We start from the raw sequence: 72,089 nt of genomic DNA, 5'->3' as shown, positions 1-72,089 counted from the left end.
TTGAGATAAGTATTCTTTAAAAGCACTACAAGTACATCCACGTGAATGTTTTTCAGCCATTATCCATAACAATAACAGTAAGCGGAACAACATCAGCTCGTCACTAAGGTTAAAAATAATATATTGTTAGGCTAACTTTCAATCCATACCACTGTAAACTACAAAATCCATTGTTGTTCTCCTGGAAATGCGCCAGATGAACCAACAGAACAACCAGCTCCTGGGTTAAATTAAGAACTATGTTTCGAACTTCAACCCTATTCTTTCATTAACCTTTCTTTGCATGTAACATATACACCTAGTTCCATTTTATACCCTACAAGTTCCTAGTAGTCACTAGTTTTAAGGTTTGATTATAAAGCTAAAAGCCGCTACAGTAATAAATACTCAATTAAACCAGAAAATATCGTGAATAATAATTATAGAATTATGTCCCCCGCTGGGACAGTGGTAAGTCTCCAAATTTAGAAATTAGGGATTCGATTCCCCCCTCGGTGAACACAGCAAATAGCCCAATGTGGCTTTGTTATAAGAAAAACACCCACCCTATAGAATTACAACCACAGTACATCGTTAACAATAAAAATTATTTAAATCATATCACGTTAATCGATAGATTCCAATTTCGTTTTCCAAGCTACGAGTTCGATTTGCCACTAGTCTCACAATTTCATTCCCTTCTCCATTTTGACACCTCTCTGTAATGACGTAAATGTATAGATGTATAAATAATTATGATGTGACGTAGGAAGTGCTTGCTTGTAGTCGCCCTTGAACTGATGGCTTATCATAACAGCTTGTATCAACCGTTCTACATGCTACGTCAGTGATTAGTGCATTCTTTGAAGCACCAACTGAACATTCATCCATATTGGGAGGTCTGGTGACCGTGTCTAAAACACCAACATCAATACAGAGGGAATTTCACGGAAAACCAACTTACTGCTAATAACGTTTAGTAGAAAAAATGGAGTCAACACTTCCTGTTAGTTCGGATATACTGTTGAATACTTCATAAAGAATCCACTTGAGATGTAAACACAACCAAAACACTCTCGCTACCTCATTTTTTATTACAAATATATCAATATTTTCTGTCAAGTCCAAAATTAAATAAAATATTAGCTTGAAGATGAACAAAAAGAATTATTATTATGACATACCAGTTTCTCACAAAAATCACCATACATTTTATAAAGAGAGCTACTGTTACATTAACACAATTATTAATAGAAAACTGCTATTCAACTGACACCATTTACCATGTTTACTAAGAATTGATCTACTACTGTATTTACATTTACCATGCTTCATAAGAATGGAACTGCCACTGTATTCACATCATTTACCATGTTTCCTAAGAATGGATCTACCACTGTATTTACATCACTTACAATGTTTCATAAGAATGGAACTACCACTGTATTTACACCATTTACCGTGTTTCCTAAGAATGGATCTACCACTGTATTTACATTTACCATGCTTCCTAAGAATGGAACTACCACTGCATTCACATCATTTACCATGTTTCATAAGAATGGAACACCACTGTATTTACAACACTTACCATGTTTCATAAGAATGGGTCTACCATTATATTTATATTTACTATGCTTCCTAAGAATGGAACTACCACTGTATTCACATCATTTACCATGTTTCCTAAGAATGGAACTACTACTGTATTAACATCATTTATCATGTTTCCTAAGAATGGAACTACCACTGTATTTACACTGTTTACCATGTTTCCTAAATATGGAACTACCACTGTATTTACATCATTTATCATGTTTCCTAAGAATGGAACTACCACTGTTTTCACATCATTTACCATGTTTCCTAAGAATGGATCTACCACTGTATTTACATCATTTACCATGTTTCATAAGAATGGAACTACAACTGTATTTACATCATTTACCTTGTTTCCTAAGAATGGAACTACCACTGTATTTACACTGTTTACCATGTTTCCTAAGAATGGAACTACAACAGTATTTACATTTACCGTAATTCCCAAGAATGGAACTACTACTGTATTTATACTGTTTACCATGTCTTCTAAGAATAGAACTGCCAGTGTATTTATAACATTTACCATGTTTCCTAAGAATTGAACTACCACTGTATTTACACTGTTTGTCATGTTTCCTAAGAATGGAACTACCACTGTATTTACACTGTTTACCATGTTTTCTAAGAAGAGAACTACCAGTGTATTTACGCAATTTGCCATGTTTCCTAAGAATGGATCTACCACTGTATTTACATTTACCGTGCTTCCTAAGAATGGAACTACCACTGTATTTACACTGTTTACTATGTTTTCTAAGAATAGAACTGCCAGTATATTTACAACATTTACCATGTTTCATAAAAATGGAACACCACTGTATTTACATCATTTACCACGTTTCCTAAGAATGGGACACCACTGTATTTACATCATTTACCATGTTTCCTAAGAACTACCAATGTATTTGCATCACTTACCACGTTTGATAAGAATGGAACACCACTGTATTTTACCTCATTTACCATGGTTCATAAGAATGAAACACCACTGTATTCACATTTACCATGTTTCATAAGAATGGAACACCACTGTATTTACATTTATCATGTTTCCTAAGAATGGAACTACCACTGTATTTACATTTACCATGTTTCATAAGAATGGAACACCACTGTATTTACAACATTTACTATGTTTCATAAGAATGGAACTTTTACTGTATTTACAACATTTACCATGTTTCATAAGAATGGAACACCACTGTATTTACATCATTTATCATGTTTCCTAAGAATGGAACTACCACTGTTTTCACATCATTTACCATGTTTCCTAAGAATGGATCTACCACTGTATTTACATCATTTACCATGTTTCATGAGAATGGAACTACCACTGTATTTACATCATTTACCATGTTTTCTAAGAATGGAACTACAACTGTATTTACATCATTTACCTTGTTTCCTAAGAATGGAACTACCACTGTATTTACACTGTTTACCAAGTTTCCTAAGAATGGAACTACAACAGTATTTACATTTACCGTACTTCCCAAGAATGGAACTACTACTGTATTTATACTGTTTACCATGTCTTCTAAGAATAGAACTGCCAGTGTATTTATAACATTTACCATGTTTCCTAAGAATTGAACTACACTGTATTTACACTGTTTGTCATGTTTCCTAAGAATGGAACTACCACTGTATTTACACTGTTTACCATGTTTTCTAAGAAGAGAACTACCAGTATTTACGCATTTGCCATGTTTCCTAAGAATGGATCTACCACTGTATTTACATTTTACCGTGCTTCCTAAGAATGGAACTACCACTGTATTTACACTGTTTACTATGTTTTCTAAGAATAGAACTGCCAGTATATTTACAACATTTACCATGTTTCATAAAATGAACACCACTGTATTTACATCATTTACCATGTTTCCTAAGAACTACCAATGTATTTGCATCACTTACCACGTTTGATAAGAATGGAAGACCACTGTATTTACCTCATTTACCATGGTTCAGAATACAAAACTGAAAGTTAAATAATTTCAGTAAAATGAACACCATACATAAATATTGGAAAGAGAGCCTGAATTAAACAAAAATATTCGTGCCTTAAGGCACTAGAATAGAAAGTGAAGGAAAGATATTTAAAATGTATGTTAAATCAGATGTATGAAATCACTGAGAGAAAACTTTGGAAGGCCTAAACTCATCCATAAGTCACTGAATGTTTGAAACTGTATATGTTCAACGTCTCACAAATGATTTGTTTAAGGTCATACCTGGGAGGTCAATGGAATTGTCCAGTTCTTTTAATACAGCGTCTACAATGGGGATCATCATAGCTACAGTAGAGTTGGTCCAATCCACATGGACAACGTTGAACTAGTCATCATAAACCCCAACATCAACCTGAAATTTATTAATGTTATTAACATAGACCTACATATCAACCTAAAATTTATTAATGTTATTAACATAGACCTACATATCAACCTAAAATTTATTAATGTTATTAACATAGACCTACATATCAACCCGAAATTTATTAATGTTATAACATAGACCCAAATATCAACCTGAAATTTATTAATGTAATAACATAGACCTACATATCAACCTGAAATTTACATTAATGTTACAACATAGACCTATATATCAACCTGAAATTTATTAATGTTATTAACATGAACCCAAATCTCAACCTAAAATTTATTAATGGTAACATAGACCTACATATCAACCTGAAATTTATTAATGTTATTAACATAGACCAATATATCAACCTGAAATTTATTAATATTATTAACATAGACCTACATATCAACCTGAAATTTATTAATGTTATTAACATAGACCTAAATCTCAACCTACAATTTATTAATGTTATTAACATAGACCTACATATCAACCTGAAATTTATTAATGTTATTAACATAGACCTAAATCTCAACCTACAATTTATTAATGTTATTAACATAGACCTACATATCAACCTGAAATTTATTAATGTTATTAACATAGACCTACATATCAACCTGAAATTTATTAATGTTATTAACATAGACAATTTATTAATGTTATTAACATAGACCACATATCAACCTGAAATTTATTAATGTTATTAACATAGACCTAACATATCATATCAACCTGAAATTTATTAATGTTATTAACATAGACCTGCACATATCAACCTGAAATTTATTAATGTTATTAACATAGACCTAAATATCAAAATGAAATTATTAATGTTATTAACATAGACCTACATATCAACCTGAAATTTATTAATGTTATTAACATAGACCTACATATCAACCTGAAATTTATTAATGTTATTAACATAGACCTATATCAACCTGAAATTTATTACTGTTATTAACATAGACCTACATATCAACCTGAAATTTATTAAATGTTATTAACATAGACCTAAATATCAACCTGAAATTTATTAATGTTATTAACATAGACCTACATATCAACCTGAAATTTATTAATGTTATTAATATAGACCTACATATCAACCTGAAACTTATTAATGTTATTAACATAGATCTACATATCAACCTGAAATTTATTAATGTTATTATCATAGACCTAATTATTAACTTCAATTGTTTTAATATTATTAACATAAACCAAATTATCAATTACAATTGTTTTAATATTATTAACATAAACCTAATTATCAACTTCAAATTTATTAATGTTATTAACATAGACCTATATATCAACTTCAAATTTATTAACGTCAATCTAACCGTGATCAGCAGCAATACAAGTGATAAGTGAATACTTATGGGGTTAATCTAACAGTGAACAGCAATACAAGAAGTGATAACTGATTACGTATTAAGTTAATCTAAGTATAAACAGCGATATAAGAACTGATTACGTATTAGGTTAATCTTGGTGTGAACGCAAATTGACATTCTGATAACTGACCACCAAAGAGAGAAATCGAAATATAAACAGCGACTTAAAATAAAATATTTAATCTATTTGTCATTAAAACTAAAGTAATTTACGTAAAAGTTAGTCGCATATTTAGTTTGCTGTCATTCGCTAAAACTTGGAAATAAATCGACTTGTATTTTATTTTCAGATCATTTTTTATATCCAGTTTTACCAATATTAATTTTCATCATGAAGATAATCTCCACAGATAACTTTTCTTCCTGGAAATAGCTGCACCAAATATTAACGAAAATGTTTTTTAGAATATGTAAAATCACACATTTTGTATATTAATCATTACTGCTGTATAACATTTATAAAAGTGTGTCAGCATAACTCCAAACAGTAAACTTATGATTTCAAAATCTGTCATTCACTTAGACTTACGAGTGCAAATTTCTTCTCGAACGTAAAAGAAACATTACCAAACAAGACATTGAAATAGACACACAGTGGGCAGACACTAGATGGAGCCACATAATGTATTGGCATTGGTTTGTTTTTGAATTTCGCGCAAAATACTAGGGCTATCTGTACTAGTCGTCCCTAATTTAGTAGTGTAAAACTAGAGGGAAGGCAACTAGTCCACAGCCATCTCCTGGACTACTCTTTTACCAACGAATAGTGGGATTGACCGTAACATTATAACGCCCCCACGGCTGAAAGGGCGAGCATGTTTGGCACGATGGGGATGCGAACCTACGATCCTCGGATTACGAGCCAAGCGCCATAACCAACTACCTATGTCAGGCCATTCGAATTGGCAACTATCAAGTTGTACACAATCTAGACACTAGAGGGAGTTACATAATGTTCTGTTGTTGATAACTATCAAGTTGTACACAATCTAGACACTAGAGGGAGTCACATAATATATTGACATTTATCAAGTTGTGCAGATACCTGTCAAACTGTTTTCGGTGTGGGGCTTGAATCTCATCACCAAACATAATTGATCTTTCAGCCGTAGAATTCTATTATGTGACAGTCAGTCAATTACACTATTCAATAAGATTAGAACAATATGACAAGCATGGGTTATTTACATCGAGCACCTTAGGCTAAAAGAAGTCTACTTGTTACCTACAAAAAATAACAGCAAAAAAGATGTCTCCTTAGCTCACAGAGCACGAACCCAGTAGTTTTGGTATAGCTCAGGGCAGAAAGCATGATACCAACAAGCTTCCTATTTCTTAGGACATAACCAGCCGCCTTCTTCTTGTTTTAGTGCGTGCAACATCAGACCGGAGGCCTTCCTATTGGTTAGGCCAAAATACATGACACAAGCATTTTAGATAATACTTAAGAGAGAGAACATAAGACCAGTGGTCTTGTCTGTAAACAGAGAATATTAAACCAGTGGTCTTATTTATAGGACAGATAATATGAAACCAGTGGTCTTATTTGAAGGACAGAGAATATGAAACCAGTGTCTTATTTATAGGACAGAAAACGTGAGACCAGAGGTCTTATTTATAGGACAGTGAACATGAAACCATTGGTATATTTACTACCTCAACACCAAAAACAAAAGATTATTACACATTAATTATCTCAGACGGAGTAACATACCATCTGGGTGTTGTTCCAACACTTAAGAGAACACGTAAAGCAATTCTTTGGTGGAGGTTGCAGTGTTCTACAGCTATAGCCACCAGGATTCCACCCAAACCAATCATTATCGCATCCTGTAAGAATAACAATAAAAAACAGGTAACTAAGATAAGAAACCAGCACAGAGACAAGTAAAACAGACTTAAAAATCACTGTCTCTAATTCAGAACTGCGTATTAAACGTCTTTCAGTACAGAAAGCTTGTTATTATCCGTTTGTTTGTAGTTTAGCATAAACGTAGAGAATAGGACTATCTGTGCTCAGCCCACTACGGATATGGATCAAAACCCGGTTTCTAGCGTTCTAAGTCCACAGGCACACTGCTGTACTACTGGGAAGCTATTGCTATCAGAGAGAGGTTGCTATAAAATTAGTATTATTTGGTACCGCTAGGAAAAAAATTTAGGAAATATTTAATAAAAGAAAGGTAAGCCCCTACGAGCATAGCGGTATGTCTACAAGGAAATATTTAATAAAGAAAGGTAAGCCTCCCCTACGAGCACAGCGGTATGTCTACTAGGAAATATTTAATAAAGAAAGGTAAGCCTCCCTACGAGCATAGCGGTATGTCTACAAGGAAATATTTAACAAAGAAAAGTAAGCTCCCTACGAGCATAGCGGTATGTCTACAAGGAAATATTTAATAATAGAAAGGTAAAGCCTCCCTACGAGCATAGCGGTATGTCTACTAGGAAATATTTAATAAAGAAAGGTAAGCCTCCCACGAGGATAGCGGTATGTCTACTACGAAATATTTAATAAAAGAAAGGTAAGCCTCTTTACGAGCACAGCGGTATGTCTACTAGGAAATATTTAATAAAGAAAGATAAGCTCCCTACGAGCATATGGTATGTCTACTAGGAAATATTTAATAAAGAAAGGTAAGCCTCCCTACGAGCATAGCGGTATGTCTACAAGGAAATATTTAATAAAGAAAAGTAAGCCTCCCTACGAGCATAGCGGTATGTCTACAAGGAAATATTTAATAAAAGAAAGGTAAGCCTCCCTACGAGCATAGCGGTATGTCTACAAGGAAATATTTAATAAAGAAAAGTAAACTCCCACGAGCATAGCGGTATGTCTACAAGGAAATATTTAATAAAAGAAAGGTAAGCCTCCCTACGAGCATAGCGGTATGTCTACTACGAAATATTTAATAAAGAAAGGTAAGCCTCCTACGAGGATAGCGGTATGTCTACTCACGAAATATTTAATAAAAGAAAGGTAAGCCTCTTTACGAGGCACAGCGGTATGTCTACCAGGAAATATTTAATAAAGAAAGGTAAGCCTCCCTACGAGCATAGCGGTATGTCTACTAGAAATATTTAATAAAGAAAGATAAGCCTCCCTACGAGCATAGCGGTATGTCTACCAGGAAATATTTAATAAAGAAAGATAAGCCTCCCTACGAGCATAGCGGTATGTCTACTAGGAAATATTTAATAAAGAAAGGTAAGCCTCCTACGAGCATAGCGGTATGTCTACTAGGAAATATTTAATAAAGAAAGATAAGCCTCCCTACGAGCATAGCGGTATGTCTACTACGAAATATTTAATAAAGAAAGGTAAGCCTCCCTACGAGGATAGCGGTATGTCTACTACGAAATATTTAATAAAGAAAGGTAAGCCTCCCTACGAGGATAGCGGTATGTCTACTACGAAATATTTAATAAAGAAAGGTAAGCCTCCCTACGAGGATAGCGGTATGTCTACTACGAAATATTTAATAAAAGAAAGGTAAGCCTCTTTACGAGCACAGCGGTATGTCTACCAGGAAATATTTAATAAAGAAAGATAAGCCTCCCTACGAGCATAGCGGTATGTCTACTAGGAAATATTTAATAAAGAAGGTAAGCTCCCTACGAGCACAGCAGGGTATGTCTACTAGAAATATTTAATAAAGAAAGGTAAGCCTCCCTACGAGCATAGCGGTATGTCTACTAGGAAATATTTAATAAAGAAAGATAAGCCTCCCTACGAGCATAGCGGTATGTCTACCAGGAAATATTTAATAAAGAAAGGTAAGCCTCCCTACGAGGATAGCGGTATGTCTACTACGAAATATTTAATAAAGAAAGGTAAGCCTCCCTACGAGGATAGCGGTATGTCTACTACGAAATATTTAATAAAAGAAAGGTAAGCCTCTTTACGAGCACAGCGGTATGTCTACCAGGAAATATTTAATAAAGAAAGATAAGCCTCCCTACGAGCATAGCGGTATGTCTACAGGAAATATTTAATAAAGAAAGGTAAGCCTCCCTACGAGCACAGCGGTATGTCTACCAGGAAATATTTAATAAAGAAAGATAAGCCTCCCTACGAGCATAGCGGTATGTCTACTAGGAAATATTTAATAAAGAAAGGTAAGCCTCCCTACGAGCACAGCGGTATGTCTACTAGGAAATATTTAATAAAGAAAGGTAAGCCTCCCTACGAGCATAGCGGTATGTCTACTAGGAAATATTTAATAAAGAAAGATAAGCCTCCCTACGAGCATAGCGGTATGTCTACCAGGAAATATTTAATAAAGAAAGATAAGCCCCCTACGAGCATAGCGGTATGTCTACTAGGAAATATTTAATAAAGAAAGGTAAGCCTCCCTACGAGCATAGCGGTATGTCTACTAGGAAATATTTAATAAAGAAAGATAAGCCTCCCTACGAGCATAGCGGTATGTCTACTACGAAATATTTAATAAAGAAAGGTAAGCCTCCCTACGAGGATAGCGGTATGTCTACTACGAAATATTTAATAAAGAAAGGTAAGCCTCTTTACGAGCACAGCGGTATGTCTACTAGGAATATTTAATAAAGAAAGGTAAGCCTCCCTACGAGCATAGCGGTATGTCTACTAGGAAATATTTAATAAAGAAAGGTAAGCCTCCCTACGAGCACAGCGGTATGTCTACTAGGAAATATTTAATAAAGAAAGGTAAGCCTCTTTACGAGCACAGCGGTATGTCTACTAGGAAATATTTAATAAAGAAAGGTAAGCCTCCCTACGAGCATAGCGGTATGTCTACTAGGAAATATTTAATAAAAGAAAGGTAAGCCTCCCCAAGAGCATAGCGGTATGTCTACTAGGAAATATTTAATAAAAGAAAGGTAAGCCTCCCTACGAGCATAGCGGTATGTCTACTAGGAAATATTTAATAAAGAAAGGTAAGCCTACCTACGAACATAGCGGTATGTCTACGTACTTATAGCGCTTTTCTACAATATTGCCAGTCTTGTTTCCTTACTTTTTACTAGTTTGACATTTTTAAATTCCCAATTTTTTGTTATTTTATTTGCTTTGTTGTCTTTATATTCATCTCTGGGTAAAAGATTAGTTGATGTGCTAGCTAACTTAATAAATTGTAATCATAATGAAAGTAACAAGCAGGTAGCTGGTACAGTTCATTATGATTTACTGTTGCTACTGACTATTTGATCACATTAATTCAAGATATCAAATGTTAAGATGGATCTGAATATTGTCATTGAGTATACTGTTAAATATTTATTGTTTCTCTGTAACTAAATTATCTATATATAATGCATGGCAATTGGCCAATACATGTTTACACTAAGACACAATTCTCACTAAGGACGTATAAATATTTATCAGTAGAAAAAACAGCCTTTTCAAATAAAACATAGTCTGAAAAATAGGTTTTAAAAATCTTTTGTCTTTTAAAATAATTATTCTACGAATGTATATCATAAGATTTAACATGATATGTATTGAATTTATTTTACTACTTCATTTCATACATAATAGAAGTTTGCTTCCTAAAGACACCGATTGTACAGTGTACAAAGCATTGAGTATCTACATGTTACACTACTCTAAAGTACATCTATTATTGATTCTTGTTTCACCTTGTACTTAATATTTTTAAAAGGAACACCAACTGTCTGTAAGAAAGCTACCTTCAAGGGGTAATGATAACAACATTTCCATTGTGAAATATAGAAGATACAAAATCAGCTTGTCAATACCTCATGACCTTAGTTATTTTATAAAAGGTTTTGGTACAGTATACCAAACAGTCTTCGTTGTATGATGACAAGAGAATAATAATAAGTGTAGTGAGACTGTTTTATCAGATTTCTGTTACTTATAAGTGTAACATGTGTGGTTATCTTGTACAGTTTACATATGTGTACAGTCTTAGCAGTCGACAGTAAAGCCTTTAATATGTTGTCTGAACTCAATTTTTATTCATTTAGGTAATTTATGCCAGAACGTTCTATTAGGGTTTTGTGTAATTTCTTGAGATCTCTATTATGAACTGTTATTGTGGTTTATGATATAGAAACAAAGAGAGACTGCACTTTTTTCTATTGTTAACAGTAGTAAAAGAAGTATTTAAAGTGTAAGCTCAGTAGTAAAAGAAGTATTTAAAGTGTAAGCTCAGTAGTAAAAGAAGTATTTAAAGTGTAAGATCAGTAGTAAAAGAAGTATTTAAAGTGTAAGCTCAGTAGTAAAAGAAGTATTTAAAGTGTAAGCTCAGTAGTAAAAGAAGTATTTAAAGTGTAAGATCAGTAGTAAAAAAGTATTTAAAGTGTAAGATCAGTAGTAAAAGAAGTATTTAAAGTGTAAGCTCAGTAGTAAAAAGTATTTAAAGTGTAAGCTCAGTAAAAAAAGTATTTAAGTGTAAGCTCAGTAGTAAAAGAAGTATTTAAAGTGTAAGCTCAATAGTAAAAGTATTTAAAGTGTAAGATCAGTAGTAAAAGAAGTATTTAAAGTGTAAGATCAGTAGTAAAAGAAGTATTTAAAGTGTAAGATCAGTAGTAAAAGAAGTATTTAAAGTGTAAGCTCAGTAGTAAAAGAAGTATTTAAAGTGTAAGCTCAGTAGTAAAAGAAGTATTTAAAGTGTAAGCTCAGTAGTAAAAGAAGTATTTAAAGTGTAAGCTCAGTAGTAAAAGAAGTATTTAAAGTGTAAGCTCAGTAGTAAAAGAAGTATTTAAAGTGTAAGCTCAGTAGTAAAAGAAGTATTTAAAGTGTAAGCTCAATAGTAAAAGAAGTATTTAAAGTGTAAGATCAGTAGTAAAAGAAGTATTTAAAGTGTAAGCTCAGTAGTAAAAGAAGTATTTAAAATGTAAGCTCAGTAGTAAAAGAAATATTTAAAGTGTAAACTTACTCTCATATATGGATAACAGGTGGCAGTGGTATCCATGATGCCCATCAGTGGTAAGAACACAACAGGAAGTAGGCCTGTAACCGGAAGTGGAATTGCTTCAGTCATCCAATAAACAGCCATCAGTAACACAAGAAATCCACACTTTGATTCCTGAAATCCATATGATTTTATTAATTAATTACATGTTAAAAGGCGTTAAAAATACTTAGGTGACTCTTGGAAATGAAAAAAAAAAAAAACACTCGCACGTTAAGCACTTTGTATAAATTACGTTTGTTATAAATAAATGTTATTTAAAACTCAATAATTATACTTTTGGAACAGCGGTAAGTCTACTGATTTACAACGCTAAAATCATGAGTTAGATTCCTTTCGGTGAACACAATAGATAGTCCGATTCCGCTTTGTTATAGAGAAAAGATAGTTTTCAGAAATGAATGAATTTCAAAGACAAAATTCAACACATAAGTTATTGCCGTGTAAACATTACACACGATACAATACACCTGGCAAAAGCAAGTGAGGTTAGGCTTGTCTAAAATATGTGTTAAAGAAATAACGAACAATCTTTATTCACTAATTTTTATCATAAAAGGAAAGATAACATATTTGATAAAAAATATGAACATTTTATAAAACTGTCCGCTTAAAGAGGAAAATGAGTTACAAGAATCCAGCTTACTAAATTATTACATTATTACAACACATGCTTTTATCACTTTTCGCTTATGTTGTGTCTACAAAGTTTTGCTTCAATCCAGTATTCCTGGAGAAAAGTATGTTTTGGTATTATAACTACCCAGAAACAGAGCTTAAAATATTAAAGTATTTATATCGGTTTCTCATAACTGGATCATATCAAATACCTTTGTGAATTAACTGTCTCGTCTTAAATTTTCTGCTTTAGATTATATAAACTTGCGGATAATTAAGTAGGCCTAAAACTACTGTATTAGATTATATGAACGTGAATAATTTGAGTAAGCCTAAAATTCCCTTTGCAGATCATACAAACTTATGAACAATATTGCTAAGCCTAAAATTACTGGTTTAGATCATATATATATATACATTATCAATAATCTAACTAACCCTAAAATTCCTATAGTGGGTTGTATCAAAAGGGTTGAGAGCAATATGATTAGGCTTAATATTCTGGTAGTTGACAACATCATATAGAATTTTGAATAACCTGAATAGCCCTAAAATTTTTGTCTGGGTCTGTGGGTTGAGTATCAATGAAATAGCGATTTTACCTGAGTACCAGCCGATAAGGGCAGCGGCAGCAGTATCAAGGGCGCACCTACTGTAATTATTATCTTATTCCAGTCGCTAAGTGCCCCAATTATTCGTTTTCTAACTTCCGAAGAATTCATTATTGGCGGTTCTTGTGAAAATTTGAAATGGATGAGTAGAAGACCTATTACAAAAATAAAGATAATCTAAAGACGTCTTCGGTTTAGAAAACAGCTGAAGTTTTGACAATGGTCATAACAACATGTCAAGTGCCGATAAATAAAACAATAGACTTTTGTCGTACCATATTTATTGTTTAAACATAAGGTATATCCACACCTTGATTCCCAACAACAACAAAAAAAAGACCGATAAATCGAGCATCATGTGATTTGTGAATTCGTCAGTTATATGTACTAGCTTAGTAAGATTACGCGTTGTCTTGTATAAATACAAGCATACCCGTTGACTTTCAAGGATTAAAAGACTATTATGTAGGTGAATAATGTTTGGATTTATCAAAATATAACACCTGACTTCTTACTAATATTGGTTTGGAATTGCGGGAGGTAATCTAATGTCTCACTAACATTAACAGATGTTGCAGTGTACTGTACATCAACCTTTTTAAATGATGATTTAAACGCATCAGAAAATAAATAAAAAATAAATTAAAAACTTATACACAAACATTTCAAGAATTCTTAAAGACATCTAAACTAATATTCCCACAAACACAGAAACAAAAAAATATTTTTAATATATAAGTGATAAATATTTTTGAATTCGTTGATTTGTTAATTATGTAACAGTTGAGACAAATTTTTATAGATAAACACCAGACATTGTGTTATACTAACGTTCAGTCTGATTCTGATATTAAGGTAGTTTTTTTTCACACTTTGGATATATACCTTATTTTCTGCCACATTTAATATTGTTAGCTTCTAATGTTAAGCCTCTTTTATAACACTATAGATTTATATATATTGTTAACTTTCAAACTTAATATCACTACCTAATGATGCTAAGTCTCCTATTTCTTAATAATAGATTCATATATTATTAACTGTCAAACTTAAAATTGTTAGCATCTGATGCTAAACCTCTTTTTTTTAACATTATAGATTTACATCTTATTTTTCGTCACATTTATAATTCTGTCAAAACTTTTTAAATTATTCCGTTAACTTGTATATGGTTATATTCATGTGGAGACTCATCATGAATTATTATATTTCTTATAAGAAACCCTTAATCCTTTTACTAGTAGTTTTAATGCACTTAATCGCGATAACATTTAAAAGAGCCAAATATCAAAACATAAAGGGAATGTAAAAAAAACAGATGTTCAAAATATGAAACACTTTTTAAAAACATTATAGAGACTTCCGCTAAGTTCCTGAAGCTTAATTTCGAAATCTTGTATTGTAAACAAACAGAGTTTGACAAAAGATATTAATGTACAGAAACTGACGTACATTCATGATTAATGAAAGGTTATTTTAGGACATGAAGAGCTGCTTCCCTTATATGTAACTGTAAAAAAAGTAGATAAAGTTGACAAAAAACAACACAACAAAGCATTCATGCCAAATTTGATGAAAATCCATCAATAGGGGGCGAAGTTATGGTAAAAAAACACACACTAAAACACCTATAAAACCAGAATATGCAAAACTAAAAAAAAAATTGTAATTATCCCTGTATGAATCTAATGACCCTCCATATCAAATTTACTGAAGATCCAACCATACCCTGCGAAGTATTTATATGGAGATACAACTGACATTATATTTATATAAACAAGTGGTTACATGGACATACAACATTCAGTGCTATTATATTTGTATTAATTAACTTGAACGAGTGAACCAAAGACAAACAGACACAAAGATTTTGATTGTTTGCCTTAACTTACGACGACCTTCACATTCTACTCTCTCTACGTTTTGATTTTAACTTTCAGTACGTTTAAGATACAAAAAATATCATGTGTATTTTATCGTTTGTTTTACGTCACTCTTACCATATCGTTACATTGCAACAATAAAACACTCAATTCTACAAATGTACTTTTCGATAACCAGAGCGTAAAACGCTCTTATGTTTTTCTTCTTGATCAGTTATAATCAAGTTGATAAGGTTTACTGTTATTTTCATTGTTGTTTGTTTCCTATTCAATTATTTAAAAAGATTCTTACGAATGTGAATAGTTGACAATATGACATAAGATACATAAGAGTTTAAGTTTCCTTTACTCTAATCTTAGAACCAAAGACTTCTTTCATCTTAAAACATCATTGCTCTGTAACATCTCTGTTAAACATTTAAACTATCACAGTCTAAAGTACCACACTATTAAATCAACCATATCACGCAATAATTCTCTCTCTACGTTTCGGTAACGTGAGTGATCCTTTAAATTAACATAGCCAAACTAATCAATTTATCTCAGGGCGAAGCTGACACATCCATGTTAGTTAAATAACACTGCACAACAAAGTATTTGCTTCTTGAACACTGTTGGGCGTTCCTTATAGATTTTTGGCTGCTGATCACGAAAATCACATCCAAATTTGCCCATCACGTACCGTTTCATCGAAATCTTCAGTTTTGTTACAATGGAAAACGATATCAGGGCAACTGGAATCCGTCAATGCTTGCTGACTACTGTTGAACACTGCAACGTGATACACCAGACATTGAATACAAACGAAAATCAGGAGCAAAACACTTTTAATTATGTTGAACTTAATAGTGTATTAGAAACATAAACGCAATTAAATACGTTATTGCCGGTAAACAGTTAACTGTCTATTTCTCAGTGTTCCTACGTGATGAAGCAAAACCAAAACTATATTTGTGCATACCCACCAAGTACCTGTCACAATCAACAAAATCTTTTCAGGAAGCAAACTTTTCAAAAAATTGTTGTGCAGTGTAACCAAACGTACAACAAAGTGGTCTCACGCATTATATCACGTGATTTAACACAAAAACAAAGTTGGCTCACATCTATCAAGTCAGTTACTCTAACACAGAAACAAAGTTGACTTACATCTATCAAGTCAGTTACTCTAACACAGAAACAAAGTTGACTTACATCTATCAAGTCAGTTACTCTAACACAGAAACAAAGTTGACTTACATCTATCAAGTCAGTTACTCTAACACAGAAACAAAGTTGACTTACATCTATCAAGTCAGTTACTCTAACACAGAAACAAAGTTGACTTACATCTATCAAGTCAGTTACTCTAACACAGAAACAAAGTTGGCTTACATCTGTCAAGTCAGTTACTCTAACACAGAAACAAAGTTGACTTACATCTATCAAGTCAGTTACTCTAACATAGAAACAAAGTTGACTTACATCTATCAAGTCAGTTACTCTAACATAGAAACAAAGTTGACTTACATCTATCAAGTCAGTTACTCTAACACAGAAACAAAGTTTGCTTACACATCAAAATACCTACTCTAAACGGGTACTCTACAAATTAGACAAACGTTACCACAACCCTTTCAAGATTCTTTATCAGTGAACATTAATTCATGATTACCTGAGGCTATATGTATTACTACAATAATTGTAATGGAGATAGTAAAGGTGCCAACATGAGGTAAATGCCTTACATAAATAATTACGACATATACAGGGACGGTACTACTATGTTTTCATTACCAGAATATAATACACTAAAACCAAACCCGGGTCTTTCACAATCTCCTTTAAAGTCACTTTTTGTAAGATTAATTTATAATCTAAGAAACACCTTAATACATTCACATGGACTTCAGACAAACTTTCATAGTACATTCTCAGTTTTTCATTAACAGACTTTAGACAAACATTCATAACACATTAACAATTTTTCATTAATGGACTTCAGACAAATTTTTATAATACATTCACAGTTTTTGATTAACAAACTTTAGACAAACATTCATAATACACTTACAATTTTTCATTAATTGACTTTAGACAAACGCATTCACAATTTTTTATTAATGGACTTTAGACAAACATTCATAACACATTTATAATTTTTTCATTAAATAACTTTAAACAAACTTGATAACACATTCACAAATTTTCATTAAGGGACTTTAGACAAATATTTATTAAACACTTACAGTTTTTAAATAATAGACTTTAGACAAACTTTAATAACACATTCACAGTTTTCACTAATGGATTTTAGGCAAACACCCTCACAATTTTTTATTAATGGCCCTTAAACAAACATTCATAACACATTCACCATTTCTGATCAATGGACTTTAGACAAACTTTCATAACACATTCACCATTTTAATTAATGGGATTTAGGCATACGTTCATAACACATTCACAGTTTTTTCATTGATAGACCTTAGAAAAACATTCATAACACATTCACAATTTTTCATTAATGGACTTTAGACAAATTTTCATAATACGTTCACAGTTTTTGATCAATAGACTTTAGACAAACATTCATAAAACACTCTCAATTTTTCATTAACGGAATTTAGGGAAACACAATCAAATTTTTTATTAATAGCCTATAGACAAACTTTCATAACAAATTCATAATTTTTCATTAATGGACTATTGGCAATCGCATTCACAAATTTTCATTAATGGACTTTAGACAAACATTCATAACACATACACAACTTTTCATTAATAGACTATATGCAAACATTCACAATACATTCACAATTTTTTTTTAACAGACTTTAGACAAACATTCAAAACACATTCATAATTTTACATTAAATGACTTTAAACAAACTTGTTAACACATTCACAAATTCTCATTAAGAGACTTTAGACAAAAATTCATAAAACACTCACAATTTTGCAATAATAAACTTTAAACAAACTGTCATAACACACGCATAATTTTTCATTAATGTATTTTAGACAAACTATCATAACACATTCACAATTTTTCATTAATATACATTAGTCAAACGTTCATAACACATTCACAATTTTTCATTAATGGACTTTGAGTAAACCTTTTCATAAATGATTCAAAATACATGATTAACAAATTATAGTCCAGATGAATTTTATCATAACTTCTAAATTCCTTATTAACGAACGTTATTTTAGGTAACTTGTAATTATATATATTTTTATAACGTTATTTTAGTTAACTTGTATACATATTTTGTTAATCATATTTTATAGAAGTAATTTCTGTCATAAGTCCATAGCTGGACTCCGTTATCACAGACGTTATATCTAAGAATCTAATTTTGATTTTTGTAGAAACTTCAGTGAAGCAGAAACCCTATAACCCGAGTTATTCGAAAGGTGGACCTTTCTTCTTCAGGTGCAAACTGGGAGTGGTGTTGTGATGTATATCGAGGGTGTTTAATGACATCATGGGATTTTCCTGGAATTGTTTACTTCTCTGTGTACTTAACCTGAAGTTAACCTGAGAAGATCGAAACGTTGTTCTTCCTTTATCAGTAAAAGTGTTAATACCCATACTAGCTGTCCTTTATCAGTAAAAGTGTTGATACCCATACTAGCTGTCCTTTATCAGTAAAAGTGTTAATACCCATACTAGCTGTCCTTTATCAGTAAAAGTGTTGATACCCATACTAGCTGTCCTTTATCAGTAAAAGTGTTAATGCCCATACTAGCTGTCCTTTATCAGTAAAAGTGTTAATACCCATACTAGCTGTCCTTTATCAGTAAAAGTGTTAATACCCATACTAGCTGTCCTTTATCAGTGTTAATGCCCATACTAAAGTGTGTTAATACCCATACTAGCTGTCCTTTATCAGTAAAACTGTTAATACCCATACTAGCTGTCCTTTATCAGTAAAAGTGTTAATACCCATACTAGCTGTCCTTTATCAGTAAAAGTGTTGATACCCATACTAGCTGTCATTTATCAGTAAAAGTGTTGATACCCATACTAGCTGTCCTTTATCAGTAAAAGTGTTAATACCCATACTAGCTGTCCTTTATCAGTAAAAGTGTTGATACCCATACTAGCTGTCCTGAGATACGTTTTATTTCAAGTGGACTTCTGGTCATCTGTACTGTTGTGAGCGTCTCATTTCGGGCGCAATGTAGCCGATGGCGAGAGTGTCTATCAAAATGTGTTAGTGATATTTTAATTTTGAAATGGTTATATCTACGTATATTTTAAACAAATATTATTAGGTGTTTAAGTTAAATAAAGATAACACATGAAGAATGATTGAAAAAGATATGTTATGTTAACCAATTTAAAAAATCATATTTAATATTTCATGAAGAAATAAGTGAAGAATGAGGTGAAACTGATGACCGGAGCTCTTTGATTCCTGGATCTAGATTAATTCTGAAAAGGCCCGGCATGGCCAGTTGGTTAAGGCACTCCACTCGTAATTCGTAGAAGATTTATGATTGTTAAAATGTTCCCTCACAGTTGTTTGTGTATGTCCTGTTAATAGAAGATTTATGATTGTTAAAACATTCTCTTAGAGTTGTTCGTGTATGTCCTGTTAATTGAAGGTTTATGATTGTTAAAACATTCTCTTAGAGTTGTTCGTGTATGTCCTGTTAATAGAAGGTTTATGATTGTTAAAACATTCTCTCAGAATTGTTCGTGTATGTCCTGTTAATAGAAGGTTTATGATTGTCTAAAACATTCTCTTAGAGTTGTTCGTGTATGTCCTTGCAGGTTTGACAGCTGGCTTTACTGCCTGAACGAGTCAGTGGTTTCTATGGACTTGCAGGTTTGACAGCTGGCTTTACTGCCTGAATGAGTCAGTGGTTTCTAATGACTTGCAGGTTTGACAGCTGGCTTTACTGTCTGAACGAGTCAGTGGTTTATAATGACTTGCAGGTTTGACAGCTGGCTTTACTGTCTGAACGAGTCAGTGGTTTCTACGGACTTGCAGGTTTGACAGTTGGGTTTACTGCCTGAACGTCAACCACTTTGGAATGGGGTGTAATTTGTGAGAACAAGGATATCTTTTAGAGTTCTGCTTTTCCGGAAGGAGACAACGGGAACTTCAGGAAATACCTGTTTGAAACGACTGTCAAGTTGTCGAAGATGAAAATGTTTTTTTTTCAGAATTCGTTAAACGTTTCTGAGTTTTATAGTAACAGGTAATAAGAAGACGAATTCTATTTGAAAGTTTAGTTTTACCCTGACTTAGAATGTTTTTCCGCTTCTCAATTTCCTTGTCGATTTCGGTATCTTCACACCCTCTCTGTAACATGGTTTGTTTTTAGATCTCCAGCTGTAATTTGTTTTATCTGAGTATGTTTTCTTTATTCTAAGAGCTAGACTGTATGTAATGATCTCTTGTCCATTAACTCTCACTGGCATTAAAACAGGATTCAATACTAAAGCAGACAGAGAAATGAAAGAAAGATATTGGACTGCCAAACTAAACACTATTCAACTTTTCGGAATTGTTTGTTTGCTTTTGAATTTTGCGCAATGCTACTGGAGGGTTCGCCGTTCCTAATTTAGCAGTGCAAGACTAGAGGTAAGGTCATGATCATCCACCGCCAACTGTGGGGCTACGTTTTAACAACGAATAGTGGGTTTGATCGTAAAATTATAAAGCCCCATGGCTGAAAAGGTGAGAATGTTTGGTATGACGGGGATTCGAACCCGCGTCCCTCGGATTATGAGTCGGACGTCTTAACCCACCTGGCCATGCCGAACCCTTATTAGAAGGATATACATATCACTTCGTTATCTGCTTAAAAACTTTAACCAAAGATACATAGACCAAAAAAACTTGTTCCACCCTTGATATTAATTTCAATATTATTAGTATCTGCTTCTCGAGAGTTTGATAGATTACTAAACAGACGTGTTTGTTCTTTACATAAATTATAGTCATTATCCTTATAGTATAGCCACTTTAACATACACATCAGATTAACGTATTGCTAAATATTACAAAAACAGATAAAATCACAGTATTAATAACAAAGAATCAGTGAATACCACAGATAAAGATAACCTTAGCTTACAGTTAACGTATCACAACAGCTGATAAAGTGTTGATGCTTTTAAACAACAACTTACTTTGTTCTCCATAACAAACTGAAATTACAGCTTTTTTGTTTCTTCCTGACACTAGGTTAACACTAACACTGTAATCTTTTTTACAAGGGTCTTTAATTAACTTTGTTAATCACGTTTAGTAAAGACATGCACTATTAGAAGAAAGAGATGAAACTGGTAGATACAATATAATTGTACTTTACCATTAAATCACTGTAAATTATTACTGTAATACACTGAAAGTTTGCTTTACTGTTAATTTCCTGTGAAGTATACCTTATTATACCATATTATCATTACTTTATGTAAAACTAATAGCTGGTTTTAAGGGTCCCAGTATGGTATTTACTGTAGTAAAGCTATTGTAAAGTTGGTTTTAAGGGTTTCTGTATAGTATGCGCTGTGGTAAAACTATTGTAAAGTTCCTTATATAGGTCTGAGGTCTGTTGTGAGTTTACGACGTGCTGTCTGTACTGATTCTATCAATTCCTAGTTTTAGCGTTACAGTTTTTTAGATTTATCGATTAGGTTTAATTGCAGGTAAGACATTTTTACAAATAAAATATCTAATTTATCAACAAAAAAGATTATTAATTGTATGTCGAACAAATATAAATATCAGTAACGCACTTTGGAAGGGTTTGTGTTTACAACTTTCACTCAAAGCCACACAAGGACCACCTGCGCATAACTGTCCATTATTTTGAAATCATAGACTAGTTAACGGTACACACCGCCAGCACGAGAGCTGTCCTTGTCTGTTGTGGATTGTCCATTATTCTATTAGATCAGCTAACGAGCTAATCACTACTTTGTACAAATTTTCGGATCCTCATTCCAAGCACTCTTAAGTTCTGGGCCACGCCCGTTCAATGTAGAGTTACTTTTGTCATGATATAGAAAACTTGAAACAGGTTATTACAAGGTTAACACAAGAAGGGCATTTTTTTTATAAATTTGTTTAAGTATCCCAACTGGTCCTGCTCGCGTCAAATCACATCTCGTTCGAGGTCTACATTAAGATTCTATGAAAGACACACTTCTAACAAGAATGATGTGGAAAATATTAGCACTGCTTCTTTACGTGGACTTCACAGATCGTAAGACGACAGATAAAATCACATTATATCTATTGAAATCTAATATTCTACAGTAATTCTTATACTCATTTCTTTTATCTCTGATTTTTGTAGAATGTGGAGTGAACAGATACGCTGATGACCCGTTTTCCCTCAGAATCTACGGAGGACATAATGCAAAGAAGGGCATGTGGCCTTGGCAGGTCAGACTCTTTTTGTGTCAGTAAACTAACCGTGAAAACGTCTTTATTTTTACAAACGACAACCAAATAGCAGTCCATTTTTGTCCCTAAACAATTATTTCTTCATCATACCCTTTCTCAGGACTGCACGAGCAGTATTTATTTTCATTTATTATTTCCTCTGTATTCAACATTATTATTACTATAGTAGGTTAAATGTTCTCCTGGTAAATACCTGACAAACCTTGTTTCTCACATCAGATTTCCCTACGGTTGAATCACCCTCAGTTCGGCCCCCTGGGACACTGGTGTGGTGGTATTTTGATAGACAGACAATGGATCCTTACTGCAGCCCACTGTGTCATCAAGTATGTGTTTACCTTCTAGAACCTCGCTCAAATCTATACTTATTCGTTTGTTACCTTTTTGATGTTTTCTGTTAATAGCTAAGTCAGTGTTTGTATTAGCCCGTCCATCTCTCTCACTGTATTATTCTGTCTCTTTTCTCCCTTTATTCTTACTTATCTGTCTATCTCACTGATTATTCAGTCGTACTTCTTACTATTTGGTGTATGATTATTTTAATGTATTGTTTGTTTGTGTTTTTTAATTTCGCGCAAAGCTACTCGAGGGCTATCTGCGCTATCGTCCCTAATTTAGCAGTGTAAGACTAGAGGGAAGGCAGCTAGTCATCACCACCCACCGCCAACTATTGGGCTACTCTTTTACCAACGAATAGTGGGATTGACCGTCACATTATAACGTCCCCACGCCTGAAAGGGGCGAGCATGTTTGGAGTTATGGAGATTCGAACTGGCGACCATCAGATTACGAGTCGGTGCCTTAACCCACCCGGCAATGCCGGATCATATTTTAATGTATATCTAAACATATTACTGTGTATGATTTTACTGTTAATTTATGACAGAAATACAAGTTATGTTTCGTATCATTTAAATTCGTGTTTATTTTTAGAGATAAGAAATAATTTAAGTCATGAGTATTTTAAAACAACGATTATTGAATACACAATTCTAACAATAAGACAAAGTACAATAAACTGCCAGTAATTTAATGTACAGGATTAAAGTCACTAAAAAAACAAAAAATTAACACCCACTCTATATCACTGAATTACCCTCAAAAGTGTAGAGTAATGTAAAACGTAACCCTTATTTATACAATTACCAGAAAACAAGTTTGCATATCAAATATGCCCCCACCGCTACTACAACGGTATGTCTACGGATTTGCAACGCTAAAATCAGGGGCTCGATTCCCCTCGGTGGGCTCAGCAGATAGCCCAAAGTGGTTTTGTTATAAGAAAACACACACGCATATCAAATAATTTCTGGCCATCTACTGAAAACATTTCAAACAAGTACGTAATCTGAATTTAATAATTTAAATTTACATTTTATATATAATTATTTCAATAGATTCATGTATAATCACACTAGATTTCCCCACTATGATAAATAACAGTTTTTTTTTTCCACGGAATTCTATGTTTAGTTTCACTCGTGTGTTATGCTAAAGTTAAAATAGTAATATTATGGGTTTTAACGCAAGTATCAACAAATGTTTCATGAACACAGGAATAAGTCAGTTAACTATAACTGGGATAAAATAATTTCTTATCACTAATCTCGTAATGAATACCCTTCTCACTGTATTACTGTAACGTCGTTAAAACAGCTAAAACGTATCTGAAAAAACACAACGATTCTGTACGTCACCATGCACCTAATGACATCTTAAGAGCACCTGGTGATGACACGTCAAAATTCATCTGAGGACAATACCTTAAGGTGTCACTTGATGACAATAAATGGACATGTATCTCTAAACAAGACCTTAAGGTGTCACCTGATGACAGTAAATTGACATGTATCTAAAGACAACACCTTAATGTCACCTGATGACAATAAATTGACATGTATCTCACAACAACACCTTAAGGTGTCACCTGATGACAATAAATTGACATGTATCTCAAAACAACACCTTAAGGTGTAACCTGATGACAATAAATCGACATGTATCTCAAAACAACACCTTAAGGTGTCACCTGATGACAATAAATTGACATGTATCTCACAACAACACCTTAAGTTGTCACCTGATGACAATAAATCGACATGTATCTCACAACAACACTTTAAGGTGTCACCTGAAGACAATAAATCGACATGTATCTCAAGACAACACCTTAAGGTGTCACATGATGACAATAAATCGACATGTATCTCACAACAACACCTTAATGTGTCACCTGATGACAATAAATCGACATGGATCTCAAGACAACACCTTAATGTGTCACCTGATGACAATAAATCGACATGGATCTCAAGACAACACCTTAAGGTGTAACCTGATGACAATAAATCGACATGTATCTCACAACAACACCTTAAGGTGTCACCTGATGAAAATAAATCGACATGTCTCTCAAGACAACACCTTAAGGTGTCGCCTCATGACAATAAATTGACATGTATCTCAAGACAACACCTTAAGGTGTCCCCTGATGACAATAAATTGACATGTATCTCAAGACAACACCTTAAGGTGTCACCTGATGACAGTAACTTGACATGTATCTCAAGTCAACACCTTAAGGTATCACCTGATGACAGTAAATTGACATGTATCTCAAAACAACACCTTAAAGTGTCACCTGATGACAATAAATCGACATGTATCTCAAGACAACACCTTAAGGTGTCACCTGATGAAAATAAATCGACATGTATCTCCCAACAACACGTTAAGGTGTCACCTGATGATAATAAATTGACATGTATCTCAAGACAAGACATTAATGTGTCACCTGATGACAATAAATTGACATGTATCTCAAGACAACATTTTAAGGTGTTACCTGAAGATAATAAATCGATATGTATCTCACAACAACACCTTAAGATGTCACCTGATGACAGTAAATTGACATGTATCTCAAGACAACATTTTAAGGTGTCACCTGAAGATAATAAATCGACATGTATCTCACAACAACACCTTAAGGTGTCACCTGATGACAATAAATTGACATGTATCTCACAACAACACCTTAAGGTGCCACCTGATGATAATAAATCGACATGTATCTCAAGACAACACCTTAAGGTGTCACCTGATGACAGTAAATTGACGTGTATCTCAAGACAACACCTTAAGGTGTCATTTGATGACAATAAATCGACATGTATCTCACAACAACACCTTAAAGTGTCACCTGATGACAATAAATCGACATGTATCTCAAGACAACACCTTAAGGTGTCACTTGATGAAAATAAATTGACATGTATCTCAAGACAACACCTTAAGGTGTCACCTGATGACAATAAATCGACATGTATCTCACAACAACACCTTAAGGTGTCGCCTGATGACAATAAATCGACATGAATCTAAGAACAACACCTTAAGGTGTCACCTGATGACAGTAAATTGACATGTATCTAAAGACAACACCTTAAGTAGTCACCTGATGACAGTATATTGACATGTATCTCACAACAACACCTTAAGGTGTCACCTAATGACAGTAAATCGACATGTATCTCACAACAACACCTTAAGGTGTCACTTGATGAAAATAAATCGACATGTATCTCAAGACAACACCTTAAGGTGTCGCCTTAAGACAATAAATTGACATGTATCTCAAAACAACACCTTAAGGTGTCCCCTGATGATAATAAATCGACATGTATCTCATGACAACACCTTAAGGGGTCACCTGATGACAGTAACTTTACATGTATCTCAAGACAACACCTTAAGGTGTCACCTGATGACAATAAATTGACATGTATCTCAAGACAACACCTTAAGGTGTCACCTGATGACAATAAATTGACATGTATCTCAAGACAACACCTTAAGGTGTCACCTGATGAAAATAAATCGACATGTATCTCACAACAACACCTTAAGGTGTCACCTAATGACAGTAAATCGACATGTATCTCACAACAACACCTTAAGGTGTCACTTGATGAAAATAAATCGACATGTATCTCAAGACAACACCTTAAGGTGTCGCCTGATGACAATAAATTGACATGTATCTCAAGACAACACCTTAAGGTGTCACCTGATGATAATAAATCGACATGTATCTCCCAACAACACGTTAAGGTGTCACCTGATGATAATAAATTGACATGTATCTCAAGACAAGACATTAATGTGTCACCTGATGACAATAAATTGACATGTATCTCAAGACAACATTTTAAGGTGTTACCTGAAGATAATAAATCGACATGTATCTCACAACAACACCTTAAGATGTCACTTGATGAAAATAAATCGACATGTATCTCAAGACAACACCTTAAGGTGTCGCCTTAAGACAATAAATTGACATGTATCTCAAGACAACACCTTAAGGTGTCCCCTGATGATAATAAATCGACATGTATCTCAAGACAACACCTTAAGGTGTCACCTGATGAAAATAAATCGACATGTATCTAAAGACAACACCTTAATGTCACCTGATGACAATAAATTGACATGTATCTCACAACAACACCTTAAGGTGTCACCTGATGACAATAAATTGACATGTATCTCAAAACAACACCTTAAGGTGTAACCTGATGACAATAAATCGACATGTATCTCAAAACAACACCTTAAGGTGTCACCTGATGACAATAAATTGACATGTATCTCACAACAACACCTTAAGTTGTCACCTGATGACAATAAATCGACATGTATCTCACAACAACACCTTAAGGTGTCACCTGATGACAATAAATCGACATGTATCTCAAGACAACACCTTAAGGTGTCACATGATGACAATAAATCGACATGTATCTCACAACAACACCTTAATGTGTCACCTGATGACAATAAATCGACATGGATCTCAAGACAACACCTTAATGTGTCACCTGATGACAATAAATCGACATGGATCTCAAGACAACACCTTAAGGTGTAACCTGATGACAATAAATCGACATGTATCTCACAACAACACCTTAAGGTGTCACCTGATGAAAATAAATCGACATGTCTCTCAAGACAACACCTTAAGGTGTCGCCTCATGACAATAAATTGACATGTATCTCAAGACAACACCTTAAGGTGTCCCCTGATGACAATAAATTGACATGTATCTCAAGACAACACCTTAAGGTGTCACCTAATGACAGTAAATCGACATGTATCTCACAACAACACCTTAAGATGTCACTTGATGAAAATAAATCGACATGTATCTCAAGACAACACCTTAAGGTGTCGCCTTAAGACAATAAATTGACATGTATCTCAAGACAACACCTTAAGGTGTCCCCTGATGATAATAAATCGACATGTATCTCATGACAACACCTTAAGGGGTCACCTGATGACAGTAACTTTACATGTATCTCAAGACAACACCTTAAGGTGTCACCTGATGACAATAAATTGACATGTATCTCAAGACAACACCTTAAGGTGTCACCTGATGACAATAAATTGACATGTATCTCAAGACAACACCTTAAGGTGTCACCTGATGAAAATAAATCGACATGTATCTCACAACAACACCTTAAGGTGTCACCTAATGACAGTAAATCGACATGTATCTCACAACAACACCTTAAGGTGTCACTTGATGAAAATAAATCGACATGTATCTCAAGACAACACCTTAAGGTGTCGCCTGATGACAATAAATTGACATGTATCTCAAGACAACACCTTAAGGTGTCCCCTGATGATAATAAATCGACATGTATCTCATGACAACACCTTAAGGGGTCACCTGATGACAGTAACTTTACATGTATCTCAAGACAACACCTTAAGGTGTCACCTGATGACAATAAATTGACATGTATCTCAAGACAACACCTTAAGGTGTCACCTGATGACAATAAATTGACATGTATCTCAAGACAACACCTTAAGGTATCACCTGATGAAAATAAATCGACATGTATATCACAACAACACCTTAAGGTGTCACCTGAAGACAGTAATTCGACATGTATCTCATGACAACACCTTAAGGTGTCACCTGATGACAATAAATCGACATGTATCTCAAGACAACACCTTAAGGTATCACCTGATGAAAATAAATCGACATGTATCTCACAACAACACCTTAAGGTGTCACCTGAAGACAGTAATTCGACATGTATCTCACAACAACACCTTAAGGTGTACCTGATGACAGTAAATCGACATGTATATCACAACAACACCTTAAGGTGTCACTTGATGAAAATAAATCGACATATATCTCAAGACAACACCTTAAGGTGTCGCCTGATGACAATAAATTGACATGTATCTCAAGACAACACCTTAAGGTGTCACCTGATGATAATAAATCGACATGTATCTCATGACAACACCTTAAGGTGTCACCTGATGACAGTAACTTTACATGTATCTCAAGACAACACCTTAAGGTGTCACCTGATGACAATAAATTAACATGTATCTCAAGACAACACCTTAAGGTATCACCTGATGAAAATAAATCGACATGTATCTCACAACAACACCTTAAGGTGTCACCTGAAGACAGTAATTCGACATGTATCTCATGACAACACCTTAAGGTGTTACCTGATGATAATAAATTGACATGTGTCTCACAACAACACCTTAAGGTGTCACCTGATGACAGTAAATCGACATGTATCTCATGACAACACCTTAAGGTATCACCTGATGAAAATAAATCCATATGTATCTCACAACAACACCTTCTTTACCCAGTAAGAAAATTAAACCTTCTTTGTGTACTTGATTTCCATATCAGTTTTATATAACGAACTCTCTACTTTCCCTAAACTAATCCACTAACAAATTTCTTTGGACAGTCCATTGTTTTCCTTACCCCAGGCGATCTTCTGGAAAGTGATGGTGGGAGAACACCACCAAAAACTGCAGGAAGGCACTGAAGGCACCTACAATGTATCACACGTTTTCCCTTACAATAAATACCGGAACTATGATGAAGACATAGCTATGATGAGATTATCCGAACCAGTGAAACTAAGTGAATATGTGAAACCAATTTGTCTGCCACAACAACACGAAGAGTTTGAAGGTGCTGAATGTGTAGCAACAGGGTGGGGAAAGGTAGAATATGGTATGTAGTTAATACTAAAGGTTAAAGTAGAATATGGTATGTAGTTAATACTAAAGGTTAAAGTAGAATATGGTATGTAGTTATTAATACAAGTGGTGGTTAAGGTAGAATATGGTATGAAGTTAATACTAAAAGTTAAAGTAGAATATGGTATGTTGTTAATAATACAAGTGGTGGCTAAGATAGAATATGGAATGTTGTTAATAATACAAGTGGTTGTTAAGGTAGAATATGGTATGTTGTTATTAATAGAAGTGGTGGTTAAGGTAGAATATGGTATGCTGTTAATACTAAAAATTAAAGTAGAATACGGTATGTTGTTAATAATACAAGTGGTGGTTAGGGTAGAATATGGTATGTTGTTAATAATACAAGTGGTGGTTAAGATAGAATATGGAATGTTGTTATTAATAGAAGTGGTGGTTAAGGTAGAATATGGTATGTAGTTAATACTAGAAGTTAAAGTAAAATATGGCATGTAGTTAATACTAAAAGTTAAAGTAGAATATGGCATGTAGTTAATACTAAAAGTTAAAGTAGAATATGGCATGTAGTTAATACTAAAAGTTAAAGTAGAATACGGTATGTTGTTATTAATACAAATGGTGGTTAAGGTAGAATACGGTATATTATTAATACTAAAAGTTAAAGTAGAATACGGTATGTTGTTATTAATACAAGTGGTTGTTAAGGTAGAATATGGTGTGTTGTTAATAATACAAGTGGTGGTTAAAGTAGAATATGGAATGTTGTTAATAATACAAGTGGTTGTTAAGGTAGAAAATGGTATGTTGTTAATAATACAAGTGGTGGTTAAAGTAGAATATGGAATGTTGTTAATAATACAAGTGGTTGTTAAGGTAGAAAATGGTATGTTGTTAATAATACAAGTGGTGTTTAAGACAGAATATGGTATGTTGTTAATAATACAAGTGGTGGTTAAAGTAGAATATGGTGTGTTGTTAATAATACAAGTGGTGGTTAAAGTAGAATATGGAATGTTGTTAATAATACAAGTGGTTGTTAAGGTAGAAAATGGTATGTTGTTAATAATACAAGTGGTGTTTAAGATAGAATATGGTATGTTGTTAATAATACAAGTGGTGGTTAAAGTAGAATATGGAATGTTGTTAATAATACAAGTGGTTGTTAAGGTAGAATATGGTATGTTGTTAATACTAAAGGTTAAAGTAGAATATAGTATGTTGTTAATACTAAAGGTTAAATAGAATATGGTATGTTGTTAATACTAAAGGTTAAAGTTTAGTATGGTATGTTGTTAATACTAAAGGTTAAATAGAATATGGTATGTTATTTATACTAAAGGTTAAATAGAATATGGTATGTTGTTAATACTAATGGTTGAAGTAGAATATAGTATGTTGTTAATAATACAAGTGGTTGTTAAGGTAGAATATGGTATGTTGTTAATACTAAAGGTTAAATAGAATATGGTATGTTGTTAATACTAAAGGTTAAATAGAATGTAGTATGTTGTTAATACTAAAGGTTAAATAGAATATGGTATGTTGTTAATACTAAAGGTTAAATATAATATGGTATGTTGTTAATACTAAAGGTTAAAGTAGAATATGGTATGTTGTTAATACTAAAGGTTAAAGTAAAATATGGTATGTTGTTAATACTAAAGGTTAAATAGAATATGGTATGTTGTTAATACTAAAGGTGAAAGTAGAATGTGGTATGTTGTTAATACTAAAGGTTAAAGTAGAATATGGTACGTTGTTAATACTAAAAGTTAAATAGAATATGGTATGTTGTTAATACTAAAGGTTAAATATAATATGGTATGTTGTTAATACTAAAGGTTAAAGTAGAATATGGTATGTTGTTAAGACTAAAGGGTAAATAGAATGTAGTATGTTGTTAATACTAAAGGTTAAAGTAGAATGTGGTATGTTGTTAATACTAAAGGTTAAATAGAATATGGTATGTTGTTAATACTAAAGGTGAAAGTAGAATGTGGTATGTTGTTAATACTAAAGGTTAAAGTAGAATATGGTACGTTGTTAATACTAAAGTTAAATAGAATATGGTATGTTGTTAATACCAAAGGTTAAATATAATATGGTATGTTGTTAATACTAAAGGTTAAAGTAGAATATGGTATGTTGTTAAGACTAAAGGTAAATAGAATATAGTATGTTGTTAATACTAAAGGTTAAAGTAGAATGTGGTATGTTGTTAATATTAAAGGTTAAATAGAATATGGTATTTTGTTAATACTAAAGGTTAAAGTAGAATATGGTATGTTGTTAATATTAAAGGTTAAATTAGAATATGGTATGTTGTTGATACAAAAAAGTTAAACAGAATATGGTATGTTGTTAATACTAAAGGTTAAAGTAGAATATGGTATGTCGTTAATACTAAAGGTTAAAGTAGAATATGGTATGTCGTTAATACTAAAGGTTAAAGTAGAATATGGTATGTTGTTAATAATACAAGTGTAAAGTGGTGGTTAATTTGTTTTAAAAGGATATAATTCTGTGGTGTGAGTGTACAGTTTTAATATCTTGTAAATGCATATTTTATTCTAAAGGATATAATTCTGTGGTGTGAGTGTACAGTTTTAATATCTTGTAAATGCATATTTTATTCTAAAAGGATATAATTCTGTGGTGTGAGTGTACAGTTTTAATATCTTGTAAAGGCATATTTTATTCTAAAGGATATAATTCTGTGGTGTGAGTGTACAGTTTTAATATCTTATAAATGTATATTTTATTCTAAAATGATATAATTCTGTGGTGTGAGTGTACAGTTTTAATATCTTGTAAATGTATATTTTATTCTAAAAGGATATAATTCTGTGGTGTGAGTGTACAGTTTTAATATCTTATAAATGTATATTTTATTCTAAAATGATATAATTCTGTGGTGTGAGTGTACAGTTTTAATATCTTGTAAATGTATATTTTATTCTAAAAGGATATAATTCTGTGGTATGAGTGTACAGTTTTAATATCTTGTAAATGTATATTTTATTCTAAAAGGATATAATTCTGTGGTGTGAGTGTACAGTTTTAATATCTTATAAATGTATATTTTATTCTAAAATGATATAATTCTGTGGTGTGAGTGTACAGTTTTAATATCTTGTAAATGTATATTTTATTCTAAAAGGATATAATTCTGTGGTATGAGTGTACAGTTTTAATATTTTGTAAGTGTGTATTTTATTTTAAAAGGATATAATTCTGTGGTGTGAGTGTACAGTTTTAATATCTTGTAAGTGTGTATTTTATTTTAAAAGGATATAATTCTGTGGTGTGAGTGTACAGTTTTAATATCTTGTAAATGTATATTTTATTCTAAAAGGATATAATTCTGTGGTGTGAGTGTACAGTTTTAATATCTTATAAATGTATATTTTATTCTAAAATGATATAATTCTGTGGTGTGAGTGTACAGTTTTAATATCTTGTAAATGTATATTTTATTCTAAAAGGATATAATTCTGTGGTATGAGTGTACAGTTTTAATATTTTGTAAATGTATATTTTATTTTAAAAGGATATAATTCTGTGGTGTGAGTGTACAGTTTTAATATCTTGTAAGTGTGTATTTTATTTTAAAAGGATATAATTCTGTGGTGTGAGTGTACAGTTTTAATATCTTGTAAATGTATATTTTATTCTAAAAGGATATAATTCTGTGGTGTGAGTGTACAGTTTTAATATCTTATAAATGTATATTTTATTCTAAAATGATATAATTCTGTGGTGTGAGTGTACAGTTTTAATATCTTGTAAATGTATATTTTATTCTAAAAGGATATAATTCTGTGGTATGAGTGTACAGTTTTAATATCTTGTAAGTGTGTATTTTATTTTAAAGGATATAATTCTGTGGTGTGAGTGTACAGTTTTAATATCTTGTAAACGTATATTTTATTCTAAAAGGATATAATTCTGTGGTGTGAGTGTACAGTTTTAATATATTGTAAATGTATATTTTATTCTAAAGGATATAATTCTGTGGTGTGAGTGTACAGTTTTAATATCTTGTAAATGTATATTTTATTCTAAAAGAATATAATTCTGTGGTGTGAGTGTACAGTTTTAATATCTTGTAAATGTATATTTTATTCTAAAATGATATAATTCTGTGGTGTGAGTGTACAGTTTTAATATCTTGTAAATGTATATTTTATTCTAAAAGGATATAATTCTGTGGTGTGAGTGTTCAGTTTTAATATCTTGTAAATGTATATTTTATTCTAAAAGGATATAATTCTGTGGTGTGAGTGTACAGTTTTAATATCTTGTAAATGTATATTTTATTCTAAAAGGATATAATTCTGTGGTGTGAGTGTACAGTTTTAATATCTTGTAAATGTATATTTTATTCTAAAATGATATAATTCTGTGGTGTGAGTGTACAGTTTTAATATTTCACATTTACATATTTGTCATTATTTAGTTTCTCTTCGTTTTTTTACATATTTCTTCATTATTTCGATCATCCATAGACATAAAGCCAGTAAATATTCTTAGAGAAGTGGGCGTGGAAATCTTTGACAATTCTGTCTGTTACAAAGCTTACTACGAGGATTTTGATATTCCAATCCATCGCTGGCATGTGTGTGCGGGGACTTTGGAAGGAGGCAGGGGGACATGTTTTGTAAGTGTGAATTCATGGTTTCTTTCCTGAAGTATTAAAACATTGTAGGAATTTTTAAATACACAATTACGTTTCCATACTTGTGGTTTCGTATTAGTGAAGCGAGTGTGTTATAGTATTTCTTTGTTACTAGAGGACAGAAAAAGTTGAGGTATTCCTAGGACGTCTTGCTTGTTTGGGTACAGTATTTCTATAGTATACTTGATTGTTTGGTAATTCCAAGTTTTTGTAATTTTTGAAAACTTTAGTGTTTAATATTCACTGAATCTCTCTTTTTAATATTTATTTCTCTCAAAACTTACTCAAATATTTCATTTGAGTGAAATTAACTGATCACTACAGCCTAAATTTGATGTAAATGAGACGTTTATCAAGATTTTTTCTGTTGTATTATGTTTTATTTGTATATTCGAATTAAGCACAAAGCTACACTATGGAATATCTATGCTCTGCTTACCACTTCGGTTTTTAGAGGCGTTTCGCTGTGCCACTGGAATACTTTGTTGTATTAACTACTCATAGAGTCTCCAAAGTATATTTCTATGGCTGGTGTTGTCTTTAGTACCTTTCTTCTGCTAATCTACCATTGTTATATTTGGGACGCCTTACGCAATTAGCCTTCTAGTAGCGTTTTGCAAAATCCTGCAAATAAACAAACCAAGAAACATCGAAACTGTGTCACGTAAGTATATTGTTCTGTGTTACTGAAAAATATTATTGAGTCTTTCATTGTTTGTTTTGAATTTCGCGCAAAGTTTCAGCAGGGCTATCTGCATCAGCCTTCTTTAATTTATCAGTAAAAGCTAGACCACTTACCACCAACTCTTGGGCTAATCTTCTTTTGTTTTTCAAAGAATAGTGGGATCGACCGTCACATTTTAACGTTACCACGACTGAAAGGACGAATTTGTTTAGTTCGAACCCACACCTCGAATTACACTTGGCGAAGCCAGGTGTCAGAAGAGTGTGACATTAAAATGGGAGTAACAAACAAACTACGGTAATAATTAATTAATAATTAATTGTTTTTAAAACAAACAAACAATACTGTAGTTCGTATTAATAATTCATTTCCAAGTTTTGATTATGATAATAAGTTAATAATTTATTGGGTTTAAAAAAATAACGTTATCTTTAAAGACAAAACAGAGTTAGTTGTCTTCAGGTGAACCAATCCAATTGTTGATTGAGTTCGTTATCCTGAGAATTCCGTGATTTGTTTTAGCGTAAATCTAACTCTGAATTTTACCATTATAAGTCCGGAAACTTAGCGTTGACCTATGTAGAAAGTTCTGATTTATATCAGCTCTAAGTTACGCAGGGAGCTACCTATGCTCTATTCGAACCCTGGATTTTAGCACCGTAAACCTGGAAACTTTTCCCTGAATCATCGAGGAAGTTGATTGTTTGGGCTATTTGTGGTATGCCTACCATGGGAATCGAAACCCGATTTCTAGCGTTACAAGTTCGCGGACTTAACGCTGTGTCACTTGCAAGTGATACTGAGTTTGTTTTGATGGATTTTGTTTATCGGCTCTTTGAACTGTTTTAACATCCTCTAAATGTATAAGGAAAAGGAGTAATGTATCATCTGACATTCATGGTGGCCAAGCGTGTTAAGGCTTGAGAGTCGTGGGTTTGCATCCCCGTCGGGACAAACATGCTCGCCCTTTCAGATGTGGGGGCGTTATATTGTTACGGTCAATCCCACTATTCGTTGGTAAAAGAGTACCCCAAGAGTTGACGGTGGGTGGTGATGACTAGCTGCCTTCCCTCTAGTCTTACACTGCTAAGTTAGGGACAGCTAACACAGATAGCCCTCGAGTAGCTTTGTGCGAAATTCAAAAACAAACAGACACTCATGGAGAATATTTCATAAATTTTATTTTATTTTATTTTTTTCAAAGCAGTGCTGAAACAAGTAATATTAAAATTACGGATTATATGTAAATATTGTTTTTTGTTTGCATAAGGATTGCGAGGAAGTCCAAAGACTTATTACAACGGAGACTTGAGAAAACTTAAGTCTAAACGTTGAGGTCATTTGAAGTACATCATGACCTGTTAAAGGGCAGTACAAAGAATAATAAACGTCTAAATGACTACTAACTTGAAAATAACACGTGAGATAGACTGAACAGACTGAAATTAAACGTTTCTTTGACTGAATATGTGTGTAATTAATTATGTTTCTTTTCTGACAGGGTGATTCTGGAGGTCCGCTGCAGTGTAAGAGAGGAAACAAATGGTACTTAGCTGGGATAACATCTTTCGGGAGTGGCTGCGGTTATCCAGGATTCCCAGATGTTTATACTCGGGTTTCTTACTATATTAACTGGATTAAAGTCAATATGGCAACTCATACATGATTTGATATGTGCCTCATGTTAACTTTAATATTGATGGATATCACCTTTGGTGTCAGAGAACCTCCCAACAAATTAACTTTCATTATACTAACCAAGAACCTTCCATCAACCTAAGTGAGAACCTCCTATAGTACTAGCCTACACTTTCTATATACTATTTGTGAACCTTTCTTCCACCAGACCAAGTGAGAAACTCCAATATGAATAACTGAGAACATCTTCTCAGAATAGTTGAGAAACTTCCACCAAATTAACTAAAAACAACCTATCAAGCTAACTATAAACCATCTATTAGAATATTTTAGTCTATTGCATTAACGGAAAACCTTCTATCAGACTAACTAAAATCCTTCTATCAAGCTGAGAATATCCCTTCATAATAATTGAAAATTGTCCATCAGACTATATTCATGACAAACTGCTAATGCTGACAAGTTTAAGTTCAATTTAGGCTTAGCTTCTTCAAGCTCCAGTTTCTTCTATTCTGAATTTTTTCACCGCTAGAGCTACGCATGATGATTAAAGTCGTTTTGGTCAGAAGCCCCAAGTATCTATAAATTAATTAATTAACATAATTAATTAGATGAAGAATTTGGGGAACTATTGATGAAAACAGTTTTATCGTCATACATAGTTCCAACAGCAAACAAGATGTTGGAATAGAAGAAACCCTGAAGATTAAAAAGAGACATTAATTAAGTAATAAATTTGTGATTTATATTTTCAACTTTATTGTAATTTGTATTAATTAGGTGTTTTATTCATGATTTTCAATTATAATGAAGTTCAGAAAGTAATATTTACCCTCTTAGTAATTGTGTGAAGGATGTATAAAAGTAGTTTCACATACAGGTTATCTTCCTTTTACTTTACGGTTATAGGTTCTAATTTATATATTCTGAACTGATTATGTAAGAGATTGTTCTATAAAGTTGCAGTGTTAGGTTAAAGTGGGTTTAAATATTTTGGTTATACAGGAGTTTGTTTTATAATGTTACGAACGTTAGGCCTAACTGGGTGAAGGTGCTTTTGGCGTCCTTTATATTTTATTATATTATAATATATTTTTGACGAAATTTAATGTAATGGATTGCTTGCATCGAACTGTCTATTTTGAATATATTTGCATAAGCTGAGTGAACTTGTTTATAATATATACTGCATAAATTAAAGAATAGTTTAAGTCGTTTCTTGTTTTTACACGTCAAACTATTACCAAGGCCACATAACTCGCCCTATCCTTCAACAAAGTTGTCTGCCGTCGATGACACACGGTATCTGATTTATTAACATTCAATACCATATCCGTTTTTCTTGAATATATCAAACAGGAAAACACTCAATTACATAGCAAATGTTAAGCGACAAAATTAAATAAATTGTTGACTCTTTTGAAACGATTTTATGAACTTACATTTATTGAAAACTTTCATGAAGCTACGTCATGTTTAGGTAAAAAAATAAACTTATGCGAGTTACTAAACGTGTTCGTTTGGTTATTTTATCATCTGTAAGATTAATACAGTTAGTAAGCTGCGATAAAGAAAAAAAGCAGATATTAAACAATGTATTCCTCCTGGTGAATAATTAAGATACTATAGACCAAAATTTAGTCGATTTAAAATCTTCCAAAATAAAAATTACGAGGAACACAAAACAATCTGAAATCAAACTGCAGGCACCAGATCCCCTGGTGGCTAGCTAAAATATAAAAAAATATTGACAAAATAAAAGACGTACAAAAAAACAATTTAAAGGAAGTGCAGTGGGTGACAATATTTAGAATGAAGTAAGTTTGTTTGTTTTTCAGATCACACGACGTTTCGGAATATTTGTGTTTTCATTTTTATGTTTCAATCTCAAAAATGTCATCATAAGGTTTTCTTTAGAATATCAACCTGATTGGCTAGTTCTCAAGGCCAAGGCAATTTGAAAATCCTGTTTACGTGGCGTCAATGTAAGGCCTATATGTTTCATCACGTTCATTAACCATAACCCTTTATTTTTTGAAGAACAATAGTGAACTGTTCGAAAGCGCTTGAATTTTGGTTCTATTTTAAAATAAAAGACATTAGCTTGATCTATGTCGCTAATCGTATATTTAGCTTAATGTCAACCACGCTTCATCAGCTGTGTCCAGTACCGACGAGCCTTTTCGTTAAGTGTCAAACTCATCAGACCAGCTGGATTACAGCTGATACAAGAGTTGACATTTGACCCAGGACGCACATTACGTATCCACGAGCTTTCTTTAGTGTTTATAAAACTGTTACGTGACAGTCACACCCAACGACTTCAGCATATCCGAAAGTGTGGCCAACGAGATAAGAATCCACTGTAAAGAACACTTAAAGAAAACCTGTAGAAATACAAAGTGCGCCTTTAAAAAGAACTTGTGGAAACACAGGTGCGTTTTCTAAAGCAAACGTAAGGAAACATACGGTGATCGCCCGAAAGAAAACTTCTAGAAAACACGTACGCCCTCTACAGAAATCTTATGCAAACACATGGTGCGCTCTGAGTTGAATGTAAACAAAACAGCGTCATCTTTGTTTCAGATACAATAGTGGTTGAGGTAATATTTATAGAGTAAAACCTGTCTAAACCGGAAACTGTAATAGGGCGGAAACCTGTACAAGACGGAAGTACCAAACGTTTGCAGCATTATCTTAAGATTTCTCTTATAAAAGGCCCCTATATGGCGGAACCTACCTCATCTGTCAACAAGTGTGTGTTTTTTTGGGTGTTTTCTTATAGCAAAGCCACATCGGGCTATCTGCTCAGCCCACCGAGGGGCTATCAACAAGTAGGTTTGTTTAGAATTAAGCTACACAATCGGATATCTGTGCTCTGCCAACCACGGATATCGAAACCCGTTTTTTTTGTGTGTAAGTCCGCAGACACACCACTGGGCCACTGGGGGGCTGTCAACAAGTAGGATTAGAAACTGAGTAAGGCGGAAAAATGTTTTGATTAAAAATTAATTTCTTATTTAATTAATAAATTCTTGTATAATTAAAAATTCTTTAAATATTAAAAAATTATTGTTTAATTAATAATTTGTTTAAACTTTCAAATGTTCATTTAGTCTTTCTACCTCCATGTACAACATCAGTTCTACATCCACTAGATAATGGTATTATACAGTGTATAAAATTGAAATACAGAACACTGATGCCTCAACATATTATTGTAAACATGGACAACTGTAAGAGAGCATCTGAAATGACCATGAAAATTGACGTGTTAGATGTAATTGCATTTTTAAGTCATTCAATAAAACGCGTAAAAGATGAATGTGTAACAAAGTGCTTTCAAAATTGTTGATTTATTCTTGATAATGGCGGATATTGTGGAGAAATTGTTTGTTATGACGATTCTAGTGAAATACAAACTGTGATTGATACAGATGATTCTGTGAATGTGGAAAGTTTTGTGAACGTTAAAGGAATTTAACATGTATTTTACATGTTCACACACTTTATACCAAATGGTTAGTTATCTGTAACAATGGGGTAAACACGTTCACACACTCTCCACACCAAATGGTTAGATATCAGTGACGATGTGGTAAACACGTTCACACACTCCACACCAAATGGTTAGTTATCAGTGATGATGTGGTAAACACGTCACACACTGTCCACACCAAATGGTTAGTTACCAGTGACGATGTGGTAAACATGTTCACACACTCTTTATACCAAATGGTTAGTTATCTGTAACAATGGGGTAAACACGTTCACACACTCTCCACACCAAATGGTTAGATATCAGTGACGATGTGGTAAACATGTTCACACACTCTTTATACCAAATGGTTAGTTATCTGTAACAATGGGGTAAACACGTTCACACACTCTCCACACCAAATGGTTAGATATCAGTGATGATGTGGTAAACATGTTCACACACTCTTTATACCAAATGGTTAGATATCAGTGATGATGTGGTAAACATGTTCACACACTCTTTATACCAAATGGTTAGATATCAGTGATGATGTGGTAAACATGTTCACACACTCTTTATACCAAATGGTTAGATATCAGTCACGATGTGGTAAACACGTTCACACACTCTCCACACCAAATAATTAGATATCAGTGATGATGTGGTAAACATGTTCACACACTCTTTATACCAAATGGTTAGATATCAGTCACGATGTGGTAAACACGTTCACACACTCTCTACACCAAATGGTTAGATATCAGTGACCAAAACAGAATGACTACAAAACATCGGTTTAATCTTTATATTGAATATGTGACGTCATAATTTAGCATCTTGGTAACATAATAGGTTGTCTGAAGTAAATTTATATTTATTTATGTTAATGTTAAAATACATAAATAATTTCTTTAAATAAGTGGCTTCTTACGTCAGAGATTTTACACAATAAACTTGATTCATGTGTCATTAAGGATAATGAGTCTCGTCGTTACGTAAGAATTATTTCAAATTCATTAGACGTGTTACTGACAAACATTCCGTTGTTATGGAAGAATCAGTTCACGTGTTATTTAGATACCTTTTGTCGACGTTATAAGAATTAAAAGATTCATAATGAATCACAACATTTTGTGTCATTGGAAAACCGAACATAAGACATTTTTGTAATCCAATGCTGTCAATGACAGGTCATTCGTTCAATAAAAAGCCATCTTTTGTTGTTATGATGTCCCTAGGTGTGTTCTAATCCAAGGTGTAAAAGACGATATTTTGGTGTAAACACCAGGAAGGTTTTCTCGACCACATCCCACACCCCATGACACCAGGCCTGCGAGTATGTATGTTCCATTTTCCTTGACTGTCAAAGGTCCTCCAGAGTCACCCTGGATTACAAATACTTATAAATTAGTAAAATATATGATACACATTTTCTGTATATATACACTGCTGGCCAAAATCTTAAGGCCAATGAACATAAAGAAAAAATATGCATTTTATGTTGTTAGACTCAACCACTTATTTGAGTAGAGCTTCAAAAGATGAAAATAAGAAAAAAAAAAAAAAAAACGTTTTTAGCATTTAATAGGGAAAATGTGAACACTATGACATTAGCCTAAATACCAGCTGGTCAAAAGTTTAGGATCATACCAAAAAGAAGTCCTAAACAGGGTAGGATATGCTCAACAAGAGATCTCAGTAGAGAGTGCATGACCGTCATTGCGAGAAACTTCAAATATTCGCTTTGGCATGGCCGATATAAGCGTTTGCAGAAGGCTGGCTGGAATGTTATTCCAAGTGGTGAAGATGGCTTCACGAAGATCATGCACTGTTTGGAATTGACGTCCATTTCTATAGACTTCCCTTGCCATCCACCTCCAAACATTTTCAATGGGGTTCAGTTCGGGCGAACACGCTGGATGGTCCAAAATAATCACGTTATTCGCTATGAAAAAGTCCTTTGTCCTGCGGACATTGTGGATTGCAGCGCTGTCAGTCATTTCCACACAAGCGAGAGCCTTCAGTCAATAAGGATGCTCTGTCCAACATGCCAATGTAGCCAGCTGCTGTTTTTTTCTCATCAGAGAACAAAACCTTTTCTACTTTTCTATGCCCCATGTTTGGTGCTTCTCTGCAAAGTTTAACCAAGCTGTTTCGTAGTGTGGAAGAAGGCGTGGCCTTTGAAGACTTTACGGTTTTTAAAGCCTTTCTCTCGTAGATGCCGTCTTATTGTTCTTGAGCTGCATTCTGGGTCCGTAAGGGCCTTAATCTGGTTCGACGATCGGCTACTGTTTTGCCGGACAACCCGTCGAATCCTCCCGCTCAATGCCGGCGAAAGTTTTTGGGCCAACCACTTGAAATTCTCGTTCCGTATTTCTCAGGATCTTTTAAGAAATTTACAACAGCAGTTTTACTACACCCAATGTCACGTTGAGAGAGACCTTGCTTTTGCAGCTCGACAATTCTGCCATGTTCAAACTCTGTCAACTTTTTAGCCTTTACCATGATTTTACCCAATGTAACACAGGAGATGTCAGTGGGAGATGTTGACAACGCTATTGCTTGAACGCAAATGACTAAATTTCATTACATGTTTACCGATTAATGCTTTGTTTCAGTACGGTCTTAAACTTTTGACCAGCTAGTATTTAGGCTAATTTCATAGTTTTCACATTTTCCCTGTTAAATGCTAAGTAAGATTTCTATTTTCCCATTTCTTATTTTCATCTTTCGAAGCTCTACTCAAATAAGTGGTTGAGTCTAACAAAGTAAAATGTATATATTTTTTTACATTCACTAGCCTTAATGTTTTGGCCAGCAGTGTATAAATATATATATACTCTTAAGTTCTGAATGTTTAATATATATTTACTAATTTTCGACATACACTACCCTTTAAGCAGGCTTGCGTATGGTCAAGTGGTTAAAGAGCTCGACTCGTAATCTCCGGATTGCGGGTTCGGATCCTAGTCGCACCAAACATACTGTCAATTGCAGAGAAGTTATAAACGTTACAATTCATTGGTAAAGAGTGGTCCAAGTGACGACTAACTACCTTACACTCCTGAAGTAGGAGCAGGTAACCCTTGTGGAGTTTTGTGCGAAATTTAAAATAAATCATAGTTTACTAATATTCAACAAACAATGCAGTTTCAAAATTGTTTCTTGAATTTCACACATATACACTAGCTGTTCCTAATCTAGAAGCTATAGACTCGGGGTAATCCTAACTGAAACAGAAGTGCAAACTACACGTCTCCTATCAACAAAAGGTCAAGATCTTGTGACTCTAGATTGAAAGAGGAGAGCCATAAGATACAGGTTTTGTCCCATCTTTCTCATAAGAAAAGAATCGCAGTGTATTTATATGTACTTCTGTTTTGTCATCAAACAGTCAAATATTCTTTAAGAATTACCTGACAGGCATCTCTTCCCCCATCTTTATAACCAGCACAAAACATTTCCTCGTATATTTCTTCCCTCCTTCCCTCGTTCTTGTACCACTGTTGACATTTGACATTTTCTATAACCTGTAGTACTGCTTTCTGTAGTTTACTGGGAATGGATCGAACACCTGAAATTAAAAAAAAAATAGTTGTGCAATTCAATGTTACAGGATCACATTTAGTAACCATGTTGTTACAGGTTAAAGGATCACATTTAGTAACCATGTTGTTACAGGTTAAAGGATCACATTTAGTAACCATGTTGTTACAGGTTAAAGGATCACATTTAGTAACCATGTTGTTACCGGTTAAGGATCACATTTAGTAACCATGTTGTTACCGGTTAAGGATCACATTTAGTAATCATGTTGTTACGATGTGGAAGTCGTCTGTCTACTAACTATGTTGTTATAGGTTAAAGGATCACATTTAGTAACCATGTTGTTACAGGTTAAAGGATCACATTTAGTAACCATGTTGTTACAGGTTAAAGGATCACATTTAGTAACCATGTTGTTACAGGTTAAAGGATCACATTTAGTAACCATGTTGCTACCGGTTAAAGGATCACATTTAGTAACCATGTTGTTACAGGTTAAAGGATCATATTTAGTAACCATGTTGTTACAGGTTAAAGGATCACATTTAGTAATCATGTTGTTATGATGTGGAAGTCGTCTGTCTACTAACTATGTTGTTATAGGTTAAAGGATCACATTTAGTAACCATGTTGTTACAGGTTAAAGGATCACATTTAGTAACCATGTTGTTACGATGTGGAAGTCGTCTGTCTACTAACCATGTTGTTATAGGTTAAAGGATCACATTTAGTAACCATGTTGTTATAGGTTAAAGGATCACATTTAGTAACCATGTTGTTACAGGTTAAAGGATCACATTTAGTAACCATGTTGTTACAGGTTAAAGGATCACATTTAGTAACCATGTTGTTACAGGTTAAAGGATCACATTTAGTAACCATGTTGTTACAGGTTAAAGGATCACATTTAGTAACCATGTTGTTACAGGTTAAAGGATCACATTTAGTAACCATGTTGTTACCGGTTAAAGGATCACATTTAGTAACCATGTTGTTACAGGTTAAAGGATCACATTTAGTAATCATGTTGTTACGATGTGGAAGTCGTCTGTCTACTAACTATGTTGTTATAGGTTAAAGGATCACATTTAGTAACCATGTTGTTACAGGTTAAAGGATCACATTTAGTAACCATGTTGTTACGATGTGGAAGTCGTCTGTCTACTAACCATGTTGTTATAGGTTAAAGGATCACATTTAGTAACCATGTTGTTACAGGTTAAAGGATCACATTTAGTAACTATGTTGTTACGATGTGGAAGTAGTCTGTCTACTAACCATGTTGTTACAGGTTAAAGGATCACATTTAGTAACCATGTTGTTACGATGTGGAAGTAGTCTGTCTACTAACCATGTTGTTACAGGTTAAAGGATCACATCTAGTAACCATGTTGTTACAATGTGAAATAACACATTCACTAATTTGGTTGTCATAGTTTGAAGGATCATATGTACAGTTGTAAACATTAAGTCTAGTTGCTCGTTTAGTGAAACTGTTAACAGCTTCTACATGTACATTTCGAATAACACATGTGATTAGGTTGAAAAGTGACTTGGTTATTGAACTATTATTTACCATGTGCTTTACGACCCCATCCACTGACGGTTCCCAGGCTTCCTGTAAAGTTCTGTCCAAATCGAGGAAGACACACTGGTATAATATGTCGCTTTATTTTCACCGTCTCAGAAAGTTCTAGAAGGGCTATGTCTCCTTGGAAAGTACCAGGGATGTAACCTGAATAAACAGTCTTTCTTTGAACATCGTATTCAGCATGCCGAAGATACTCATTTTGGTTTCGAATATCGTGTTCTCCAAGTCTCACGATCAGGGCGTTCGTTGGAACTCTAGTAAAAGCAAATGAACAACAGCGTGAAGTCCCAATCTGTCTTTAAAACACTTGGAATAGATCTGAATGATACCTGCGAGTTTTTCATTGTAAACCTCACGGAGCAGACAATACCAATATACTGTATGTTTTATGACTTGTGCAGTAATTTATACGTTTAACACTGCATGCTAATAGCTAATATGGATGTTATTAGTTGTAATCCAGTATAAATACAGTTTATTGCTAATCCAGTATAAATACAGTTTATTGCTAATCCAGTATATCCATATTTATTTATCAATCCAGTATAGACACAGCTGGTTCCTAAGCCGATATATTTATAATAAACAATACGCAGGCAGACAACGATTTATAAACATAAATAAGTATTATTGCAGGAAAAACATATGGTATGTTTCCACGAAATGTTGGTTTGTCTTCTTCGGTAAAATTCGGTTAATGTATATAAATATCGTACCTGTGATTACACTGGAATAATGTGATTCTTTACTCAAGCATAGACATAATTAGTTCTTAGTAAAATACGTGGATAACTTATTATTAATCCAATACACAGTGTTAATTCATTGCTAATGATACACCCACCTGTAGACGATACACCCACCTGTAGACGCAGTGTGCAGCAGTCACCACCCACTTTTTATGAATCAGAGCTCCGCCACACAAAAGACGTTTCGATAAATACTTTTTCTTCAGAATCGCTGCCTAAACAAACAAAAATTTCAAACATAACGTTCACGTTATTGAAGCTGTTACTTCAACACAAAACCTAAATATTAATCATCTAACGCCCTCTGTTATGACCCATTCGAATGACAACTCTGAATCTCTGTCTGTGAGAACTTTGTTTGTTCTGTATAAAATACAATAACAGTTTTATTAACGCTTTCAGTTTATAGTTTCATCTGGATGATACATAATGTTAACACTTGTTCCCAGTTCTCCTTTCTAAGATATTTTTAAAGACCCTCTTGTGACGTATTATGTCTGCTGTTTAGCCCAGAGTGAATTATTTTTAAATATCTTATCCTTTATCGTTGCAATCTGTAGTAAAGTACTCATAAACTATAACATTCAACACTATTCTGGACTAACTGGACTGTACAGACTTACCTGCCAAGGGACTTCTCCAAACTTCGTATTTTCTCCGAGAGCCACTTTTGGTCCACGCAGATAAATTTTTCCACACTCTGAAAAATTACAGAGAACCCAATATATTAGTTAGTTTTATAAACATGATTCGCAGCGTTTTACTGATGAATCCATTAAACCTGAAGACAACTAGAAAACCGCAGTTGAAACAAAAACTAAAATAATTTATTAACATGATGGACCTTGAGTGAACTTCTTTTGTTCTGGTTTAGACAGGTCAATAAACTTAAATGTGGAATGTTGTACACGTCAATGATACACGTGAATTGTGTAACATTCCAGCTAAAGGAACAACTTAATTGAATAAATATTTTCATTTTTTATAAGTTCTTCCAAGAACTGTAAACTTTGTAAAGTTCTTATCTTACGTCAGTGTCTATTGTATCAGTGGGGTCGTCCCAAAATGTTTTCTGATTGGAATATTTCATCCGGTTAGCCTGGAATCCAGCTACAAACACCCAGTACAGTGATAGTTTTTATATGTACAAACATTCAGTACAGTGAAAGCTTTTATATGTACAAACTCCCAGTACAGTGACAGCTTTATATGTACAAACACCCAGTACAGTGAAAGCTTTTATATGTACAAACACCCGGTAAAGTGACAGCTTTTATATGTACAAACACCCAGTACAGTGACAGCTTTATATGTACAAACACCCAGTACAGTGAAAGCTTTATATGTACAAACACCCAGTACAGTGAAAGCTTTATATGTACAAACACCCGGTACAGTGACAGCTTTTATATGTACAAACACCAGTACAGTGACAGCTTTATATGTACAAACACCCAGTACAGTGAAAGCTTTATATGTACAAACACCCAGTACAGTGACAGCTTTATATGTACAAACACCCAGTACAGTGAAAGCTTTTATATGTACAAACGCCCAGCACAGTGACAGCTTTATATGTACAAACGCCCAGCACAGTGACAGCTTTATATGTACAAACTCCCAGTACAGTGACAGCTTTATATGTACAAACGTCCAGCGCAGTGACAGCTTTATATGTACAAACGCCCAGCACAGTGACAGCTTTATATATACAAACACCCGGTACAGTGACAGCTTTATATGTACAAACGTCCAGCACAGTGACTTTGACAGTCGCCGATAGTTATATTCCTCGGTGTAAAGCTGACGTCTGATCCAGTTTGTATTCACAATGAAGTTATATTATCTGTTGGACTATCTTTGACAATGTCCTGTATATTATCTGTTGGACTATCTTTGATAGTGTCCTGTATATTATCTGTTGGACTATCTTTGATAGTGTCCTGTATATTATCTGTTGGACTATCTTTGATAGTGTCCTGTATATTATCTGTTGGACTATCTTTGATAGTGTCCTGTATATTATCTGTTGGACTATCTTTGATAGTGTCCTGAATTTTCCTTACACTCGAAATTTATCTTATTTGCTCGTATGATTACTAAGTTAGAAAATAATTCCATTTTGGTGACACAGAAAAACAAAATTTTAAAGCTCGTTTAGAAACAGTAACATTTCATGTATATATATAAATATATATGTGTGAGTGTGTTATATCCTAAAACACATCTAGAATGTTTCCTTTCATCACACTAGAACACATATTAAAACGTATATTATTGTTAGAATGGAAAACTCTGGAGAGAAACAAACACCTTTACCTCCGTCCCTTGGACCATCTGACGTGTTTGAAATGTTTCCCACAGCATCAGGCTTAGTGAAGTCCGATAGGTGGCTGGCCTGTCTTTCATCCACCAAGGGAACACAACAACTCAAATGATTCCGCCTTTACACAAGTCTAAAGCTTGATTCTTGTGATATAAACAGTTGAGTCCAAAGTCGCAGCCATACGTTTTGCCCTGATAAAAACACTTCTGTGGAAGTTCTGATAAAACATACACTTTGTTAAAGAAGCTTAATAAGCGAGGAGATTAAGTTTATTGATTAAATCAAACACTAAGTCCAAACAAAATGTGTCTATAACAATAGATTTATATCAGATTTTGGAAGCTTAAAAACCATTATATTCACTATAAAGTACACATTTAAAATATTTCAGTCGTTAGTTTATTAAAATTACTCACTGAATACATTAGAATATGTGAGTCGTAGATGTATTTGGATGCTGAAATATATCCAAATGTTCAGTATGTGTGGTTTTATTTATGTAACATTTTGTAGTGTTTGTCCTATGAGATTACACCTGTTCATGGTGTACTAACTTAACTTTAAGAATTGTGTTATATACACCTGTTCATGCTGTACTAACTTAACTTAAAGAAGTGTGTTATATAGTTCCACTACCTCTTCATGGTATATTAACTTAACTTAAAGAAGTGTGTTATATAGTTCCACTAACTCTTCATGGTATATTAACTTAACTTAAAGAAGTGTGTTATATAGTTTCACTACCTCTTCATGGTGTATTAACGTAACTTAAAGAAGTGTGTTATATAGTTCCACTACCTCTTCATGGTATATTAACTTAACTTAAAGAAGTGTGTTATATAGTTCCACTATCTCTTCATGGTGTACTAACTTAACTTAAAGAAGTGTGTTATATACTTTCACTACCTCTTCATGGTGTACTAACTTAACTTAAAGAAGTGTGTTATATAGTTCCACTACCTCTTCATGGTGTATTAACTTAACTTAAAGAAGTGTGTTATATACTTTCACTACCTCTTCATGGTGTACTAACTTAACTTAAAGAAGTGTGTTATATACTTTCACTACCTCTTCATGGTGTACTAACTTAACTTAAAGAAGTGTTATATAGTTCCACTACCTCTTCATGGTGTATTAACTTAACTTAAAGAAGTGTGTTATATAGTTCCACTACCTCTTCATGGTATATTAACTTAACTTAAAGAAGTGTGTTATATAGTTCCACTACCTCTTCATGGTGTATTAACTTAACTTAAAGAAGTGTGTTATATAGTTCCACTACCTCTTCATGGTGTATTAACTTAACTTAAAGAAGTGTGTTATATAGTTCCACTACCTCTTCATGGTGTATTAACTTAACTTAAAGAAGTGTGTTGTATAGTTCCACTACCTCTTCATGGTGTATTAACTTAACTTAAAGAAGTGTGTTGTATAGTTCCACTACCTCTTCATGGTGTATTAACTTAACTTAAAGAAGTGTGTTGTATAGTTCCACTACCTCTTCATGGTGTATTAACTTAACTTAAAGAAGTGTGTTATATAGTTCCACTACCTCTTCATGGTGTATTAACTTAACTTAAAGAAGTGTGTTATATAGTTCCACTACCTCTTCATGGTGTATTAACTTAACTTAAAGAAGTGTGTTATATAGTTCCACTACCTCTTCATGGTGTATTAACTTAACTTAAAGAGGGTGTTGTATAGTTCCACTACCTCTTCATGGTGTATTAACTTAACTTAAAGAAGTGTGTTATATAGTTTCATTACCTCTTCATGGTGTATTAACTTAACTTAAAGAAGTGTGTTATATACTTTCACTACCTCTTCATGGTGTATTAACTTAACTTAAAGAAGTGTGTTGTATAGTTCCACTACCTCTTCATGGTGTATTAACTTAACTTAAAGAAGTGTGTTGTATAGCTCCACTACCTCTTCATGGTGTATTAACTTAACTTAAAGAAGTGTGTTGTATAGTTCCACTACCTCTTCATGGTATATTAACTTAACTTAAAGAAGTGTGTTATATAGTTCCACTACCTCTTCATGGTGTATTAACTTAACTTAAAAGTGTGTTATATAGTTCCACTACCTCTTCATGGTGTATTAACTTAACTTAAAGAAGTGTGTTATATAGTTCCACTACCTCTTCATGGTGTATTAACTTAACTTAAAGAAGTGTGTTGTATAGTTCCACTACCTCTTCATGGTGTATTAACTTAACTTAAAGAAGTGTGTTGTATAGTTCCACTACCTCTTCATGGTGTATTAACTTAACTTAAAGAAGTGTGTTGTATAGTTCCACTACCTCTTCATGGTGTATTAACTTAACTTAAAGAAGTGTGTTTATATAGTTCCACTACCTCTTCATGGTGTATTAACTTAACTTAAAGAAGTGTGTTATATAGTTCCACTACATCTTCATGGTGTATTAACTTAACTTAAAGAAGTGTGTTATATAGTTCCACTACCTCTTCATGGTGTATTAACTTAACTTAAAGAAGGGTGTTGTATAGTTCCACTACCTCTTCATGGTGTATTAACTTAACTTAAAGAAGTGTGTTATATAGTTTCATTACCTCTTCATGGTGTATTAACTTAACTTAAAGAAGTGTGTTATATACTTTCACTACCTCTTCATGGTGTATTAACTTAACTTAAAGAAGTGTGTTGTATAGTTCCACTACCTCTTCATGGTGTATTAACTTAACTTAAAGAAGTGTGTTGTATAGTTCCACTACCTCTTCATGGTGTATTAACTTAACTTAAAGAAGTGTGTTGTATAGTTCCACTACCTCTTCATGGTGTATTAACTTAACTTAAAAAGAAGTGTGTTATATAGTTCCACTACCTCTTCATGGTGTATTAACTTAACTTAAAGGAGTGTGTTATATAGTTCCACTACCTCTTCATGGTGTATTAACTTAACTTAAAGAGTGTGTTATATAGTTCCACTACCTCTTCATGGTGTATTAACTTAACTTAAAGAAGTGTGTTGTATAGTTCCACTACCTCTTCATGGTGTATTAACTTAACTTAAAGTGTGTTATATAGTTTCATTACCTCTTCATGGTGTATTAACTTAACTTAAAGAAGTGTGTTATATACTTTCACTACCTCTTCATGGTGTATTAACTTGACTTAAGAAGTGTGTTGTATAGTTTCACTACCTCTTCATGGTGTACTAACTTAACTTAAAGAAGTGTGTTATATAGTTTCACTACCTCTTCATGGTGTATTAACTTAACTTAAAAAGTGTGTTATATAGTTTCACTACCTCTTCATGGTATATTAACTTAACTTAAAGAAGTGTGTTATATAGTTCCACTACCTCTTCATGGTATATTAACTTAACTTAAAGAAGTGTGTTATATAGTTTCCTACCTCTTCATGGTGTATTAACGTAACTTAAAGAAGTGTGTTATATAGTTCCACTACCTCTTCATGGTATATTAACTTAACTTAAAGAAGTGTGTTATATAGTTCCACTACGTCTTCATGGTGTATTAACTTAACTTAAAGAAGTGTGTTGTATAGTTTCACTACCTCTTCATGGTGTATTAACTTAACTTAAAGAAGTGTGTTATATACTTTCACTACCTCTTCATGGTGTACTAACTTAACTTAAAGAAGTGTGTTATATAGTTCCACTATCTCTTTACGGTGTATTAACGTAACTTATTCAACTTATCGAAGATGTTTAACTAGGTCGCTGAGTACTCACTTAAGACGTGGCGAATAAGTTGTACAGTCTCGCGTCCGGAACGTTAGATGTTACGTTCCGCCCAACATCAGTGATCGTAGCTTGGGGTTTACAACAGAAGATGAACAGTCCTAGTAAAAGATGCTTCATTATTCTGTAAAGAAACAGTGGCCAGTAGGTGTAAATGTGTTACATATACATTCATTTCATTGGAATTATTACCATTGTAGAACCGAAATATTGTTCATGACCTTTTGATGAAGATTCTGACATTACGTTAGTTGTGTAATGACTTTGAGGTAGTTTTTTTACTGACGTTAAAGTTAGTTTATTTACTGACTTAAAGTAGTTTATTTAATGACTTAAAGTTGGTTTATTTACTGACTTTATAGTAGTTTATTTACTGATATTAAGTTAGTTTATTTACTGACTTTAAAGTAGTTTATTTAATGACTTAAAGTTAGTTTATTTACTGACTTTATAGTAGTTTATTTAATGACTTTAAGTTAGTTTACTTACTGACTTTATAGTAGTTTATTTACTGATATTAAGTTAGTTTATTTACTGTCTTTAAAGTAGTTTATTTAATGACTTAAAGTTAGTTTATTTACTGACTTTATAGTAGTTTATTTACTGACTTTGAAGTAGTTTATTTAATGACTTAAAGTTAGTTTATTTACTGACTTAAAGTAGTTTATTTAATGAGTTTAAATTAGTTTATTTAATGACTTTAAGTTAGTTTATTTACTGACTTTAAAGTAGTTTATTTAATGACTTAAAGTTAGTTTATTTACTGACTTTATAGTAGTTTATTTAATGACTTAAAGTTAGTTTACTTACTGACTTTATAGTAGTTTATTTACTGATATTAAGTTAGTTTATTTACTGTCTTTAAAGTAGTTTATTTAATGACTTAAAGTTAGTTTATTTACTGACTTTATAGTAGTTTATTTACTGACTTTATAGTAGTTTATTTAATGACTTAAAGTTAGTTATTTACTGACTTTAAAGTAGTTTATTTAATGACTTAAAGTTAGTTTATTTACTGACTTTAAAGTAGTTTATTTAATGACTTAAAGTTAGTTTATTTACTGACTTAAAGTAGTTTATTTAATGAGTTTAAATTAGTTTATTTGATGAGTTTAAATTAGTTTATTTACTGACTTTAAGTAAGTTTATTTAGTAATTCTACGGTAGTTAAAGTATAATCATAAGTAATAATGCTAGGAATAGGTAATAATTTTAGAAATATCTAATAATTACTTACACTAGTTAAAAAGTGGTAATACAAGGGGTATAGATGATAAACAAATATTCATTAAATATCCTACGAACAAAGACGAGAAACGTTTCTTTAGGATTACCATAAGCAATCTTTAAAAATGCACCATTTTCGACGGACCGTAATTAAATCTATCTATTTGACCACTAGCTAGACTGTCCTACGTGACTTTGTAACCTGGTTAAATCAACTTACGTCCTGCTGTGTCTGTTAAGCCACATTCTTCTCTTAACATTTCTAAAGTAGATTACTGGAGGTAAACACCAATCATCTCTTCCACTTATTACGAAACACCCTCTTAACAACAGAACTAGGAATATTGGTTACATACCCCCAGATTTCAACTTTTCATATTCTGTCTCATCGGTATCAACATTGGATTAATTATCTGTCATTTGCAACACGGTGAAAACTTTATATCTCAATCAAAACCTGCTAGTGACAATAATGACGTCATGTGTGCACCAAGTAGCTGTTGTAATAACACTGATATCCAAGGATATTCTTACTCGGTGCAAGGCTGTTAATGACAATAGTAGCGTCACATGTACACCAAGAATGTACACCATTCATGACATAGAATTATACACATACTTTATTAATAACACTAATATCTTACTCAATCCAAAGTTGTCAGTAATATACAAGATTGATACTTGCTCAAAATCCAATACTTACAAGAATAACTAAGTAGATATTTTAGTCTTAGAAATTACATCCACGGTTTTCTTAGGCCTCTGTACACGTTAATACGACCGATCCAAAGTGAAATAAATAACTCTGTATGAAAAGAAATAATTATATAGGTAACGGCAAATTGGGTCGTTTTCACAACTTGCGGCGTCAAATTTGGTTAGTTATTCCAAGAAATATTTCAGTTATGACATAAGACAATCATTTATTTTTCTCTTTAACAAACTTGTAGCAAGTATACAAAAGTTTGTCAGTGAAAAGGCCGAAGAGTTCACGTCAGATTCCTACATATAAGGACTTTGAAAATGTATGACGTATTATATCTTTCAGGAAGTAAAGATTTCTCTGCGAATTCCGGAAAAGAAATCTAGCCAGATACCGTAAATAATGCCATATATTTAACTAACTTCATGAGCTTCGCTCTAATTTGCTCAAGAAACAAATACTGACAATATTCCTTGAGAGGGGGGCTAACTAAACATATTCTATGTCGAATATTCCTTGTGGGGAGCTAACTAAACATATACTATGTGGAATATTCCTTGTGAGGGGGGCTAATTAAACATATTCTATGTCGAATATTTCTTGTGAGAGGGGGCTAACTAAACATATTCTATGTCGAATATTCATTATGAGGGGGCTAATTAAACATATTCTATATCGCATATTCCTTGTGAGGGGGCTAACTAAACATATTCTATATCGAATATTCCTTGTGAGGGGGACTAATTAAACATATTCTATATCGAATATTCCTTGTGAGGGGGCTAACTAAACATATTCTATATCGAATATTCCTTGTGGAGGGCTAACTAAACATATTCTATGTCGAATATTCCTTGTGATGGGGGCTAATTAAACATATTCTATGTTGAATATTCCTTATGAGGGGCTAACTAAAAATATTCTATGTCGAATATTCCTTGAGGGGGCTAATTAAATATATTCTATGTCGAATATTCTTTGTGAGGGGGCTAACTAAACATATTCTATGTCAAATATTCCTTGTGGGGGCTAACTAAACATATTCTATGTTGAATATTTCTTGTGAGGGGGGCTAACTAAACATATACTATGTTGAATATTCCTTGTGAGGGGGCTAATTAAACATATTCTATGTCGAATATTTCTTGTGAGGGGTAATTAAACATATTCTATGTCGAATATTCCTTGTGAGGGGGGATAATTAAACATATTCTATATCGAATATTCCTTATGAGTGGCTAATTAAATATATTCTATGTCTGTACTTTAAGTAATTCAGTTATCGAATCGTGAAACGGTCTCTGTTCCTAAGTTCTTGGTTCTATTTGGGTTTGGGTGATCTATGAACAAATGTTCAGAAACGTTAAACGAATAACTACAATTTGTGTTCCGAATGCTGAAGGTTACTTGATATGAAATCAAATCACTTAGTAAACTTGTACAGTCAGATGTGACTTACACAGCATAAAGAGAATCGTGTGTGTATTAAAGTTTGTTTATAAAATATTAACAAATAGAACAACATTATTTCACTACAAACACAAATATTGATAATTCAGCTTTTAATAATATTCAGCATGACAATGAAACGAATTGATAGGCACACTACTAATTTATTAGGTGAGAAAGTTTAAAGAAAAATTATAATTCCTGTCACTTGGGGTTCGTAATGATTATATGTTGTTTATTTAACAAAACGACTCAAATCAAGTAATTTAAACTATATGATGATGTCACATTCACAAAATTTATAATAATTACATTTTCTTTCACAAGGGAGACTGTTGTGTAAGACAATTTACGTTACAAGTTCAAATCATTTAATTATGTATTAATTAACAAGGAGACTGTTGTGTAAGACAATTTAAATTACAAGTCCAAATCAACAAAATTTATATTTTATTTCACTAAATACATAGTTCAGTAGGAAAGTTTAACTTATAAGTTCAAGACACAATAATTATATTGTATTCAATGGAGACATTGTTGAGTAAGACAGTTTATATTACAAATTAAAGTCACAATATTTATATTATATTTCAATAAATACATTGTACAGTAGGAAAGTTTAAATAATAAGTTAGAGACACAATAACTATATTATATTCAATAAACACACTGTTGTGTAAGACAATGTATATTACAAGTTCAATTCAAAATAATTATACATTAATTCACGAGGGAGACGGTTGTGTAAGACAATTTAAATTACATCTTGAAGTCACAATAATTACTTATTGATTCACAAGAGAGACTGTTGTGTAAGACAATTTATATTACAAGTTCAAATCAAAATAATTATATTTTATTTTACTTAATACATTATTCATTAGGAAAGCTTAAATTATAAGTTTAAGACAAAATAATTATATTCAATAAAGACACTGTTGAGAAGGACAGTTTAAATTACAAGAAACAATACTAATGATTTATATAAAAATACATTGTTGGGTAAGACAGTTTAAATTACAAGTTTAGCACATGATAATTATATTATATTCAATAAACACATTGTTGAGTAAGACAATTTATATTACAAGTTCAAGTCAGAACAATTATATATTAATTCACAAAGGAGACTGTTGTGTAAGACAATTTAAATTACAAGTTCAATTCAAAATAATTATACATTAACTGGCAAGGGAAACTGTTGTGTGAGACAGTTTGAACTACAAGTTCAAGTCACAATAATTATATATTAATTAACAAGGGAGACTGTTGGGTAAGAAAATTTAAATTACAACTTCAAGTCACAATAATTATATTTTAAGTTATGTTAATTAAATATACAACATTATAAATCATTTGTATCAGTGACACAGTATAATGCTAAACACCTTTCACTCAAATTCCAATTCTAGGAATATTTTCATTATCATTACGTTTTCATCCAGAATGTTCTCTGGAACTCGTCTTTTATGAGTTTTGATTTAAAGATTACGAATCATAATGAACACATTGTACCATGCAAGGAAATCTCTCATCATTTTGTAAGATTTTCTATGATCCAGTCTTTAAACTTTGAGATACGAGTGGAAACACCCGGAAGGTTAGGTTCTCCACAGCCAATTCCCCATGAGATAATCCCCGCCAGAAACCATCTGCCGTCTTCTCTTTGAACCTGTACTGGCCCTCCGGAATCACCCTAAAATCAAGTTTGTATCACACTTTTACATTAGATATATATAGTTGTACGATCTTAACATATATTACAGGGTTTCTGTTTCTTCTCAATACAATAGCCCTACACTTTTTCAATAACAGAGGGCGTTTTTTGACTTTCCTTGTCACCAGGTAATACAAAAATCATGCTTTAAAAGTGTTTTGGAACATACTGATACCCTTTCCAATATTATATTTATTGTCTACACATCCGTGTATTGTGTTACTGTTTCAGCTCTCTACAGTGTTATATAGGAAAACGTTTATTGTCTACACATCTGTGTATTGTGTTACTGTTTTAGTTCTCTACAGTGTTATAGAGCACAATGTTTTATTGTCTACACATCCGTGTATTGTGTTACTGTTTTAGTTCTCTACAGTGTTATAGAACACGATGTTTTATTGTCTACACATCCGTGTATTGTGTTACTGTTTTAGTTCTCTACAGTGTTATAGAACACGATGTTTTATTGTCTACACATCCGTGTATTGTGTTACTGTTTCAGCTCTCTACAGTGTTATATAGGAAAACGTTTATTGTCAACACATCCGTGTATTGTGTTACTGTTTTAGTTCTCTACAGTGTTATAGAACACGATGTTTTATTGTCTACACATCCGTGTATTGTGTTATTGTTTTAGTTCTCTACAGTGTTATAGAACACGATGTTTTATTGTCTACACATCCGTGTATTGTGTTACTGTTTTAGCTCTCTACAGTGTTATAGAACACGATGTTTTATTGTCAACACATCCGTGTGTATTGTGTTACTGTTTTGTTCTCTACAAATGTTATAGAGCACCATGTTTTATTGTCATACACATCTGTGTATTGTATTATTGTTTTAGCTCTCTACATTGTTATAGAACACGATGTTTTATTGTCTACACATCATCTACAGTGTTATAGAACACGATGTTTTTTATTGTCTACACATCCGTGTATTGTGTTACTGTTTTAGTCTCTCTACAGTGTTATAGAACACGATGTTTTATTTGTCTACACATCCGTGTATTGTGTTACTGTTTTAGCTCTCTACAGTGTTATAGAGCACAATGTTTTATTGTCTACACATCCCTGTATTGTGTTACTGTTTTAGCTCTCTACAGTGTTATATAGCACGATGTTTTATTGTCTACACATCTGTGTATTGTGTTACTGTTTTAGTTCTCTACAGTGTTATAGAACACAATGTTTTATTGTCAACACATCCGTGTATTGTGTTACTGTTTTAGTTCTCTACAGTGTTATAGAACACGATGTTTTATTGTCTACACATCTGTGTATTGTGTTTTAGTTTTACAGTGTTATAGAACCATGTTTTATTCTACAGTGTTACTGTTTTATGTGTGTTATAGAACACAATGTTTTATTGTCAACACATCTGTGTATTGTGTTATTGTTTTAGTTCCCTACAGTGTTATAGAACACGATGTTTTATTGTCTACACATCCGTGTATTGTGTTATTGTTTTAGTTCTCTACAGTGTTATAGATCACAATGTTTTATTGTCTACACATCCCTGTATTGTGTTACTGTTTTAGCTCTCTACAGTGTTATAGAACACAGATGTTTTATTGTCTACACATCCGTGTATTGTGTTATTGTTTTAGTTCCTCTAGTGTTATAGAGCACAATGTTTTATTGTTCACACATCCGTGTATTGTGTTATTGTTTTAGTTCTCTACAGTGTTATAGAACACGATGTTTTATTGTCTACACATCCGTGTATTGTGTTACTGTTTTAGTTCTCTACAGTGTTATAGAACACGATGTTTTATTGTCTACACATCCGTGTATTGTGTTACTGTTTTAGCTCTCTACAGTGTTATAGAACACGATGTTTTATTGTGTACACATCCGTGTATTGTGTTATTGTTTTAGTTCTCTACAGTGTTATAGAACACGATGTTTTATTGTCTACACATCTGTGTATTGTGTTACTGTTTTAGTTCTCTACAGTGTTATAGAGCACGATGTTTTATTGTCTACACATCCCACATTGTGTGTTTTAGTTCTTACAGTGTTATATACGATGTTTTATTGTCTACACATCCGTGTATTGTGTTACTGTTTTAGCTCTCTACAGTGTTATAGAACACAATGTTTTATTGTCTACACATCCGTGTATTGTGTTACTGTTTTAGTTCTCTACAGTGTTATAGAACACGATGTTTTATTGTATACACATCTGTGTATTGTGTTACTGTTGTTTTATTGTCTACACATCTGTTTATTGAGTTACTGATGTTTTTATTGTCTACACATCTGTGTATTGTGTTACTGTTTTTTAGTTCTCTACAGTGTTATAGAACACAATGTTTTATTGTCTTCACATCTGTGTATTGTGTTACTGTTTTAGCTCTCTACAGTGTTATAGAACACAATGTTTTATTGTCTCACATCTGTGTATTGTGTTACTGTTTCTTTCCCTAGTCTTACCTGACAAGAATCTCTTCCTCCGTCTTCATACCCTGCGCACATGAATGTACCTGGGATATACTCGCGTCTTCCAGCGGCTAAAAACATATTCGTACATTTCGTGTTACTAACTATAGGCATCTGGAGTTCTTGCATCATGGAAGGTAAAATGCCACCTAAAGCAACCAATAATAGTTAATGATATGAGGAGAACGTTAGAATAGATCAAATAAAATGTCAGAACATGAAATGCTACTTGAAAGTAACTGTTACAATATAATATGAAACAATCTATTAAATATTAAACATTATTTATACCGAAAAGAAAGCTTGAATTTCTAAATTTCTAATAAATAAATGTTGCATAATATTAGAAAATATTATAAAGACGTTTTCGCTTTTATCTGAAACAGTATGACACCAACAAATACTTTTGTTTTCTTGTTTACCATATCTTAATGTTTGTCTATAATGGTGACTGTCTGTGTCTGCAATATGTCAATGTTCGTCAAGGTAGTGACCAACCTGGTCTCCAGTATGTCAGTGTTTGCCAAAGTGACTCTCAGAAAGCTATCTGATGGACCTTGTTGAGAAAAGAATCAAACTGTCAGATTTATAAAGATTATGCAGCCTGTTTATCAATACATACCTTCACTAAGACGCCCCCAGCCAGTAATGGTAGCGTTATGCCCTTCCAGGTCCTCATTATCATGAGGCAGGCAGATGGGTGCGATATGAGGCCTAAACTCGACCGGTTCGTTCAGTTTCACCAGGGCTAAGTCATTCTCGTACGTGAATAAGTTATACTTTGGGTGAACGACTTTTCTCTCTGCTCTTCGTTCAACAAACGGAAATGGTTCGAGAACACTGGAAAAGTCGTATTCACCAACTCGTATACGAATCTGCGGCACGTGCAAGCTGTAGGTCAACAAAAAAATATGAGCAAAAAAATGTACTTGCTTTGATTCGGTATTGTTCTTTAAAAGTAATTAAAATAAATAAGTTACTAGACTGGTAAAGTAGGATTTAAAAGTACGTTAAATAAGTCGACATTTTGCAAGCGTTAACAGAGCAACATTTAGACAAGACAATGGTAAACGGAGATACGGGTTAAAATATATGAAGTGTCATACGAGGATGTTCACTGATAGGAGCTTAAGTTTCTTTGGTTAAAAGGTTTTATTTAATTTTATGTCTTATATAGTTTAATTGAAAGTTATTTATTTGATTACTGGTTGTTATTATATTATGTTTTATAATGTAATGTTTCAAAGCATAAAAACTTCAGTGACCATGTTCTTTCACTCGAATTTCAACAAAGTTTCTCTCAGCATCAAAAAGGACACATTATTCTATATATTGGATTCACATGTATCAGGTCATCCTGTAAATAATGTCCGAAAATTTAATACACAAAGTGCATCATCATGTCTGTCTTTGTAGAAGGTTTTAATGACTAAAATACATAGTAGGACGTGTATAAAAATGTTCAGACAAATAAAAGAAACTAACCCAACTACACTTTTTCAGATCATTAATCAAACAAACCCTTATGTTTGTCTGTTTTTTTTTATTTCACGCAAAGCTATACGAGTGCTATCTGCGCTAGCCGTCCCTAATTTATCTGTGTAAGACTAGAGGGAAGGCAGCTAGTCATCATCACCCACCGCCAACTCTTAGACTACTCTTTTACCAACAAATAGAGGGATTGACCGTAACATTATAACGCTCCACGGCCGAAAAGGCGAGTATGCCTGGTGCGACAGGGATTCGAACTTGCGACCCTCGGATTACGAGTCGAGTGCCTTAACCACCTGGCCATGCCGGGCCCAAACCCTTATAAAGATGGATGTGTCTGAGGAGCACATTAGGCACATAATGATTTATGAGTTTAAAAAACACAATAGTGTAGCAGAAACTACACGAAACATTCAGGGTGTTTATGATGTGGAGTTTCTTAATGAAATAAAATCTCGAAAGTAGTTTCAAGAGGTTCAGATCACGTGATTACTGCTTAAGTGATGCGCCACGTTAAGGTCGATCTGTTGAGTTTAATGATGACTTGCTGCTGGCTGCACTTTATGAAGATTGTGCTGTAACAGTTGAAGAACTAACACAGAAGTTCAATTTAACAGTTTGGAAAGGTGTCAAAACTTGGAAAATGATTTAACCTTAGACATATGTACCTCTCTATAGTTCTTTTTTTTGGTCAGATTAGTCACTAGAGATAAAAAAATGGATATGTTATAAAATGTTTAGCACAGCAGACAATGGTTCAGTGTAGGTAAACTGACTGAAGCACAGCCTAAAATGATCCTCCATCCTAGGAAAGTCTTGTTAAACGTTTGGTGGGATATTGTTGGCGTGATCCACTTTGAGTTGCTGCCACTCAATGTAACAGTTACATCAGATATCTATTGTCAACAGTTCGAGTGTTTGAATGTTGCACTGAAAGAAAAGAGGCCTGCAGTTGTAAAAGTGTTGTGTTACACCAGGATAATGCACAGCCCCATACAGCATGTTGTGTTACACCAGGATAATGCACGGCCACATACAGTCTGTTGTGTTACACCAGGATAATGCACGGCCACATACAGCATGTTGTGTTACACCAGGATAATGCACGGACCCATACAGCATGTTGTGTTATACCAGAATAATGCACGGCCCCATACAGCATGTTGTGTTACACCACGATAATACACGGCCCCATACAGCATGTTGTGTTACACCAGGATAATGCACGGCCACATACAGCATGTTGTGTTACACCAGGATAATTACAGCATGTTGTGTTATACCAGGATAATGCACGGCCCCATACAGCATGTTGTGTTACACCAGGATAATACACGGCCCCATACAGCATGTTGTGTTATACCAGGATAATACACGGCCCCATACAGCATGTTGTGTTACACCAGGATAATGCACGACCCCATACAGCAGTGATCACATCTGTAAAGACTGACCAGCTGGAGTGGGAAAAACTTCCACATCTTCCTTATTCTCCAGACCTGCTTCATCTGATTATCATCTAGTTCAAAGTTTGCAGAACGATCTTGATGAAAAAGAACTTGGAACACATGAAGATGTCAAAACTACCCTCTCTACATTCTTTTCCCTCAAACCCCAAGAATTTTATAAAAGTGACATTCAGAAGTTTGTGAATCATTGGCAGGAAGTAATTAATAATAATGTAACATACATTCCTTATAAAATAACTTTAAAAGTGTTTGAAGTTCTTTCTCTTTTTCTGAACGTAAAGTCGGACATTACTTAAGGAATGACCTGATAGATTACTGAAGAAAATTGAAAAGACACTCATCCAGGCAACACAATTGATCTCCGCTCCGGACATGACCTCTAGTGACAACTTTCAAGACCAAGTTTTTTATAAGTAAAATACAAAACCATCCAAGCACTGAAACATGAAAGAAACATACAAACAGAAGAAACACTCATTGTTAAATCAGATAAAACTGTCACGTCAATCATTAATAAATATCACCACGATAAACAAATACAGATAGTTTAAACGAATCTTTAATAATACATTATCCACTTCAGTTTATCGTAAACCCACCAGGTAGAAACCTCTCACCTTTTCTTTTCTAACACTAAAGTAACCAGAATTAACACCTGCTCCACAAAATTTTATCATAAAACAACCAGTTAAAAACTACATTCTTTATGTCCATCCATATAACATAGAAACAAAACTATCAAAACTGTTCGTAATTTTTATATAGAAGAGGCTGCAGTCGAGTTGTCGATTAAAAAACGTAAAAATTTGTAGCAACGGTTTTGTGTGTGTGTGTGTGTGTGTAATGTCTTATTATTAATATTGTGAAGAGTTCTCACAGGAGTGCTTGAGTATTTTTATTGTAAACAGGTTTACACGGAGAAACTGTGCTTATAACACCACGACAGTAGAATAGAAACACCAATATCTCTTTAATAGTGCGCTATGGAGAAATTCTGATTTTAACGTTAGAATATTTATTTAGGTGTATTCAATTACAGTTCATAACAAGTAATGAAAAACTTCTTTGTACGATATTCCAGAACATTTACTAAGACGTTATAATACTTATGTTTATAAACAGTAGTGTCCGTGTGTCACGTTCTTTGTATTCTTACAAAGCACTTATGGCTGGGTGTCACGATCCCTGTATGCTTACAAAGCAGTAATGTCGTTGTGTCACGATCCCTGTATGCTTACAAAGCAGTAATGTCGTTGTGTTACGTTCCCTGTATGCTTACAAAGCAGTAGTGTCGTTGTGTTACGTTCCCTGTATGCTTACAAAGCAGTAATGTCGTTGTGTTACGTTCCCTGTATGCTTACAAAGCAGTAATGTCGTTGTGTTACGTTCCTGTATGCTTACAAAGCAGTAGTGTCGTTGTGTTACGTTCCCTGTATGCTTACAAAGCAGTAGTGTCGTTGTGTTACGTTCCCTGTATGCTTACAAAGCAGTAATGTCGTTGTGTTACGTTCCCTGTATGCTTACAAAGCAGTAATGTCGTTGTGTTACGTTCCCTGTATGCTTACAAAGCAGTAATGTCGTTGTGTTACGTTCCCTGTATGCTTACAAAGCAGTAATGTCGTTGTGTTACGTTCCTGTATGCTTACAAAGCAGTAGTGTCGTTGTGTTACGTTCCCTGTATGCTTACAAAGCAGTAATGTCGTTGTGTTGTTGTTCCCTGTATGCTTACAAAGCAGTAATGTCGTTGTGTTACGTTCCCTGTATGCTTACAAAGCAGTAATGTCGTTGTGTTACGTTCCCTGTATGCTTACAAAGCAGTAGTGTCAGTGTGTTACGTTCCCTGTATGCTACAAAGCAGTAGTGTCATTGTGTTACGTTCCCTGTATGCTCACAAAGCAGTAATGTCGTTGTGTTACGTTCCTTGTATACTCACAAAGCAGTAATGGCTGGGTGCAAGAACAAATAAAACTATATTATTTTGAAAAGAACCACGTTTTACTTATATAATGCTAACCAGTCGTTTTGTTACTCACCAAAACAACTTATATTATAGGTTTTACTTACATAATGCTAACAAGTCGTTTTGTTACTCACCAAAACAACTTATATTATAGGTTTTACTTATATAATGCTAACAAGTCGTTTTGTTACTCACCAAAACAACTTATATTATAGGTTTTACTTACATAATGCTAACAAGTCGTTTTGTTACTCACCAAAACAACTTATATTATAGGTTTTACTTACATAATGCTAACAAGTCGTTTTGTTACTCACCAAAACAACTTATATTATAGGTTTTACTTATATAATGCTAACAAGTCGTTTTGTTACTCACCAAAACAACTTATATTATAGGTTTTACTTACATAATGCTAACAAGTCGTTTTGTTACTCACCAAAACAACTTATATTATAGGTTTTACTTATATATGCTAACAAGTCGTTTTGTTACTCACCAAAACAACTTATATTATAGGTTTTACTAATATAATGCTAACAAGTCGTTTTGTTACTCACCAAAACAACTTATATTATAGGTTTTACTTAAAGACAGAGCATAGTAAACATGAACGTTTTACTCACTCGTGCACACAATGGCCGGCTGTAATAATCCAATCCTTACTCAGAACAGCGCCACCACACCGATGCGTGCTGGAGAAACCAAAGAACGACGACTTCCGAACCGAAACCTGTTGAAGTGTTAGATGTTACCTAACCGTTGTTAAGAAAATCCCTCAAATCCTGGCGTTTTTAGACCGATATTTGTTGACAAATTATTCATTCTTTGGATTATCTTAATTTTCTTCTAAAATTATAAACCTCACAAACACTTTTAATTCTGGAAATAAACGAACTCAAAATACCAAATTTATGAATTTTCTGTAACCTTCAGGATAGGAAACATAATGTTTACTTGATTGTACAAACCTTCAAATTAACAATAAATAAAAGATATTCCAAATATCTTTAAAATATAATTCACGTTGAATTTTTAAGTAGAAAAAAGGGAACACACGTTAATCAATTTCTAACCCTTTGATAGGACTAATAAAACCATTTCAGTTCCTGATTAAATAAAGAATTATTTAAAATACGAATATTCGAATTATATAAAACGAAAATTAGCTGTGAATAAGTTTAACCTTATTTATGAACAGAAACCATTAATATATAACATATCATTTGAAAAACATGAATATTAATATATTTTAAAAAATATTACACTCTTCTTTATTTCAAAAGATTTATGTTACCTGCCATGGCCAAGCACCGAAGGCTGTTTTCTTACCCCCCACGATTTTTCTTTTCGGAAATAAAGGGGGTATGCCACAATCTAGGAAGACAGAATATTGTTTGTCAAACGTATGCAGATAGAAATGATTACACTGGGTTTTGAATGTATTGTCCATTCTCACGGTATGTCAACGCTAAAATCAGGGGTTCGATTCCCCTCGGTGGGCTGAGCAGATAGCCCTTTGCGGCTTTGCTATACGAAAAACACACACACACACACACACACACCATTCTCACGATAGAAAAAAAGGTAAATAGGTCATAATAAAACAGCAAACATTTATTAAGACATGTACTAAAAAAGGCAAATAGGTCATAATAAAACCGCAAACATTTATTAAGACATGTACTTTCAAAATGTTGTCAATGTAACAATAGACCTAAACTATATACATACAGAGAATCTTTTTTAGTCTAGCTAATTACTTATTTCCTTAGAAATACTCAAGTTAATATATGTAAATATATTCTTATGATCCTTTATGGCCTAGTTAATATTTATATCCACGAAAATATAAATATGTATTATATAATATATAATAGTGACACAGCTGACACAGTAACAGTGACACTATATAATGTATAACAATGACACAGCTGACACAGTAACAGTGACATTATATAATGTATAATAGTGACACAGCTGAAACAGTAACAGTGACATTATATAATATATAATAGTGACAAGCTGACACAGTAACAGTGACATTATATAATGTATAATAGTGACACAGCTGACACAGTAACAGTGACATTATATAATGTATAATAGTGACACAGCTGACACAGTAACAGTGACATTATATAATATATAATAGTGACACAGCTGAAACAGTAACAGTGACATTATATAATATATAATAGTGACACAGTTGAAAACAGTAACAGTGACATTATATAATATATAATAGTGACACAGCTGACACAGTAACAGTGACATTATATAATGTATAATAGTGACACAGCTGACACAGTAACAGTGACATTATATAATATATAATAGTGACACAGCTGACACAGTAACAGTGACATTATATAATGTATAATAGCGACACAGCTGGCACAGCAACAGTGACATTATATAATATATGACAGTGACACAGCTGACACAGTAACAGTGACATTATATAATGTATAATAGTGACACAGCTGACACAGTAACAGTGACATTATATAATATATAATAGTGACACAGCTGAAACAGTAACAGTGACATTATATAATGTATAATAGCGACAACAGCTGGCACAGTAACAGTGACATTATATAATGTAATAATAGTGACACAGCCGACACAGTAACAGTGACATTATATAATAGTGACACAACCGACACAGCATCAGTGACATTATATAATGTATAATAGTGACACAGCTGACACAGTAACAGTGACATTATATAATACATAATAGTGACACAACTGACACAGTAACAGTGACATTATATAATGTATAATAGTGACACAGCTGACACAGTAACAGTGACATTATATAATATATAATAGTGACACAGCTGAAACAGTAACAGTGACATTATATAATATATAATAGTGACACAGCTGACACAGTAACAGTGACATTATATAATATATAAAAGTGACACAGCTGACACAGTAACAGTGACATTATATAATATATAATAGTGACACAGCTGAAACAGTAACAGTGACATTATATAATATATAATAGTGACACAGCTGACACAGTAACAGAGACATTATATAATGTATGATAGTGACACAGCTGACACAGTAACAGTGACATTATATAATGTGTAATAGTGACACATCTGACACAGTAACAGTGTCACTATTATATATTATATAATGTCACTGTTACTGTGTCAGCTGTGTCACTATTACACCCAAAGTAGTATTTTTTTAATATTTTACATCCAAACACAATCGTGCTTGACCAAAGTAACTCCAATTTATTTCAAAAGTTCAACATTCTCTAGTATTAACTTTATAACATGGTTGATAGTTTATACTGTCACAAAGGTTAATATACCAACCTTTAATATAATCCACTGGTGTCGGAACAGATGTGTTTAAAGAACTATCAGTTGAAGTCCAATGATGAGAAATAACTGTTGTTTTCATGAAGGATGTTCTTGGTGTAACAGTGACACTTGGGGGCAGATTCGATGTTATGTATTCGATGTTTGAAACAGCTGTGGTTGGCTTATTATTGACCAATGGTGATGTTTCCGATGTGAGTGTTGAAGCTTCTGTCTTCTGGTCATTGACAGGACTTCTGCTTCCACAACAGCTCCTGATGAGATATTTGTCGATACAGTGACTGAGATGAACACCGTCAATCTTCACACACTCCCAGACGAACATACAATTCCCTTTCTGTCCAAGCTTGTTTTGACATGTCTTCGGGTGGATTTCTAGTCCAGTAGCTTTGGAAAAAGAATTTAAAAAATAACAATTTCCTGAAGTCCATTGACTGGACTGTGACATAAAACTCAATATAAACCTGCCATATTAGTAGAGACCATCTTTAGATAAACGTTTATTAAAACGACGTAATCTCCTTAGTTGGGACATACTGCTTATGTGTATAATAAGCAAAAGGATTGAGATAATTTTTGTTTGTTTTAAACTGTGACACTGAATAAACCAAAGCTTATACGATTTCCCGCTATATCATATTTTAACTTATTAATGCATCTAAAGTGGTGGTACTTATAAATAAACGTACAAACACATAAATCTGGAAAATAACACTGAGTGAAAGATGTTCATCTGACTCGTCCAGAAACCGAGTTTATAGAAGTGGAGCTTCCAGCTAAAAGGTTAGTTGTTGGACTGTGATTTAAATAGAATAGGGTACAAGACAACATAACGTTTAACACCCCTATACTTTCAGCTGTAGACGCGTTATAAGAACAGCTGTCATCCCTGTTACTCGGAACAAAGCTGGGCGGCGAGTGTTATCTGCTCTTAGTCTTAATCAATACCGTACACTGAATATGGTGTCCAATACCGTATACTGTGTATGGTGTTCAATACTGTACACTGGATATGGTGTCCAATACTGTATACTGGGTATGGTGTTCAATACCGTATCTCTTATTGTTTCATGATTTTAGTGAGTGTTTGTTTATTCTGAATTTCACGTGAAGCTATTCGAGAGCTATCTGCGCTAGCCGTCCCTAATTTTGCAGTGTAAGACGAGAAGGAAGGCAGCCAGTTTTCACCACCCATCGCCAACTCTTGAGCTCCCCTTTTACCAACGAAGTGCGGGATTGACCGTTACATTATTATGTCTCCAAGGCTGAAACGGCGAACTTGTTTGGTGCGATGGAGATTCGAACCCGCGATCCTCAGTTTACGAGTCAAGCGCCCTAAACAAACTGGCCACAAAGGCTCTTTAGTGAGCGATTCACAAAGATGAATTGTAAAGGTTTTCTGCCTAAAGCCAGTCATGTGACGTCAAATTTAACGAAACTTTGATGTTTTGTCTCCTTAACTCCTATTACACTTAAAGTTTGATAAATTCTTTAAAAGTATCAATTTGTTTTATGTTTTCATGAATCTTATTTCATTTTTCACCTCAGTTTCAATTAACGTTTAATTTTTAAAACCTATTTTAATATTAACACTTCGGTTGTTTTTAATCTCTATAGCAACACCAAGTTATATTGTTATTTCTTATGTCTATTCTCTTCATCTGATCTACTTTGTACTACACCCTTGTTTAGTGTTCATGTCCGGTTTTCGTGATCGCTTTACTTGAGTGTTATAACAACAGAATCCGGGTAGCGATCTGGAGTTCCGGGTAAGTTGCCGACTGGCCCCGAAATGTAATCTAGATTACTGGGGTCATGGAAATTGTGCTGAATTTAAACCCCGACAAACATTCACCTGTACCTACTTACAAACATCCATCTATCTGTACCTACTTACAAACATCCATCTATCTGTACCTACTTACAAACATCCATCCATCAGTACCTGCTTGCCATTTATCTATTTGTACCTACTTACAAACATCCATCTATCTGTACCTACTTACAAACATCCATCTATCTGTACCTACTTACAAACATCCATCTATCTGTACCTACTTACAAACATCCATTCATCTTTAATTAATTACAAACATTCATTCATCTTTAATTAATTACAAACATCCATCTATCTGTACTTACTTACAAACATCCACTATAACTGATCTTACATAACTAGAGAAGTATTTTTTTACTTCCTGAGTGACATCTCAATACAAATATCAACATGACCATGCTATAAAAAAATGACATTAAATAAAGCTACGAGTTTGTACTTCACCACGAGAAGCGAAATTATCTCCTCGTGCAAACTCTTGTCTTCCTGCAAACCTGCACACCCTTGGTTTGAGTTTCATTTTTATTTTAAGTTTGGTTGTCGGGACATGGTTAACCTGTCGTATTAACTTGCAGCCTTCACAGTTGGCGCATTATTTACCTATTTTATTTTGATTTTTTTTGAAGCCTTAATTTGTTGTCTTCAGGCAATACGCCTATCCTTGTCGTGTTATGGTGTCATCACAAATTGGCCAAAACCTTTGGTTAAAGTTTTAAACAGATAACGTAGTGGTATGTATATCCTATTAATAAGGGTCCGGCATGGCCAGGTGGGCTAAGGCGTCTGACTCGTAGTCCGAGGGTCGCGGGTTCGAATCCCTGTCGCACCAAACATGCTCGCCCTTTCAGCCGTGGGGCGTTATACTGTGCGGTCAATGTCACTATTCGTTGGTAAAACAGTAGCCCAAGAGTTGGGGGTGGGTAGTGATGACTAGCTGCCTTCCTTCCAGTCTTACACTGCTAAATTAGGGACGGCTATCGCAGATAGCCCTTGAGTAGCTTTGCGCGAAATTCAAAACAAACAAGTCTATTAATAAAATATTAATTTAAGGAATAGTTTTCTATAGAGGGCGCTTTTGTGTTCAAAGTTCTAGATTTCAACAAACGTACGTTTTGAAATATTCGGAAGTGCGTGGCTGGCAACATCTGTCTGTCATCATTTAACAATTTTAATCATATGTAACTTTTATTTGAGGTGCTGGAAAACATTGTTCACTTTTACCTTCATTCTGGTAGCCAGTAGTTCAAAATACAGAATATAAAACAACGACATGCTGTAATAACTTCTTTGTAAATAGAACGGAAACCTTCTTACGGATACGTAAACAATATCACAAACACAGTTCCTGAGCGCTCCACATAAGTTTAATATGACGTCATTTCAATATAGAGTCACTGACCTCGAATACCATTTTGGGTTTGGCATTGTTATTATTTCTCTTACAACTAAGGCAAATTAGGCTTAATTCAAAGAAAGCCGCAGAGGTTTAACGAGAATATACACACGATAACTTGCTGTCGTAACGAAAAGCGAAAGCCTTTAGAAGTCTGTAGGCAGTATTGAAAGTAAGATGGCGAAATCATTTCCGTAGCTGTACGCGATATCGACAATCATTTTGTTCTGAAATATTCTGCTCTTAAAGTTCCACTCTGAATGTGAAGCATGCTCGTGGTTTAGGTATTATTTTAATTCCATTCTTACCTAAATAATATTTTCAAATCAACTTTTTGTTTTCCTATTAACTGTGGCAGTTGTTGGTATTAAAATAAGTATACTGATACATTGACGCATTCATTGTTTCGTATAAATTAGCAGTGTTGATTTATATAAAATGCCGATTGAGGTACAGAAAGTACTATTCTTTGTTTATCTAGATATTACCTGAGAAGGTCGAAACATTGTTCTGTACTTTATTTTAATTTTAATACCCATACCAGCCATCTTGAGAATACACTTTCATGAATCTTTACTAGTACACAAGGAATATTGATTAGGCTTTATTTATACTGTTTTATGACAAAAAATATGTGCTACACCTTGTCCACGTTGATTCCTAGTTCACGATGTGTATTGCTAGGCCTTTTTTATGTTTTCGTTCACTGCCACAGCTTCAGCAAACTA

General features: G+C 33.4%; 3 protein-coding genes across 3 annotated transcripts; 1 reads left to right on the top strand and 2 right to left on the bottom strand.

The window, feature by feature from the left end:
* Positions 1 to 3,884: 3,884 nt before the first annotated feature.
* On the bottom strand, positions 3,885 to 13,791 carry LOC143242349 (solute carrier family 13 member 2-like). The gene is made up of 4 exons (XM_076485706.1): positions 13,501 to 13,791; positions 12,245 to 12,394; positions 7,075 to 7,190; positions 3,885 to 3,951 (listed from the first exon to the last, which is right to left on the bottom strand). Exons 1-4 carry the CDS (start codon positions 13,618 to 13,620, stop codon positions 3,885 to 3,887), a joined length of 453 nt encoding a protein of 150 aa, XP_076341821.1. The 5' UTR covers positions 13,621 to 13,791.
* An 8,671-nt stretch (positions 13,792 to 22,462) lies between these two features.
* Positions 22,463 to 38,097, top strand: LOC143242755 (testisin-like). The gene is made up of 6 exons (XM_076486239.1): positions 22,463 to 22,607; positions 22,701 to 22,789; positions 23,030 to 23,136; positions 29,633 to 29,904; positions 34,400 to 34,551; positions 36,756 to 38,097. The coding sequence occupies exons 1-6, from the start codon at positions 22,535 to 22,537 to the stop codon at positions 36,918 to 36,920; spliced, it is 858 nt and encodes a 285-aa protein (XP_076342354.1). The 5' UTR covers positions 22,463 to 22,534; the 3' UTR covers positions 36,921 to 38,097.
* Positions 38,098 to 41,521: 3,424 nt separating this feature from the next.
* On the bottom strand, positions 41,522 to 68,512 carry LOC143242348 (transmembrane protease serine 9-like). Its single transcript, XM_076485705.1, has 12 exons — positions 68,126 to 68,512; positions 66,073 to 66,152; positions 65,402 to 65,508; positions 60,478 to 60,746; positions 59,850 to 60,004; positions 57,233 to 57,390; positions 48,579 to 48,703; positions 46,883 to 46,959; positions 46,374 to 46,474; positions 45,496 to 45,764; positions 43,790 to 43,947; positions 41,522 to 41,758 (listed from the first exon to the last, which is right to left on the bottom strand). Exons 1-12 carry the CDS (start codon positions 68,454 to 68,456, stop codon positions 41,597 to 41,599), a joined length of 1,992 nt encoding a protein of 663 aa, XP_076341820.1. The 5' UTR covers positions 68,457 to 68,512; the 3' UTR covers positions 41,522 to 41,596.
* Between the last annotated feature and the right edge of the window lie 3,577 nt (positions 68,513 to 72,089).

The sequence above is a fragment of the Tachypleus tridentatus genome, unplaced genomic scaffold (assembly GCF_004210375.1).
Source record: "Tachypleus tridentatus isolate NWPU-2018 unplaced genomic scaffold, ASM421037v1 Hic_cluster_2, whole genome shotgun sequence".
NCBI lineage: Eukaryota > Metazoa > Arthropoda > Merostomata > Xiphosura > Limulidae > Tachypleus > Tachypleus tridentatus.
Note: the sequence above shows the minus strand (reverse complement) of the source record. Positions and strands in the feature narration are given on the sequence as shown.

Bases quoted from the DNA above. Each gene is read 5' to 3' on its own strand.
- LOC143242349 (XM_076485706.1), bottom strand. From the start codon at position 13,620: ATGAATTCTTCGGAAGTTAGAAAACGAATAATTGGGGCACTTAGCGAC. The intron at 7,191-12,244 runs GTAAGTTTACAC...TTATTCTTACAG, and splicing joins CCTGTTATCCATATATGAGA to GATGCGATAATGATTGGTTT. The intron at 3,952-7,074 runs GTATGTTACTCC...AATAAATTTCAG, and splicing joins GTTGGAACAACACCCAGATG to GTTGATGTTGGGGTTTATGA.
- LOC143242755 (XM_076486239.1), top strand. From the start codon at position 22,535: ATGAAAGACACACTTCTAACAAGAATGATGTGGAAAATATTAGCACTG. The intron at 22,608-22,700 runs GTAAGACGACAG...TGATTTTTGTAG, and splicing joins TTACGTGGACTTCACAGATC to AATGTGGAGTGAACAGATAC. The intron at 23,137-29,632 runs GTATGTGTTTAC...TTCTTTGGACAG, and splicing joins GCAGCCCACTGTGTCATCAA to TCCATTGTTTTCCTTACCCC.
- LOC143242348 (XM_076485705.1), bottom strand. From the start codon at position 68,456: ATGTTCGTCTGGGAGTGTGTGAAGATTGACGGTGTTCATCTCAGTCAC. The intron at 60,005-60,477 runs GTATGTATTGAT...TGGTTGCTTTAG, and splicing joins CTGGGGGCGTCTTAGTGAAG to GTGGCATTTTACCTTCCATG. The intron at 46,960-48,578 runs GTAAAGGTGTTT...GTAATTTTTCAG, and splicing joins AGATGGTCCAAGGGACGGAG to AGTGTGGAAAAATTTATCTG.